This window comes from Argentina anserina, chromosome 1, assembly GCF_933775445.1.
Source record: "Argentina anserina chromosome 1, drPotAnse1.1, whole genome shotgun sequence".
Taxonomy (NCBI): domain Eukaryota; kingdom Viridiplantae; phylum Streptophyta; class Magnoliopsida; order Rosales; family Rosaceae; genus Argentina; species Argentina anserina.
The window spans coordinates 18,858,132-18,929,092 of record NC_065872.1 but is presented as its reverse complement, the minus strand read 5'-3'; the positions used below and the strand labels follow the sequence as shown (position 1 = coordinate 18,929,092).

The 70,961-nt window shown below is 38.6% G+C and overlaps 6 protein-coding genes, 1 long non-coding RNA gene and 1 other non-coding gene across 16 annotated transcripts; 1 reads left to right on the top strand and 7 right to left on the bottom strand.

Moving 5' to 3' along the window:
• Positions 1–8,718: 8,718 nt before the first annotated feature.
• Positions 8,719–13,189, bottom strand: LOC126797192 (phytoene synthase 2, chloroplastic). Its single transcript, XM_050523881.1, has 6 exons — positions 12,434–13,189; positions 12,289–12,339; positions 11,045–11,217; positions 9,803–10,038; positions 9,146–9,338; positions 8,719–9,026 (listed from the first exon to the last, which is right to left on the bottom strand). Exons 1-6 carry the CDS (start codon positions 12,870–12,872, stop codon positions 8,859–8,861), a joined length of 1,260 nt encoding a protein of 419 aa, XP_050379838.1. The 5' UTR covers positions 12,873–13,189; the 3' UTR covers positions 8,719–8,858.
• A 3,264-nt stretch (positions 13,190–16,453) lies between these two features.
• LOC126803431 (uncharacterized) lies at positions 16,454–17,723 on the top strand. Its single transcript, XM_050531243.1, has 2 exons — positions 16,454–17,228; positions 17,540–17,723. The coding sequence occupies exons 1-2, from the start codon at positions 16,454–16,456 to the stop codon at positions 17,662–17,664; spliced, it is 900 nt and encodes a 299-aa protein (XP_050387200.1). The 3' UTR covers positions 17,665–17,723.
• A 6,775-nt stretch (positions 17,724–24,498) lies between these two features.
• Positions 24,499–25,242, bottom strand: LOC126803421 (small ubiquitin-related modifier 1-like). Its single transcript, XM_050531233.1, has 3 exons — positions 25,144–25,242; positions 24,852–24,995; positions 24,499–24,735 (listed from the first exon to the last, which is right to left on the bottom strand). Exons 1-3 carry the CDS (start codon positions 25,240–25,242, stop codon positions 24,499–24,501), a joined length of 480 nt encoding a protein of 159 aa, XP_050387190.1.
• A 60-nt stretch (positions 25,243–25,302) lies between these two features.
• Positions 25,303–28,161, bottom strand: LOC126803416 (uncharacterized). Its single transcript, XM_050531227.1, has 7 exons — positions 28,096–28,161; positions 27,813–28,024; positions 27,569–27,693; positions 26,293–27,442; positions 26,109–26,181; positions 25,432–25,870; positions 25,303–25,328 (listed from the first exon to the last, which is right to left on the bottom strand). Exons 1-7 carry the CDS (start codon positions 28,159–28,161, stop codon positions 25,303–25,305), a joined length of 2,091 nt encoding a protein of 696 aa, XP_050387184.1.
• Positions 28,162–30,035: 1,874 nt separating this feature from the next.
• Positions 30,036–55,680, bottom strand: LOC126799635 (uncharacterized ATP-dependent helicase C29A10.10c-like). Of its 5 annotated transcripts, none has more exons than XM_050526890.1 (13): positions 55,489–55,680; positions 54,331–54,891; positions 53,060–54,217; positions 52,630–52,954; positions 52,276–52,537; positions 51,977–52,193; positions 51,373–51,728; positions 51,117–51,242; positions 33,347–33,550; positions 31,888–32,161; positions 31,341–31,634; positions 30,864–31,157; positions 30,036–30,682 (listed from the first exon to the last, which is right to left on the bottom strand). In XM_050526890.1, exons 1-13 carry the CDS (start codon positions 55,597–55,599, stop codon positions 30,236–30,238), a joined length of 4,629 nt encoding a protein of 1,542 aa, XP_050382847.1. In that variant the 5' UTR covers positions 55,600–55,680; the 3' UTR covers positions 30,036–30,235. The 5 variants fall into 5 exon arrangements, with proteins under 5 accessions (XP_050382847.1, XP_050382841.1, XP_050382833.1 ...); XM_050526884.1 differs by lacking the exon at positions 33,347–33,550 and adding an exon at positions 50,414–50,617 and having other exon boundaries at positions 55,489–55,677; XM_050526876.1 differs by lacking the exons at positions 51,117–51,242; positions 51,373–51,728; positions 51,977–52,193; ... (3 more) ...; positions 54,331–54,891; positions 55,489–55,680 and adding exons at positions 34,050–34,175; positions 34,306–34,661; positions 34,910–35,126; ... (3 more) ...; positions 37,264–37,824; positions 38,349–38,640.
• LOC126799676 (uncharacterized) lies at positions 39,112–43,471 on the bottom strand. 5 transcript variants are annotated; one of them, XR_007672649.1, is made up of 7 exons: positions 43,449–43,471; positions 42,798–42,879; positions 42,631–42,672; positions 42,432–42,535; positions 40,538–41,733; positions 40,230–40,409; positions 39,112–39,336 (listed from the first exon to the last, which is right to left on the bottom strand). It is a non-coding gene; the product is annotated as an uncharacterized LOC126799676 (long non-coding RNA). The 5 variants fall into 5 exon arrangements; XR_007672648.1 differs by having other exon boundaries at positions 42,631–42,684; positions 43,449–43,462; XR_007672646.1 differs by lacking the exon at positions 43,449–43,471 and having other exon boundaries at positions 40,538–40,660; positions 41,042–41,733; positions 42,631–42,684; positions 42,798–43,420.
• LOC126805360 (small nucleolar RNA R71) lies at positions 49,289–49,398 on the bottom strand. The gene has a single exon (XR_007674031.1). It is a non-coding gene; the product is annotated as a small nucleolar RNA R71 (small nucleolar RNA).
• A 1,132-nt stretch (positions 55,681–56,812) lies between the features above and the next one.
• LOC126799665 (uncharacterized) lies at positions 56,813–63,907 on the bottom strand. Its single transcript, XM_050526915.1, has 8 exons — positions 62,768–63,907; positions 62,350–62,434; positions 60,737–60,833; positions 60,284–60,347; positions 60,143–60,199; positions 59,240–59,277; positions 59,035–59,116; positions 56,813–57,132 (listed from the first exon to the last, which is right to left on the bottom strand). The coding sequence occupies exons 1-8, from the start codon at positions 63,827–63,829 to the stop codon at positions 57,043–57,045; spliced, it is 1,575 nt and encodes a 524-aa protein (XP_050382872.1). The 5' UTR covers positions 63,830–63,907; the 3' UTR covers positions 56,813–57,042.
• Positions 63,908–70,961: the final 7,054 nt, after the last annotated feature.

The window sequence follows — 70,961 nt, the reverse complement described above, 5'->3', positions numbered from 1 at the left end:
CATATATGAATCTATAGCTCATTGAATCTCTTCATCATCTTTACTTAGACGGAATATAGAATATGGGTATGAGTTCCTGCCATCGATTTTAGTATGTTCTCTCGAACATCGCAATCTGATTACATAAGCTTTCCGTGGTCTGGAGGCTTTTAAAATCCCTCAGAGACTCTCATATATGCGTCAATGACCACTATCCTATGCTGCAAATCAGTTTTCATGGACACTAGTACTATCAAGTAGCAGAAATCAATTATGTACATAACGTGAAAATATAACTCATCGTAGTCAATACTAGGATAATAAGACTTCATCTTTCTCATTACACTTACGAACAATGACCAACATAACAAGTCTAGTTCAGTCTGTATTGATTCTTTCCACTTCGGCCAAGTTGCTCATTGTTGATGCTTTACAACGGAATAAGAGCATAAGTGAATACATCATCAATCATGGGAGATCAATCCATTAAACCCATGTGCGCGCTGTATACGATCAATTCGTGAGATTTCTATTCTTCTCTAACATCAACAAAAGGAGTCTGTAGCGTCCCACATAAACTTAGTTGATACACATGTTTAGAGAATATCTCTTGATGATGGGCGAAATACTTGTGCCTACTCACCTCGCTTCTTTCTGGTTTTGATTCTAGAGAATAATGGTCTACCCCTCATCTAGATAGGAGCCAAGACTGAAACTATGACTCTTACTAGTCATCTTTGTGTTTCCCGCCCTTGTTTTGTGATGCAATATCACAGGCGCTGACAACACCACAACGTACGATGGTGCCATCTCCGGCTTCCTTCCCACTGTCAGGGATGGTGCCAACGGTGCTAGGACCAGGTCATATGAAATTCTCTCATATTCTGAGAGTTCCAACCTTACCGGCATATCACAACATTTATGTGCGATCTCGTCACTTTCGCAATATCGCTAAAGTCATTGAGCATCGAATCTTTGACTTTCTCGAGGTTGATAATGCGTTGCACTTATTTCTTACTCAAAGTAGTCTGGTATCTTAATGAGACATAGTGCCACACCACGTCAATTCCTGGCGTTAAAACCGAAATGGGAGCATTCCATATCTCCCCATAACGACGGGAAGTATGTCTCATGAAAGTGACCGTCTGCTAATATCGCAGGATAGAGATTCACGGTTGTAGATTGGAAATAGCAGACAAATGTTGGTGATTCATAAATCATAACCAACCAAAATACTTAATCGTTTCAAGTAGACCCATTGAGATTACTACAATAGAGGCACATAAACAACTTTAACCAAATAGGCGTTTAGTGAAAAGAACGTTGGGATTGTATCTAGTAACCATCTAGTACGCACTAAACGCTTGGCAAGTTGTGGGTCTGAAACGAATAAATGTCGCTGCATGCAACATCATTACATATCCTCATGCAAAAATCGGCAGGTTAGTACCCATAACCAAGTCCGAGCTCTTCTAGATCGTGCAGTGAATGAACATGAGAAATAATATGTTCAACGACGATCCCAGTAGATATGCAAAACGAAATCATCAAACGGTATCCAAACGAATAGATTTAAAAGGATGGGAAGGGTGGTGAGCCCGTAGTATGATGATCATAGCTAAAAACTTTAGCAAATGCAGCGTTCAATGTGGAAAGTAAAGCGACGTGTGACCAACGCGTCAAATCTCTTAACCTATACCATAAAAATACCAAAAAATGTCTGCATTCGGTTGTATAGGGTCAACTAATGTCACCTTCAATACTTTGTAAGAATGAAATGTTCTCGGATAGAGCCTTAGCAAATAAGGACTTCCTTGAAACTAGTAAATAAGGACTTCTTTGAAATCTAGCAAGATAAAAAGTTTTGCAAAATGAGCGATGGGCATCAGATATTGCCATGGAGGCATTAGAAAACCGGGAGGCATCAAAAGCTCCTGTGAAGGAGAGGATGCCGCCACCGATGGCCTAAATGCCATGGAGCCACCGAGAGGGGTAAGCTCGGCCTCACCGTGTGGAGCACGGGTGAAGTGGTCCTCCAATCGCCTCGTGAACATGAAAAATAGATGATCATGTGAATTTCAAAGAACTCAAATCATCATATCTCGTTCAAAATGATCATGTCAAAACTGAACCCATGATTCAAAGAATCTTGAATTACATAAAGCTACTACTGTAGGCAAGCAAAGCTATGTCTGCAGGCTAACAAAGCTACTGTCTAAGCTTGAAAAAACTAATGTCAATGAAATCTGACAGATTTATTCATCTCAATTCTTAACACATATATCAAGATGAAAATTCATCATTGGCATGTATGGCCCTTAAAACTTAGCAAGGCACGAAGATATAGAATACAATCTCGGCACGAGATCCGTAAAACAACTACATGTGTCGTAGGACAGTGTGGGTGGTTACGTAATTAGCAAGACACTCGATTCACGGCGGGACATTCTCAAAATAAAATTAAGAGAGTCAACAACGCGGTGAACTTCTCTAGACAATACGCCGTAGGATATTGTAAGAGGGGAGATTGAAACAAATGGCAATCTCATCGAATGTATCACATGGCAATAGAACTACATTCTTCAACTTAAGAGTTGGAAAAACATGGTATTGGAGCAGTTGAATACCAAACAATTAGTATGGAAAACCATCAAATTGAAAAATAGTAAGCAGCAAACATAGCCAAAATAGATTGACTAATCAAAAGTCCGTAGCAACAAAATCTTGCATACCGGATCGGGCGGAGCCTTAGCCTGAGGCTCAAAAAATTTGCTTACTTGACGATGGAAGAATGTTACATTTCCATCTCCAAAATTCCCTCAAGAAATAGAGACAGGTGCCAAAAATGGCATGTGTTTCTCGGATGTAGAGCATGTTTCTAGGTCAACTCTGGTAATACAACGTCATAGACGTTTATTGAATCACTTTAAATGTGTCCTATAGAATTTGTTATTTTTGGGATCTTTTGTCAGGAAATAGTGCTGCTTCAGAGTAATGAATTTCAACTCAAATAAATGAGTACGTAGACCTTGAGATTATCGTTTATCAACATGCGTTTAAGAAAACTCAAACATTCAAAAAACAGTCGCGAGGACGATGCATCCATAAGAAACAAGGGCTGTATAGGTTTCGCATAATCGAAACTATTCACGTATGTAACCGGAATTAGAAGGTTTGTGATGTATATGGTCACAATATAATCGATGCATATCGGCGATTCTCATGATCACACCCAAAACAGCTGTGTACTCAGACAACCACACGTAATCGACTTCATCCCTTTAAATAATAACGTGACTCCCCCAAGACCGTCACACGAAAAGCGTCGACCAAGAGGGGAATCATATCCCTCTTTGGTCTCATTGGCGTTATAAGAAAGGCCAGAAAAATAGACATGAAGAAGGCTAATAGCGCCCGATAATTTATATATATATGTTCAAAAGCAGCAACTTTAAGAAAAACATACTTGTTGGTCTGCCAAATATACCTTATATAATTAAATTGTTCTGCAAATCGATCGTCATGCATGAAGTTGCTTGATGAAATCATTTTCGATCTTCGTCCGATGACATAAAAATCTTGTATAGATACGATCGAAATCGTATGTAGATGACAAAAGTATCGTCCATCTTGGCATGAATGTCATCACCATAGTACGACGAGCAATGATTTTTCCTATATGAGCACGTGAAATATCGTTAGAAATAAAAACATGCCAATGATCATTTAAATATAAAATAGGAAAAAGGAAAAGGAAAAGAAAGTTTAAAACCAAATAGGCTCAGTTGGGCTCGGTGGAGCCATAGGCCCTGAATTATGGGCTGGGTCTGATCTGGAAAACGGATCAGGTCCTGCAGGTTCGGGTCAATGAACCCCCGATACGGGTCGGATCATGGAGATCCGGGGGGAGTCCAAGAAGAGACGCGGGTCTGCAGATGCAATGGAGGAGACCTCCATGTGTCGCCGGTTGGAAAGGCTCGACGTCGTCGGCGACTCGGAAAAACCGGTTCGAGGCTCTTCTGAGAAATTTGGCGACAAAGGCATCTCTTGCATATGAATTATGGCTTGGCATCGAAACTGGGTTCTAGACGTACAAGAGTGGCCGTCGATTTTTGGAAGCTAGGTCTCATCCGGGTGGGGAGAAGGAGGAGGGCGCCGTCGGGTCGAGTAAAGCTCGAGTAAAGCTCGGGTCAAGATGCAGAAGACCTAGATGGGGACGGCGTCGGAGTACAAAGGCACGCTTGAAAGCGGCGCTGGTTATCTGAATAGGTGGTCTCTCGACGACAGCGGAGGGGGTGACCAGAAGACGCAAGGCGACATCATGTAGCCAGAGCGGAGCCGCGGCTGGGCTAGCAGATCGATTAGAGAAGAAGGATGGGTGCCTAAATCAAAAATATGGGTGCCCTTAGCATATCGATTTGGATTTTCTGGTTGCTTCTATGCTTTCCGACGACAATTTTGTCGGTAATTCTCAACTTTACTGGCTATGCTAAAAGAGAAGGCTGCCATACATGTTGGAGGTTAGGGCTAGTGTTAATTTTTCTGGTGGCCTCGTCGCTCATACATTGTAGGACAAAGTGTAGGATGAAAATAATTGTGTATTATTGAATGATATGGGGGCCTATATATATAGGCATTACATTACCTGAATCCCGCAGGATTCAGATTCCTAATTTATTACAGAGATGTGAATATATCTCTAACAAGAAACCTAATAAGGCTAAAACACACACCAGTGTAGAATAGTAATTCTTTTGGAACAAGGTCTTAATTATCATGTTTTTAAAAATTGATTAAAGACATTAATTAAAACTTAATCTCAATATTTATTATTGGGATCTCAATCCAGAATGAACCCTATTGCTTCGAAAGATGCTTGTGCATCTTTTAATGCCAGAAATTGGGTATCCTAACTACTTATTTTAGGAGTTATTTTGTGTACCCGCCACACCATGTGGCACTACCATGTAGTATACTCATCCAATCATATTACACCATGGTATAATTAACATGCACGCGGTGAAAATGAAAAAAAAAATTTTACATATAAGTAATCAATCAGAAAGAAACATAGTAAAAAATTGATCAATAACATTAAGAAGGTACGCCACGTGAGATATATGGCGAGTATATATAATAATTTCTCCTTATTTTAGCAATAATGTAGCACCAATTCCTCTTCATCCCCTTATAACTTAACAAATTAACAAAAATTCTGACAGACCACTAAAAGTGTTTCTTCTTAACGTCGAACCTTACTCCACAATTGACCATTAAATTGTGACTAACTACATGTTGGTGATGACAAGACAAAGAAAAATTATGTGAACAATCGAATGGAGATGCAGGAGATGGGGCTTCGTAATATACATAGAAACCCATATCCGGATCTGGTTATTCTATGGTGGCGGTGCTCTTCCAAGGGGCAATGTCCGTGCTTGTTTTGTGACGACACCGCAGGGGCTTCTTGGCGGCAATCGTGCGAGGGAGGTGACGGGAGAGATTGACGGAAGAATCGCTTGGGGGACTTTGAGTCTCCCGGGGCTTACTAGGCATCAGAAACCTTAGGTTTCGTATGGGGGCGGCAGACTTCTCTTGGGAAGGACGAAGATCATGCTAGGGCGGGGGCGTGGTGGACGTCCTCGTCGCTGTGGCATTGGGGCTGCTGGTTCACCTCGTCAGATCTGGTTTTGATTTTCTACCCTGCCATGGGTGCAATGGTCGGGTGGTGCTACAAGGGCGGCATAAGACTGCCCAGGCTGCGGTGTGGGATGTCGGAGATTGTTTGCCGGAGTCGGATGGATTGTGACGATGATGGATAGTGGGGTTGTGTTGTGCGGCACCAACTGTTTGGTGGCTGGGAGTTTCTCAACGTTGGGCTTGGGCCTGGGCTATTGGCCTAGGCTTGGGCTAAGCTTTGAGGCTTTTAGGGTTCTTTTTCTGAATAATGTCGTTTTATTTTGCTTTTGTCGTAGTTTCATTTCGTTTTTAATTTTACTTTTTCGTTCTTATATCTTATAATAGGATTTCAGCATCTTAGTGATGCAGGCTCATGTCTTGTTTATTAATGGGGAAAATCATCAGTAGATGGTTTCTCTTATGTACCGCAGTTTGCTCTATATGGGCATTCTGAGTGCTTGTCTATCCTAAAATAGGTGATAGCGGACGTGTATGTATCGGCATCTTGGGCTTTTATTAATGAACATCTTTTAAAAAAAAATTAAAAAAAAAAAAGAAAATTTATGTTATTGTGCGCCGATCAAAGATTTCATACATCATGCTATCTAGTCGGTGCATCAGTAAAGAGAGAAAGAGAGGGAGTGAACCTAAAACTTCATAGCTCCTCGTCCTTTCTATTCTTTTTCTACACACACGTATATGTATATATATTTATATAGTCCATATTCAGAGTGAAGCTTCACTCTGAAATTACAGAGTGAAGTTCCAATTTTTACACACTTTTGGGTCAAATTTTTTCACCATAAGCGATTCAATATTTAGGTATGTTATTCAAGATCATCTCCACAAAGTTTCATCCAATTTGATAATGGTTTGAGCTTTCAAAATTGAGATGTACATGAACAGTTCACGTTGAACAATTTCAATACCTTAGCGATGTCCGAATTAGATGAAATTTTGTAGAGATGATCTTGAATAACATACCTAAATATTGAATTGCTTATGGTCAAAAAATTTGACCGAAAAGTGTGCCAAAATTAGAACTTCACTCTGTAATTTCAGAGTGAAGCTTCACTCTCAATAGGGACTGTATATTTATATATTTATATACATACATATATTGATAAATTGATTGATAATTTAGACTAAGCATTACTTAGTAATCTAAAGGTCCAAACTAAACTCTTTTAATTTCTGTTTTCTTCTAATTTTGAATATCATCAACTTTTAGATAATCATCAAACTTAGTTAATTCTATAAAAATACACATCAATATGTGAAGCTACACATTTTGTTATCAAACAAATATATGAAAAAACAATAGTTTCACTTTACAACCAATTCTTAATAATATTTTACGACATTCACTCATCGATCTAACGGATGTTTTGATACGTATATTATATTGAAGTTTGTACATTTGATATATGTATCCAAATCTCGAGGTGTCACAATCAAATGCCAATATATAACTCTATTCAAGCATGCTTCTGAACACTTGTTAGCCGCCAAATGAATATGATGGTTTAGTCCTAATTGTATAATGAGCAAGTTTATTTTATTTTTCCTGAATCTTAACTTGTTCATATTATGCATATTTGCATAAAAAAAAAGTATGAAATTAACAATAGTTCAGTAAACTCTCTCGAACATCCTTTTCACATACGAGCACAAACATTATGGAACTAACTCTAATGCAGCAGAGATCATAAAATGTATGTTGATTTCAATTGTGATGTGAATAAGATTTTATTCAAAAACAAATCTTCTTTTAAATATGAGAATCTATTTGCACCTCTGAAATGGCTGGGTGTATCTCCATATTTTCTCTTGTTCTGTTTCACTTTTCAACTCACATGTAAATAATAATATCTATTAGAGGTACACTTAGCCATTTTGGATATAAAAAGTAATGGAGGTACACTTAGTCATTTTAAGGTACAATAGAACCCCTCTTTAAACATTATTCATTATTATTTTTTCCTTATCTTCAATTGTTAGTTTGTTACTAAAGAAGAAAAACACATATGCTCAAGCTTGTATGTTTGTGTTTATCTGAACTTTGTCTAGTATGCTTGTTTTTGCTAATGTAAATCCATAATTTTAATAGTTCAAATATTAAATTTATCAACATTTGTAGATCACATCCGTAAAAAAAAAGTAAATAGATAAGCTTGGCAACTTATAGAAATTAATAATCGAACGATTGCATCTGATTTTTGATGCTGCTGCATCGCCTCATGTACTTTCGATTTTAGTTTAATATATTTATCGTCATTCTTAAATAAATAAAAAACATAAACTTATACGATAAATATTTGAATTTTGGTCTCATTTGAACTTGAGAATTTGATCTGAAGCGCTTATCCGAAATTGTTGAGGAAAGGACGTTAATCAATTAGCATGTGATATGTAGCCCTGCTAATCAGATCTAAATCTGTGGTACAAGTAAGAAGAGGAGAATTGTGTTGGGGACCCAGGTCGTAAAAATCTGAAGAGGAGAATTACTTGCAAGAAAATTGTGTGGTTTGAAATATAATTTACTTTCATCAACTGTCTCAATCTTGCAGCTCTTGCTGTTTTTTTTTCTCTTTTTCTTTTTTTGGAGAGAGGATGCACTTGCTTGGTCTACATAATTTTGCGTTTGAGGCTTTTGTAACCATTTTTTTTTTATATATCCAACACTGTCTTTGTAAATCGGAAAGTCCCTTCTGCCATATTGTGCCAGGGTACCTTATGAGAACCTTCATTTCTAGTTGGGACAATTACATAATAGAAAAGCATCTTTCATAATAATCGCGTCTCAATGAAATATTATGAGGGAGGGTTTCTAATCAAATTCTTGTTAGATTTTCAAACACTTGTTAACCGCAAAAGAATATTTCATGGGCACTTTAGCAAAAATTTCGACCAAGATATCAAGGATGTAACTCTTTCTTCTTCATAGTTAGAGATTTAATGTCAACCATACCAACAACAGTGTATACAGAATTTAATAAGAAAACAAAAGCACTCAATAATTTATAAAGAAAGAAGTTAGAATGATAAGATGAATCACAAGAACTAGAAGCATCATTATCCATATTTTTATAGATAGTCGGTGTACTTATACAGATCATACTTTACAACTAACTTTTCGTTTCCATCTATGTATATAATTACAAACAATACAATCTGATGTTAAAGGCAGTGGTCTAAGCTCAAGATAATTGTGGTGCTCTTGATGGCCGTATTAGAGTTTCAGTATATGCCATAGGCAAAGCAAGTAATTTCTTAACTTTGCTTACATAAGCCCTCTTTGTGAAGTTATAGTCGTTGGCTTCTATCTCATCCAAGATTTGGCGATACAAAAGTAGGGATGCCATTATCTACATTAGTTGAAGAGTTGATCAGACTTTCTTTTATCTGATTATTGAACATCATACCAAATGGAAACTCAAATCATTCTTTGCATTTATTTTATGTAGCAAAAACTTTTGTTGCTTACCGGCCATCTGCTGGCTTCACTGAGCTCAGTAACTTCTTTCTCTGCCTCATCAAAGAACATCCTTGCTCTCTTAATTTGACTCTTCATGAAACTCCTCCATTTATTGGTGACCTTTCCGGCATATATATCGGCATCACAAAGTCCTGCTTGTGCGAGCTCATCCTGTGGTAAATAAATACGTCCCCTTTTTGCACTGGCCGACAAAAGGCTTGTAAGTATAAAATTGATAGCAGGTGAGGTAATGTACTTACAAGTGAACAATGATTAAGTTCCAAGACATGCCATTTGATATAGAAATTGAAACAAAGGCAATGACCATATTCATATAAACTACGCAAAAAAAAAAAAAAAAAAAGAGAGAGCCTATAAGCTATTACTCTTCTTCCTAGTTTTTATTTCAATTTTTTTTAAATCCATTTGGCTTGAATACTTTTCAGTGTGCACATTCTGTTGGAAGGAACAGAAATCAACTCACTATTGAACCTTAAGTAAATCTGAAGTTTTCAGCATTTGTGTACATTGAGATAATTTAATTCAACACAGCGTATATGGTTTTATAAACCGAATTGTTTATGGTTTCATGCACTATCCTTCTAAAACATATTGCTAACTTTGCTAAACTTTTCAGCAGATCAATCATTCAAGCTCTATACTTACTCTTCTCCAACATCCCTTAGAATGTTAGTTAGCTGATTTGCAATGCCTAATGCTAACGCAGCATTATATACAGATTCTGTTGTTACTTGCGAATCAGGTGCTATGCCCATAACCGGAACACTCATTAATCCAACAGTTCCAGCTACATAATAACAGTAGAGGTATAGTTCATCAAAGTTCTTGTATGTTGATTTCCTAAGGTCCATTCTCATCCCCTCTATCATATCCTTGAATGGCTGCAAGATGCTCATACATAAGGCCAATAAGTTCCCAAAAGATACAACATAAATGATTAAATATATGGCTAATATTCATTTGTTTTAATGTCATATATATAATCCTCAAACTTATAATTTTTAATCTATAAAGTCTACTCTGTCAATTTATTCATTAACATGATGAGATGGAAATTAAAGATCCTAAAAAAAGTGTAAAATGACAAAAATACTCCTAGATCAATATTTTCTAATATTTTCTTCAATTATCTAATAAATTTATGATTTTCACGGTAAGTTAAATTTATACGAAGACACAAAGAAATAATGGAAATGACTTTGTCAAGTAAAGACATTCATATCTCTTAAAAATATATCGAAAACAATAAAAAAGAAATACTAAAGAAAATAAAAAGAAACATTGATATTTTGGTAATTACACAGTTTTTTGGAGAATATTTAACGGCCACCAACTCATCATGTTAACAGATGAATTGACGGAGTGGACTTTTTAGATGACATTGAAACTTCAGAGAGTAAATGAATGACCAACCAAAACTACATGGACTAAACAAACATTTGCGCTGTATACAAGCACAATCATGGTATTATTTCAATTATCAATCAGTTTGACAAGGCTTCAGTTGGAACTATCCAACTGGTTGATGACAATGGGTAGGTCTTAAAAACTCATATATTACCTTACCATAAAAAAATAGCGCATTCTTTGCACGTGTATTATGTAGAAGACACTGCAAGCTAGTAAAATCAAGTTTGTCTAGACATCTATCACTTGCACCTAGACACTTCATGGATGGAAACATGTAGGTTACATACTCCAATAAGCTCACGTAAACCCTCAGAATTGCTTCTCTTATTGCTAAGTATAGTTGTAAAATGTCAGAATTAATTTCATGAATATCACGGCTGTTGAAGTTTAATCCATGCATTATGCACAGATGAGTGATGACAGCTCAAAGATTAGCCTTTTAACCTTATAAATATTTGACAGTATATATATTCTAACCTGAATATCAACAGGAAATTGGGTGACCGTATCTGATAAAGCAGCATCGAGCATATCGAATGGACGACCTTGGAAAAGATCATCAAGCCTTGACTCCCACCTGTCCAAAGCTTGTGGGGTTATGTGTGAAGCATTAGGGCCATCAACAAGCTCATCAGTTCTTCTACACCACACTGTAAAAATGTAGAAAACATCATGAGAACAAAAAGGAAGATACATTTCGTCACATAGGTTGATGTCAAGAACAAACATTTCTAGAGTCACAGTATTTTTTTTTATTACATAACGAGAATAAACAGGTCTGCCTTCCTGTCTCCGTCGTATGGTACTCAAGAAAATAATCGATACAAATAAATCAAGAACAAGGGATAGCATATACTAAGATACTAAATATTGCAGTCACTTTCCACCCCTTCCCATTTCTCCTTTTTTATCCCTCTCTATCCACAACAAAACGTCCATTCGTCTCTATCATGTAATTTGATATTGTTGAGGGCTTGATATTTGTATAAGAAATATTCATATTGCAGAAGTGAAAGACTTGTAGGCAATCATTTTAAGAGGAGTAAAGACAAACAATTTGTGCTTCACTTTCAGATAGTACAGATGAGGGGCGGTCATAATCTAAAGACGGTATGTTCTAAATTATATTTGAATTGGGAAAGCTAATAAAGTAAGCAACTGATTCTATCTAGTCAAAAGTATGCATAAAGGTGTGAGTTCATGGTCTCACAATGGTCTCTTAGAAAGGTAAGGACGTATTACAGCAGTAAAATTGGAAGTAAGCAATACATTAGATGACCTAGTCGATCAGCAGGAAATATGAGATGACATAACTGGCCTTGGCAGATAGTTCTCTTTCTAACGATTGTAAATTAAGATCATGTATTGGGGGCTAATTTTCCGTGGCTGCAATATTATCATTTTTTGGGAATATACCGATCAAGTATGCACATGAATTTCCAATAGAGGTAAAATCAAATGGTATAATAATGTCAAGTTTCCTAACATATGTGCTTATTCCACAGTTTGATCAGTTTCATGAGTCTCAAAAAATAGTATCACCAAATGTACTCCTAGCTAGAACCATTCTTAGATTCTTTTAGCAGACAAATCTTACTAAAATATACTAATCGAATATGGATATGCTAAACCAACTACTAATTGGAGATAAATATACTAAAACAAAGTCATAATGAGACAATCAAAGTCTTGAAAGTAGTCATAAACTCATAATCACTCACCATATATTGCCCAGATAGCTCTTCTTCTCTCGGGGGTCATCAGCAGTGTACCTGAAAAGTGAATAATGATACACTTAGCTTACTAGATTAACTGCAAAACAGCTAAAAGTCAAACATTCTTATGGATCAAAAGGAGAAGACTTACCCAGGTAAAATGTCTTGGCATACTCTGCACAAACTTCTCTGCATCTATCATAAGCTTCACTCAACAAGCTCATATTTCCTGGTAGAGCAATATCAGGCTTCACATCAACATCATCTCCACTAGTCCTCAACTGCTTCTCCACCAAGGCTGCCTGCTTCAGCACCACATCATAAACCTTCCGTTCCGATGACACCACTATTTCTCCGGCAGGGTTGGCCACCATGCTTGACAAAATGGGAATTCCGGTTTGACTTTGTACGCCAAAAGTGCTTGAATACTCGACTTCTGTACTACTCCTCAGACAACATGAATTCCATTTCTGCTTCCTACCCATCTTTGCTCTTCCATCCCCCAAAACAAAACTCAAAGAATCCAAAACCCCAGAGCAATTCAACACCTTTGTGTTAGGGGAAACCAACCATACCAATGCTATAGACATCTTTAATCTCTCCTGGGCTTGCCCTTCTCCACCTTAATCTAATCACGCCAAACTCATTTCAATTTTAATATCAACCATGCAAACATTTGAATGAAAACAAAAGCTTAACCCAAATGACTCAAGGAAGACTCAAAACCAAAAAGGGCATTGCTATTAATAAGTGAATCAAACAAACATGCAAGTTCAACAACTGGGGCACCAAACCAAACTCAAACTCTAATTGGGTATTGACCACAACACTAAAATATCATCAAATATATGAATTGAGGAAGTGGAAAGTGGAAAATGACATAGAGGTGAAGCACCAAAAGACTAGAAGCTGGTGCTTACAGCATTTGTTAGAGAGAGAGAGAGAGAGAGAGAGAGAGAGAGAGAGAGAGATCAACCCACTAAGAGCAGAACAGCACCAAATTAAATAAGTCAAAGAAACACCGTTAATTAGTTCAATGCCGACATCAAACTAACAACGGAAGGTGACCCACATAAGACTGATCTCCAATCTTCCAGACTCTCTTCTGTGTTTCCAATAGTAATATGATTCAGTTGTTTTCCGTTTTGATTATGTTTTGTTTAACCCTAGTCTCTTTCTAGCTTAGTTGGACTTTGGGCACTTTCACTGATTTAGTTGTCGACACACTATTTTAGGTCTTCATTTTGGTTCACACCTATTTTAGGTCTTCATTTTGGTTCACACTTATTTTAGGCCTTCATTTTGGTTCACACTTCACTATTGGTCATACCTAATTTATTTACATATATTTTCCCCAACTCTGGGGTAATATATATTTTTGTTATTTGATCCCATTACAATTATATAACCCACATTATAATCAAAAATTCTTATATTCACGGCATGTAAATACCTATACACCATGCGAGTTTAGTCTTTTGTAATGCTTTTAACCATAATGCGTTATATAAAAGTCACTCGTAATAATTTACAACGATTCATTTTACGACATCCGTGTACGAATTAGTTTTATCTTTTTCGTGCTTTTAATTTTGATTTTTCAAATGAGTATAGGGATTTTTAGGGTTAGTGAGGAAATTGAGAAGTGGGAGTGGAGAAGATCCGATGAGGATGGCAAGTGAGGAAAGGCCGCCGATCAGTGGAAGATAACGTTATCAAATAGCAAATGCCAAACAAGAAAATGGGGTGGGGGTGTACACGTGGCAAGCTATGGGGTTAGTTGACCTTGTGGTGGGTGACCGTGTTCAATTCCACAACAGAAATTAAGGAAAACAAAGAAGGATGGGACGGTGTCGTTTTGCGTGTTTTAAAGTGCGCGGGGAAATCTCACTTACCCGGGTCCCACACTTCTCGGGGCGTTTTGGGTGCGACACGTGTCTCTGGGCTTGTAATGGGAAACAAACCCCGACTCGCATTTTGCTCCACTGCACCGGCTACCCTCCCCACCATGTCGGGTTTTGGTTTTTCTGGTTGAGTGATCGAAAATAAGAGAGCTTTTATTTATATCACTAAATTGTCGTTTCAACTTACTTACAATATTATGTTGACACAATGACATGTACCAAGTGAAATCGCACAAGCACCTAATAGACCTGATCAGCATTGACATGACTCATAAAATATGTTTTGATATTGGTCTGCGAATTTTTTTTAACATAGTGTTAAAGTGATTTGGGGTTCACATTTAAAATCAGTTGAAAATAGATGGAATGGCCTAATCCTTATAAACTCACAAGCTATGTCCAAATTCCCAATGTGAGATTTATACTCTCAACATGCTCTCGCACGTGTGGCGAATTTTCAAACCATATACGTGGACAACATTTTGGGTAATGTGGAGTCTGTGTGGCAATTTGAGTTTCACACGTGGACGTGTGTAACTTGACTCTGATACCATGATAAAGTGATATGGGGTTCACATCCGAAAACAATTGGTAATGGATGAAGTGGCTCAAACCCTTATAAACCCACATGCTAGGTCTTAATCCATAATGTAAGATGTATACTCTCAACACAGAGATTGATACAGTACACTTACCTCATGTCAATTAGAAATCAAAGTTTTTCGTCATACAATTTTGACCAACTTATTTTCCAAATCAGTATACATGTGTACGTGGATCGTAATATGCCACCTTGAATACCCACAAACGGATAAGCAATATATGTTGAAATGGCGTATGAAATTCTTGCTCATATAATTCTCTAACATAAATTTTAAAGTAATTTTATCAAGACACTCGATGAATATAACTTTTCTTTATATTGATTCGACTGAGGAGAAATCTCCTCGATCATGAAAGAATTACAGTATGAAGTGATCTTCGAGGGTGATCGAAAAGTGATTTGAGATTGAGAGATATCTGTTAGCATGAGTCAAATATACACACCGGATCTCACCAACCAAATCTCTAAGCCGTAGTAATTGACAAATTATCTTTGGTTTCATACTTGTTAATTGGTAGCCTAGAATCCTATAAATACCCTGTAATTATTCATATCAAATATAAGAGATTGTAGCTTATTCTACTTGGTATCAGAGCAAACAAAAAAGGCTCTGTTTTTCTGGGTTTTTTCTTTTTCCGGCAGACTTTTTTCTTTGGAGCTCCTGCTGCTCCTTTATTCCCTGCCGGCCGCCCTCACTTCCGTCGAGCTCACACGTGCCATCCCACCAGACATCTGCTGGTCACTTCGCACGTATCCCGACGTTTTTCCCTTGTACACCGAGCCTGCGACGACGCCGCTCTCTACCCCGGCGCTGCTCTCTACCCCCCCCCCCCCGGGGCCGCTCTCTACCACTGCGTCAAACGGAGCATCACTTCTGTCCACACGCCATGTCGGAGCCGACGCCATGTCGGAGCCGACGAACCTCGCTGTCACCGCCAGCTCGGAGGAGCCGCATCCAGTCCGACGATCCTCGTCCGGCTCACCCGTTCCAGCCCACTCCTCCATCTCCGACGACGACCGGTGGACCGCTCCACGTTCTTCCCTCCGCCGCATCAAGTCACCGCCAGCCGGTATCACGCTCCGGCGTCGAGTTTTTTTTTTCCCGATCGAGCATCTCCAAAATCTGCAGTCGATCCGACCCGGCCTGCAGTCAATCCGGCCCGACCCGCATACGATCCGACCCGGGCTTCAGTCAATCTGACCCGACCGCCGATGACCCGACCCGCAGACGACCCGACCCGACCCGTAGACGATCCGACTCGGCCCAGATTCAATCCAACCCGCTCCAGCCCAGAATTGATACCTCTTTATTGGCAGTGTAGGTGCACCGCCAGTGCACGTGCACCCAAGACAGATTCTTATCAGTTTTTTGGTGTTTCCGCTGTATAATTCCTGATTCTTTTTTTTTCTCTCCATTTCCTTTTCAATGGGTTCTGGAGACGAATGTGATGTTCCGAAATTTGAGGTATCGGTCAAGAGTTCTGACAGTGGGTCCTTTGGTGGAACTAAACTCAATGGGACCAATTACCGCAAATGGAAGCGACTTATGACGGCTCATCTTCGAGGCATGCACAAGATGGGGCATGTAACCGGAATAACTAAAGCTCCCAGTGCAGATGATATTATTGCCTACACTAAGTGGGACGACGATGATGGTCTTGTGATGTCCGTCTTGTGGAAGGCTATGAACGAAGAGATAATTGATTTGGTGGAGGCATGTGACACTGCGCAGGCAATATGGCTGACACTTGAAGGTTTATATACTAATGACTCTGATTTCATACAGGTTCATGAGTTAATGTGCACCGCTTTGGCGATGCAACAAGATGGGCAACCGGTGGCGCAATATTTCACCAAACTAAGAAATATTTGGGCTGAGATTGATGTGAAACGTCCTTGCATGATCAAACATCAGGAGGATATTATTTGGTACCAACGTGAGAAGGAGCTTGAGCGAGTGCACCATTTCCTGAAAGGTCTTGATACTAAACATAACAATGCGAAAGGGGAATTGCTCCGCCAGACCGAGCCACCTAGCTTAATTACAGCTTTCACATATATCCGTAAGGATGAATCTCAGCAGAACAGCCTTCATCAGACACAAGTTGAAGTTTCCAGCCTTACTATTCGTGCTAGATCTTCAGCACCGCCCCTTCAGCAGGCCACTTCATCTTCACTTCATCACCGAGGACCACCACCAGGCTTCGGGAATCAGCCCCGCCCTCCTTGCTCTTATTGTCAAGATACAAACCATGCTCGTGCAACCTGTTGGAAGTTGTATCCACACCTTAGGCCCCAAAGGCCTAATTATCGTCCTAAAGCAAAAGCAGCTATTCAACTGGTCCAGGAACCAGATATTTATGGTGTGGTTGGACACGATCATCATACAGCAGGAGGAGTAACACCCACAGCATCAATAGCTGGTCGTGGTAAGATTGGTATGGCTTTACATATTTCTCACTTTGGTGGTTTTGATACATGGATTATTGATTCTGGTGCGTCCGATCATATGACTTATGACAAATCTTATTTTAGCATATTATCTCCTCCACCAGTACCATATGTTACTAATGCTAATGGTGAAGCCTTCCCCGTATTAGGAAAATGGTCCGTTCGTATTACTCCCACAATAGAGCTTCACAGTGTGTTATATGTACCTGCTTTATCTCATCATTTGATATCTGTCCCATAATTAAACACTGAAGCTAAGTGCTCTGTGACATTTTTTCCCATGTATGTGATATTTCAGGATCTTCTCACCGGGGAGTTAATTGGTCGGGGGTATCTACGGGGCAGGTTGTTTCATCTGGATCAGACATATGCGGGGGAGAAACCAGGGGCACAGTCCCGGATCGCTTTACTCTCCACTTCTGATAAGCTAAGTGAAGTTTGGTTATGGCATCGTCGCTTGGGGCATCCTCCATTTAGTGTTATAAAAAAATCCATGCCTACTTTGTTTATTGGTGTGGATGAGTCAGTTTTTCGTTGTAAAACATGTGTTTTGGGCAAGAGTCATCGGTCTACTTATTCCCCTAGTACTTCTAATAAAAGTTTTCTTCCTTTTGAATTAATTCATTCCGATGTTTGGGGACCCTCCCAAGAGTCTACTTTGTCGGGAATGCGGTATTATGTGTCATTTATTGATGATTGCACACGTCTTTCATGGATTGTTCTTCTAAAAACCAAAAATGAGGTTTTTTTAGCTTTCCAAGCCTTCTATACCACTGTCCAACACACAATATAATACCACAATTAAAATTCTTCGCTCAGATAATGGGGGGGAATATGTGAATCGTGTCTTTCAGGAGTTTTTTAACGCACGCGGAATTGTTCATCAAACAACGTGTCCTTACACACCTGAGCAGAATGTAGTTTCTGAAAGAAAGAATCGTCATTTACTTGATATGGCTCGGTGTATTCTCTTTAGTGCCCATATGCCTAAATACCTTTGGGGTGATGCTGTCGTCACTTCTGCCCACCTCATTAATCGTCTTCCATCTCGTGTACTTGATGGCAAAGTTCCATATGAGGTGCTTGCATCCCATGTTTCCTTACCCTCTTTTCATAATCTTCCCGCCCGTGTTTTCGGTTGTGTTGCTTTTGTCCATCTCCCTAAACATCAGAGGTCTAAGTTGGATGCCCGAGCAGTTAAATGTGTGTTTGTTGGATATGGAGGACATCAGAAAGGGTACAAATGCTATCATCCACCTACCAGAAAGTATTATGTCACTATGGATGTTACTTTCTTTGAGGACATGAGCTATTTCACGTCTTCTGATACTGCTCTTTAGGGGGAGATTTATTTTGAAGAGCTGTATCATGGACAGGGGGAGACAAGTCAGCTAGAAAATATGGTGACAGGTTCAGATGAGATTACTGATGTGTCAGCTACACATGCACCTCCCAATGAGTCTGGTATAGTCACTCCAGAGACTCAGGTACCAGAAGCTGACAGCACAACTGCCCCTCCTGCCTCCCCTACTGTTGTTTATACCCCTGACCAACGTTCCCCTGGTACAGAAAATCACTCATCTGAGGTTAGTCATTCTATTGGGGCTAATACTAGTGAAGCTAATAGTAGACAATATGTCTTACCAACTAGGTCTACTCGGGGTCAGCCAACAAAAAAATATGAACCTACCCTTCAGGCTAAAGCTAAGTATCATGTGGCAAATTTTATGTCTACTAAAAGATTGTCTAAGTCATATGAATCATTTGTGAATCAAATTTCTGCTGTATCAATACCTAACAAAGTGCAGGATGCATTGGGAGATCCAAAATGGAAGAAAGCAATGGAGGAAGAGATGGAAGCATTACAAAAGAACAATACTTGGGAGCTTGTATCTCCACCACATGGAAAGAAGGTCGTAGGATGTTTACAGTAAAGCATAATCCAGATGGGTCAGTGAGCCGGTATAAAGCACGCCTAGTAGCAAAAGGGTTCACCCAAACATATGACATAGACTATGATGAGACATTTGCACCTGTTGCAAAGATGAACACTATTCGGGTATTGCTCTCTTTTGCTGCTACTTTAAACTGGCCGCTTAGACAGTTTGATGTTAAGAATGCATTCCTTCATGGAGAACTTACAGAGGAAGTATATATGGATATTCCTCCTGGATATGTGGCAGCTTCTCCAGATAACTTCGTATGCAGATTGAGAAAGTCTTTGTATGGTCTTAAACAATCTCCTCGTGCTTAGTTTGGAAGATTCTCACAATTCATGAGGAAAATTGGCTACAGACAGAGTAATTCAGAGCACACATTATTTCTCAAACACCAACAAGGAAAAGTAACAGCCCTAATTATATATGTTGACGATATGGTAGTTACTGGTAATGATACTATTGAGGTGGATAAATTGCAGAAGCAGCTAGCCACAGAATTTGAGATGAAGGACCTAGGTACACTCAAGTATTTCTTAGGCATTGAGGTAGCCCGGGGAAGTGATGGTATCTATCTGTGTCAGAGGAAGTACATCCTTGATCTACTAACAGAGACATGTATGTTGGATTGCACTACAATTGATACTCCTATTGAGCAAAACCATCGGTTAGCAGAGTACCCAGATCAGGTGCCTACTGACAAAACTCGTTACCAGAGGCTAGTTGGACGCCTGATTTATTTGTCACACATCAGACCAGATCTTGCGTATGCAGTAAGTGTAGTAAGTCAGTTAATGCATAATCCCAGTATGGATCACATGGATGCTGTTGTGAGGATTTTGAGGTATTTGAAGTCAGCTCCAGGGAGAGGAGTAATGTTTTCTAATCACAACAATATCATTGAGGTTTGCGGTTTCACAGATGCAGACTGGGCTGGAAATATTACAGATCGGAGGTCCACATCAGGATACTTTACATTTGTTGGAGGTAATCTTGTTACATGGAAGAGTAAGAAACAAAAGGTGGTAGCTCGATCTAGTGCTGAAGCAGAATACAGAGGTATGACCCATGGAGTATGCGAGTTGTTATGGCTTAGAAATTTGCTGCAAGATTTGGGTGTTAAGCCTAAGTATGCTATGCAGCTGTACTGTGACAACAAGGCAGCTGTTGATATTTCACATAATCCTGTACAACATGATCGTACAAAGCATGTGGAGGTTGATCGTCACTTTATAAAAGAGAAGCTAGATGGTGAGATCATTAGCTTTCCTTTTGTGCCTTCGGAAGAGCAACTTGCAGATATACTCACAAAAGGAGTGTCTAAGAAGGCATTTTATGACTCACTTAGCAAATTGGGCATGGTCGATGTGTATGCACCAACTTGAGGGGGAGTGTTAGCATGAGTCAAATATACACACCGGATCTCACCAACCAAATCTCTAAGCCGTAGTAATTGACAAATTATCTTTGGTTTCATACTTGTTAATTGGTAGCCTAGAATCCTATAAATACCATGTAATTATTCATATCAAATATAAGAGATTGTAGCTTATTCTACTATATCCTCGCGCGAGAGTTGATCAAGTGAGAAGAAATCTCCTCAAAGAAGGATCCTCGTGCAGATTTGAACCTACTAGATGGTGATCGATTCAATTAATGAAGAGAAGTCCTTATGAATGTGCTGTCATGGGAGAAAGGTTTACATGCCATTGTCCAAAACATTGAGACGGTGTGTGCGTTGCTCACGAAAATGTGTTTATGGAATATCAGAGAATTCGAAGTCTAACAAGTCTAACAAGTTATAATCATGGTCGTATGAAAGAAATATATTCAGTTGCTCTCTTGATCTTTGTTTCATGAGTTGAAAAAGAATCAGAGGTCCAATGAGAGAGATCTAAGTGATTAATAATCATCAAACAAGTATAGACTATTTGCCTCTTCTCCTCTCGTTGCTGAAGCAATGGCTATAGATTTGGGACTATCCTTGGCTTCAACTATTACGCTCCCATCTATCTGTTAGGTTAATATTAACCTAGTAATGTTTGCCTTATTCTTATTCTTTTTCTTTATATTTTTGTATATTTATTTATTTCTTTTTACGTTTCCTACTCATGCTAGGAAAATGTGCAAATGATCGGAAACACGTCAAGAAGAGTGGATTTAGCGCACATTATGGATTCGGGTGAAAGTTTCAAGCTAAAAAGAGCAAATGTGGAGATTTCATAAGAAAAGAAAAGTCAACGCCGGAAAATGCCGGTTAAACTCCGGCGATGAGAAGGTGGTTGCCGGAAATGGTGGTGGTTAAAGTCAATAAGTCAATGAAGCATATTGGTGAATTATGAATTGTAAATTTTAATTTACAATTTAAATTCAAAATAGAAGAAGACAAATGAAGGAGACAATTTCAAGAACAAGATCCTCAATTTGTGCTCCATGAATTGGGGATTTAAATTTAAAATAGAAGAAGACAAATGAAGGGGACCATTTCAAGAACAAGATCCACAATTTGTGCTTCTACATTTGTCCACCATATCTAACCATTCATCCCCTTACATCTCCACCATTCATTTGTGACCTTAAGGCCTTTAAATACCCTCATTCTTCACAAATTCGTGCATTCTCCTTCACCACACTAAAACTCCATCAAAACTTCATATTTTCCATAGTTTTAACATAGTTTTCTTAGGCCTAAGTCATAGATATCAAGTTGTGCAAAGAAAAGTGTAAAGTGTCTTGAGTTTTCACCAAAAACTAAAGATCCTTTACACCCTTGATCAATCACAAACTTGTTTCATAGATTTGGGTCACTTCACTCTCTTTATCCTCTACTCATACTCTTTCTCAACCCTTGTTCTTTGTTCCTAGATTGTGTGGATAAAGTATGGTGTTCATGAAGTTCTTCTTTTGTTAGAACCCATTAATACCATACTTAGAAGCATTTTCTTTCTTATTACATCTTTGTGGGTAGTAAGCCTTTAGAGGTACGGTTTGGTATCATTTGTACCAAACCCTTGGTAATCTCTTCTCTCTTTACTCTACTTCTCTTTTGATGTATTTCATTTTCAAGGGTGTTGTATTTAATGGGTTGTGAGTAGTTGGATTTGAGGCTAGGCTAGCCCTAGCCAAACTCATGTGCTAATGAATTCATTTTACTTTTAATTGATGTTGATGCATGTTGAATCTATGGGCTTCTACACTTAAAATGCTTACTAAATGTGTTACTAGTTTTGTCACCTAGAAACATGTTTAGGTAATTAATGAATCGGAATTTGAACTTGACAACTTCTTGAATCCGTGAGCATGAGTAGCCTTTAGGTGGTGGCTTAGTGTTTCTTACGGGAAATACTAAGTTGCTTGAATTTCTTACCATGAACTTAATGCTTGTTCCATGAGTGTAATTACTCTAAGGGGGTGTTATGCTTGTGGTACATAGCCCACTTGTATTATAAGGTAATATAATTGGGACTAAGGTTTTGTGATTTAATTTGGCTCCAAAAGACTTTGTTAAATTACATGATTAGTTGGTTTCTTGGTAGCTTCACCAAAGCACTAGGGGGAAGTTTGTCAAACATGTTATGCATTAATCTTGAGTTACATTTGTGCATGAGTAAGGCTAGGTGCAATGCCTAAGTCTCTACTCCTCTTTTGATTCTATCTCTACATTTACCTTTCTTTGTTGTTTTAGTGCAAGAATTAGTTTACTTAGCTTAATTCTAAAATCAACCAAGTCGATTCACTACCACTTGTTAATACCATCTCCATGATTCTTAGCTTCTAAAGGGCTAAGGTTGTGAACTTGTAAAAAGTTAGAATGCATGTTTTTCTAGTTTTTCTTGCGAAAATCTAGTTAGAGTTGAGTTTCCCCCAATCCCTTGGGTACGATACTCTACACTTTCCCTTACTAAAACTTGACCTCCTATACTTGGGAGTAGGTAGTTTCACCCATAAATACACATAATCATACTTAAGTGATTCAACCAACACTATCATTGTTGAATCAGACTCTCAATCCCTCATATATGCCCTCAAAAACCCCTTTCATCGGTGGATTGGACGGCATCTTCTATGGTTTCTAGAATTCGCAAGCGTCTCTCTCTTTTTCATCAAATTAACTTGAACTGGTCCAGTAGAAAGGTTAATGAAGCAGCTAACTGGGTTGTCTCTGAAGCCTTACGCATGGTGTGCCCGGATGATTGGATTTCCAATCCTCCTTCTTTTCTAATGCGTATTCTTCTTTTTGATGCAGCTTCTCCTCCTCCCTAATGTACTCTTTCTTTGGCCAAGTTGTTCTTGGCTTTTCTTGTTTGAGGTTTTTCCTGTTTTATTGAAGTTTCATTTTACCAAAAAAAAAAAAAGAATAGACTATGTCACTGTATATGATCAACTTTTCATTTTGAGCTTCTTCTTAAATTTAATATGCATGCCATAACCAATTATAGAATAAGTCAAGTTAATAAATAGACAAGCATTCAAAGATCACTAATCAAATCACAACCAACATCTCTACTATCAGCTGGGAAACTAGACATAGTGTATATAGACACTCATAGTTATATATATCTCTCTCTTAAGGAAATAATAGACGACACACATAGTACGCACTTCTAGTTGATGAGAGATCGGTTAAGCTTCTGAAATTTAGTTAGTGGAAGCAATCTTTTCAGATGCGAAAGCGAAGGCGACATGGTCAAGCCTCACAAGGCGAGAGCATCGGCTTGTAAAGGCGATTTAAGGCGATTGCCTTTCCAACAAACATTAATTTAATTAAAAATATATATATTAGTTTTAAACAACATTAGATACACATAAATGATTTTTTTCACTATAATAGAGGATGTAAAGCAGCCCAACTAAAGGTTTATATGCACCTAGCTTATAGCCAAACAGATGATCGAAGACATTGGTTAATTATGCACATGTTCATGATTACTATTTATATAAGAAGAAGTGGTTTCCTTTGTATCTAGAAAAGGAATGATTTGGTGATTAGATTTTTTTGTACCAATCAGAAGAAGTGGTTTCCTTTGTTGTATCTAGAAAAAGAATGATTTGGTGATTAGATTTTTTTGTACCAATAAGAAGAAGTAGTTTCATATTCCTAGTTCTGCAGCATTTCTGTAAGATGGTTCAGTTGCCATCAGTAAACTTGAAATGCTATTTTTTTAAATCATCAAGTACTTGTTTTAACAGAAAGTTCATTCAATTTCTCTAATCACCAATATCCATGGGATCCAAAATGGACCTTAATTGCTGCCCAAAAAAACATAAATCAGAGGATGCCAAAACGACGTCGTCTTGGCCCACAGAAAAAAACATTGCATCATCTTCTTTGCGTCGCCCCGCTTCTCCTCCGCTCCGCCGCTCGCTCCAACGCTCCAGTGGTCGCCTTTCCATCGCCTCGCCTGGATTTGAACATGCGGGGCTTTTCTCCGTCGCTCCACCCGAAAGCGCGCACTAGCGACACCTCGACGTCGTATCTGAAAACATTGAGTGGAAGTCGACCGCCTCCGTCAGCGTGCAGCATTGCATCAATTTCATCCCCATCTTTCATTCCAAACTGCAGTGAGAATAAGAAATTGTCATAATTTGAAGTACCAATGTATAAATAATTGTAAATGTATAATTAACATGCACAAACGCATAGCATCTAGAAGAACATGAGTTGGTTATAACCTGGAGAGCAGTGAGCTTGGGATTGATACGTTGGCCGTTATAGAGAAACTGGAAGCTGAAAACATCGTATTTTCCAGTGTAAACATCAACAAGTTGTTGAAGAGGAGTATGGCGCAGCATCCTGAAGTGCATGGTTTTAAATTTCTACACAAACAATCAAGCACAAGCAACAAGATCTAGCATCACCACCATACTAAAACAAAATCAAACATAGTTCTTTGCTAATTGATATATTAATCTCTCTAGCTAGCTGGCTGCATACCTGGCTAGGTCTGATCATCAGACTACGTACCTGGCTCGTAACTTTGAGGCATACGTCTGTGGAATTCTTGTCGGAGGCGGCGGCTGGCTTCCTGCCATTGGCTTTGTCTGTATTAAAGAAGCCGGACATTTCTTTTGAATGAGAGAGAAGTAGATATGGGTTCAGGGCCGGCCCTGTTATAAAAAGACCTCAAGGCGAACAAAAATTGGAGGCTTCTACAAATGACAAACAAGAAAAAAAATAATAAAAGAAATCATATTAAAATATAAAAATATCTTTGAAATATAACGCATCTTGCATTTTTAGATGTAAATGTACTAATCAAATCTGCATAATTAAGTTTTTCAACTATGTCTTTTTCTATAGATATCATAGCCAAACCACTCAATCTCTCTTGTGACATAGTAAATCGAAGGTAAGTTTTGATCAATTTCAACTTTGAGAAACTTCTTTCTGCAAAGGCAACTGTGACTGGTATTGTTAGCAGAATCCTATAAGTAATCGAAGCATGTGGATAGTAGCCATCTGATTTTGTTATATAATTCAACACATCTATAGCTCTTTTTGGGTCATTAGATAAATCTTGACACAACATTCGCAAGTCATGGTATAAATCATCTTCATTAAGATCAGAATTCTCACCATGTTTTAATATATCTGTGAGGTTAGCACAAAAATCCTTCAATGTATCTCTATCAGCTGACCTTAACTTATCTGAATCGAATAAAAGTCCAAAGTTTTCTTCATATGTCTTAAACTGTTCAAATCTGGTTAAAGAAACAAATATCAAACACATATATAATATTATGCTCCTTAACTAATGATTAAATATAAGAAAATTTTTCTAACCTGGTTTTGAATGAAGAAATAGTTTGATCAACTATATAGTAAAAATAATTGACTTTAAAGGATTGCCCAGCTCATAGTGTCACCGGTTCACTAAAGCTTTCATCAAATTGTCTTTTCTTTTGAATTGACCATTTTTCCATGAATACCGGTTCAATCTCCATCTCACTTGCAATCTCTTTAGCTTCAACCAAAGACTCCTCAAATCCTGTTTCTCTGAACCTTTGAAGAAAAGAAAGAAGTCGTTCCACTTCTTTGATGACTATATCAATGTGCATATCTTCACTTTACAGAATTTTGCTGACATTATTAACAGCATATAACAAATCATACCATATGGTTATACCCAACAAGAACTCAAAATTTTGAAGATTGAATCTTGCTAAAGCATCTGCATCACTTTTTGTCTTGTAATCTTCTTTACTATTAACAATATGAGTCAAAGCTTGTCTTATTTGTGGTGTTTCATACCTTATTGCCTTGACACTCTCCACACGACTTTCCCAACGAGTTTCTGATAATAGTTTCACTGTAAAACCTGACACATGCTCTTTAAAAACCTGCCATCTCTTTGTAGAAGCTGAAAACAAGCAATATACTTGTTGCACTACACCAAAGAAAGACTCAGCTGTGAAACAACAATGAGCCATATCAGATAACACCAAATTTAAGAAATGACAAGCACAAGGCGTGTAGAATCCTCTTGGATTCATCGCAAGTAGTCTACTTTGCACACCTTTATTTTTACCTTTCATGTTGGATCCATTGTCATATCCTTGTCCTCTTATATCACTTACATTAAGTCCAAGAGTCTTCAATTCAAATAGAAGTTCATTAAGCAGTCCAAGACCTGATGTATCAGCTACCTTCAAGAACCCTAGAAAATATTCTTCAACCATAACTGGTGTAGTCGAAACATTGACAATTCGTAGTACAAGAGACATTTGTTCCTCATTACTTAAATCTGGAGTACAATCAAGAAGAACTGAAAAATATTTAGCTTCTTTAACTCTGCTGATGATTGAGCTTTTCACTTCACCTACTAACAGTTGAATAATTTCATTCTGAATTTTGTGACTCAAATAATGGTATTGAACCTCATCTTTATCAATACGTCCAACATGCTTTTTAATATTCAGATCAAATTCAACAAGCAATTCTATCATCTGTAAGAAGAGATCATTGTTGTCCTCATATAGCTTCTCACTATCTCCACAAAAAGCTAAATTATTTTTCCCAAGTCTTTTCACAATTGCAAGAATCCTTTGTAATACTTGTTTCCAATGTTCTCTTTCTTGATTGATTTGTTCATGTAGACTTGCATCAATTGTTAACTTCAATTTCAATCGTTTTGCCAACTCAATCCAACTTTTCATGGCTGCAATGTGATACCTACTTTTTTCATGACTTTTAATCCGATCAGAACAGTTGTGCCAATCATTCATGCCTTCTTCAGCTAGTTGCCCCACAAGATGTTTCTTTGCTAACAATTTGCAACAAAAGCAAAAGATTTTATCTAAAGAAAATGAATACACCAGCCACTTTCAGTCTTGTTTCTCTCCATTTGATAATTGTTTAAAGTAATGCCAAGAAAAAAAAGACCTATTACTTTTATCTTTTGGAAAGACCACATTATTATCTCTTTTGGGGCCTCTTTCAACCAAAAAATTAGTAATATTTTTGTCTATCTTATTCCAATTCCCTGGATCATCCATGTCAAAAGGAGCTTCGTCTCTTGAATTTGCAATGTAACAATCTTCATTAATGGTATCATTATTTTCCTCCTCTAACTTATTTGGCTCTATATTGTGAACAATTTCAATGTTTTTCTCAATCCCTGCCTCTTCAACAACATGATATTATCTTCCTCAATCCCTACCTCTTCAACAACATGATCATTATTATCTTCTTCAAAATCTGACTTTTCAACATCATGATCAATATTATCTTCCTCAATGTTTGCCCCTTCAACATCATGATCACTATCTTCATCGATCTCTGCCTCTTCAACATCATGATCACTATTTTCATCAATCTCTTCCTCTTCAACATCAGGACCATTCACCTACTCTGCTCCTTTTTTTTGTTGCTATAATACTTATAAATTGAGCCAACTAGAGGTTTATGTAGAGCTACAATCCTCTTATTTTCTTTTCTTTTTTTAGCCCCAGACTTGAACTTTCTAATTCTCTTAGGAGCCATGATAATACTGTATTTACACAAAAAAATTGGACATCAATACAATATCACATAGGTTATTATCACAATCTGATTATCATTCTTTCTATTTCCTAACATAACATATTACACAATTATAGTCAAAGAGTCAGCCACTTAGGCACTTAGCCATGTATATGAAGCTTCAAATTATGAATTATGATCAAACTAGAAAAGAAATAGGCAAATAGATTGAGAGATGAAATTGACATGGACGAATGAAGATCATACCTTTATGAAGATTATTCTTTTTGTTTCTCTCTAACTGACTAACTTTCTTCTTCTCCAGTTCTTCTTCTAATGGATCTTATCATCCTATGTTGCTCGGCTGCCTCGGCAGAACCTTAGAGAGTTTATTGGGCCGAGAGAGAGAGAGAGCAGTCAGAGCACGCATGTGATAATGTCTTTGCATTTGTTAACACGTTAGAAATCATGGCTTGATGGATATATACAAATATAAAATCCCAAAAGACAAAAGCTTAATTGCTTAAACCACCGACAGTTTTCCCACACTTTTTGAAAGAAAAAAAAAGAACAACTTTTCCAAATTCATTCCACTCACCAGCTCACTTCGATCAAAAACACCTCCATTCGGTCAAAAAGCACCTCCTGTTATTCAAAAAAAATTTAGAGCACACTTATATTAAAAAAAATTTAGAGTCCCTTTAATTTGGAGGCCCCAGGCGCAGGTCTGCTTCGCCTTGCCCCACGGCCGGCCCTGCCTAGGTTATATCTCAGTAGTTTTTAATCTTCTCTAATAAGTAGCTCTCGACTTTCACCTACCTCTTCCTCTTTCAAGTTATAAATATTAATGCACGTTGTTGGTTGATGCGTTGAAAGTTGCAATGTATATACTTGAAGAAAAGGGAAGACAAAGACGAAGTGATGTATATGATGTGAACACCTTACACAAAAACAAGGCAAGGCAAGCGAATCAAGGACGTGCTATAATAATAGTAATAGCTATGTTCATCTCTTGTCTTCAATTATCACTCAAAACATCTTTTGCGTCTAGGAAGTCACTAAACTTTGAGGCCCCGTTTACTTAACATGAAATCATGTTATGGAAAAAGAATTCATTTCAGTTTTACATCTTTAAGTGTTTGGTTGTCATTTGATATTGGAATAGAAATAAAAATAGTAATTTGACTGAGAATTGACTCATTTTTAAAGCCTGAAATACTACCCACCTAGGGGTGATATTCTATTTCAATTCTCATTGATAAAGATTAATTTCCTTTTCTATTGTATTTTATTTCTTTATAAATGAGTTTTAATGAAAATTTTGATTAAATATTTCATTCTAATGACTTACTATAATAATTCTAAATTTTAGATTCCGATATCTATCAAACACTCATATGGAATTAACATAATATTTTTCATTTCCATTTCCATTTCCATATCAGCCTGGAAAGGAAATAAAATCATTTTCATTTTCTCACATTTCATTTTAACCAACGGGGCCTGAATGGTCTTATCGCGATATATGGTATATACCGAACCTTCAATAATGTGTTAGATGGAATGGTGGGGATGAGTTTAATTTATATCAAACTTGCAGATATATGAACAACAGTCTTTATCAAACTAGCAGTCTATATTATATCTTGTACATAACTGATGCTTTTAGCCAAACTTTCCCCCAAATAGATTCACCATCTTTGGTATTGGCCATTGGCCATAAAACGAATTCACTTTACTCTTTGGTCTTTACATTTCAATGTAAGATTGTAGTAGCTTTGTCAAGGTGCTTACTTAACAAAATTATAAATAGTAAATAAAATTTTAGCAAAAAAAGAAAAAAAGAATTGATAACACAACATTAAGTGTTCGCAATTTAATACCACATTTATCACATGCACAACAAATATATTAGATACATATTTTAATGCTCAAACATCATTAAAGGCTCAACAGAAAACGAAGAGCACAGTTTCCTAGTCATAATAGGAGAGCTCTATTTTATCGGTTGGAGCCTCAATTCCATGATTACAATATAGAGATACGGACAATGTAATTCACGAACAGTCAAACACCATATAGTTAGCCGGAAGTGCTACTCCATAAGAATGATCCCCAATCCAAGTGATTTAGGACGTTGTACCACTACAACAGGCCCTGCTCTACCTTGTCCGTCTTTCCCCAATCCACCACCTTTAATAAAACTCATCTTAGCCAACATCTTTGATCCGAAACTCTTGGTGTGTGACTCGAATGCAGAACCAACAACACCTTCATTTTTAGCACTAGTGTCTATTCTTGAAAGAGTTTTGATCTCAGTCTCTGATTGCATCACGCCACCTGATACAAATGACACTGGCTTATTAGCAAATTCTGTAATACAGCCACATTTAGCTGAGATCTTCATCTTGTTTCTTTGGGTGGATTGTTTAGAGCTTGGTGCCTTTAAACCAGGTCCTTTTCTGTTTTTTCTTGTCTTCTTTTTGTCTCTAGTTGGCTCAACAACAGAAGAAGCATCATCCTCCATACCAGCTCCAATCAACTGAAATACAGAAAATAATCATATAGTTAGCTGCACAAAAATACAGATGCAAGTATCCCGGCCAATAATACTATGTTGGTACAATTGGAGGTAAGTAATAGTCTTTTTCATATGAATATTATTGACTGTCCATGGCATCCTTATGTGTTGTGTCCGCATTAACTAAACCCTTGGTGTGTACCTCGAACGCAGAACCATCAGCACCTTCATTCTTAGCATTGATGTCTATTGTTGCAAGAGTTTTGATCTCAGTCTCTGATTGCATCGCTTCACTTGATACAAATGATACTGGCTGACTAGAAAATTCTGTAATACGGCCACATTTGGCTGAGATCTTCATCTTGTTTCTTTGGGTGGATTGTTTAGAGCCTGGTGTCGTTAAACCAGACCCTTTTCGGTTTCTTCTCGACTTCTTTTTGTCTCCAGTTGGCTCAACAACACAAAAGACATCATCCTCCATGCCAGCTCCAATCAACTGAAATACAGAAAATAATCATATAGTTAGCTGCACAGAAATACAGATGCAAGTATCCTGACCAGTAACACTATGTACTGGTACAATTGGAGGTAAGTAATGATCTTTTTAAGATGAATTTTATTGACTGCCGATGGCATCCTTATGTGTTGTGTCCTCATTAACTAAATCCTTGGTGTGTACCTCGAACACAGAACCATCAGCACCTTCATTCTTAGCACTGATGTCTATTGTTGCAAGAGTTTTGATCTCAGTCTCTGATTGCATCGCTTCACTTGATACAAATGATACTGGCTGACTAGACAATTCTGTAATACAGCCACATTTGGCTGAGATCTTCATCTTGTTTCTTTGGGTGGATTGTTTAGAGCCTGGTGCCTTTAAACCGGACCCTTTTCGGTTTCTTCTCGACTTCTTTTTGTCTCCAGTTGGCTCAACAACAGAAAAGGCATCATCCTCCATGCCAGCTCCAATCAACTGAAATACAAACAATAATCATATAGTTAGCTGCACAGAAATACAGATGCAAGTAACCCTGCCAGTAACACTACTGGTACAATTGGAAGTAAGTAATAGTCTTTTTAAGTTGAATTTTATCAATTGCCGCTGGCATCCTTATGTGTTGTGTCCGCATTAACGTTACAAATTTAAGGGGTAAGAGGATAACAGTATAATGTGTTTATTATATCTCGTGTTTGCTATGTACAACCCAGAAAAGGAACTCATGTACCTCTTTTCGCTGGTCTACCCTCCTCCATGCATATCCACCCGAATGGTGATGAGCCTCATTTGCCCTTAAATAAAATTGATTCACCTCGCCTGATTTTTGGTCTTTCACTCCGTCGGCTTGATGCTGGCTTGATGATGTTTCCTGGTGTTCAAAAAGCTCGGTGTTTTGTGGACTAGGCTCTCCAACATTTAAAAATCTTGGTTTTGATGATGAACTCTTTTGTTTCACAATGCTTTTTGATATGCTTTTGTTACGGTATCTTTCTGCATCTTCCCTAATGAAACCATCACCAAAATAATTCAAATGAATAAAGAACATTTTCTAAAAGTGGTATATAGATTTATAGATTTAAAGTTAGATCAACCAAATTTATGTCTGCAAATGCTGACTAGTAAAAATAACAGTGAAACATATATATCTAAGGGAAATTTTTTTTAATGAGGATCATCTTGTTGAGGACTTTCTAATTAATTGTTAATTAGATCTATTTTTCGGTCACATTTTTTCATCTCAACCGTTTAGATTTTAGGTTTATATAAGTAGATTACTTCTACAAATTTTCAGCTACAAATTAGTGAATGGATCAAAAGTGTCAAACATGAACTGTTCAAGTTCATAATAAGTTAATCATATTTATGAATGTCTTAACGATTTTCAATTTAGACAAAAATTTACAAGGATAATCTACTCATATATATCTACAAACTAAACGGTCGAGATATAAATCTAAGATCGAAAAATGGGTGAATCAAAGTGGTTTTCAACAAGTCCTCAAAAAAATGGTCCTGAAAAAGCCTTATATATATCTTATTAAATCAAAGCTCCAACCATTTGTGATAAACTAATTCCTCCAGCTTCTATTTTTTCCCTAAAAGCTTAATTAACCGGTGTTACGAGACATGTACACACACATATATAGCCCCATATAGGCTAGCATGCAATAGTCTTACACTTTGTTTTTCTGGAGCTCAAAGGACCTCATGATCACCAATTATTATGTGTCAAAAAGCAGAGAATCATTTGCCACTTGATACTTCTAAACATATAGGTCTACAATATCAATGAAAGAAAATAGCATGTGATATCTTGAAATTCTCCTGCTTCCACATTTGAAATGACTTAATTACGATCACTTTAGAAGAGTCAAAGTTGATAGGGAGGTAACTATAGGTGAACATGCCTGCTAGGTAATTAAAGCATAGAAGTTGGAATATATGCAATACATACAAGTGGTTTGGATTCATAAGGCACCTTAAGAGTTAAACAATCAGTTCCATTTGTTGCTAAGATTCCTTACTTAAATACAAAATAATCAACTCCTATTTCACAAGAGCTAGTAATTGTGCTCCAGTTATTTCAAATATGTTTACTTTTAATTTCGTAGAAGTTATTGAATATTTATAGAAAATTAGACTTCCTAGTTCCTATATGGATGTCAGAATATATAGTTATGACTCACATGTGACTGGAGATCGATGCTTCTGGCTTATCTGCTAGACTCAGTGATGACAATGGTTTTGACAAGAACTCCATACGATCTGCTTCAATGCAAGTGCTGAAATCCTTCACTCCGTCTTCAGCCTTTATTTTCCATAACTTTCTTTCTTTCTGACTAACTTTGCTCTTTACACGGATAATTGGTCTTGCTGCTTTCTCTGTCTCCCTATAGAAGCAAGTGGTACATTAGCTCAAATATATGTTGCAAATATATCATGTAATGAGTAAGAAATGGCCATTTCTATTGAAATCTAATTCCCTTTGTCCAGGACATGCATGAACTTCAACATCACCTATTGATATGAACAATTAAAAGTGGATATTGTGTGAGACCAAAATCAGTACATACAGGATGAGATAACATCAAGCACCTTAGACATTTGGAGTTTTTAGTGTATGAATAATAGAAATTAACATAAAGCCTATAAACTTCAGCATCACTAAACGACATGAACAACTGATGTAAAGACAATAAATTACTTTATGCTCAGAATTATTCATCCATCCTTCTACATGTTAGTTGATTCCGTTTTCCAATAATATTAATAGCAAATAGAGTAAACTGTATTATTCTGTTCAATTGTTCAAATAGTTTTTATTTAATTATTTTTAAACAGTGACTTCCTAAATAAAGTTGGTACATATATATATATATATATGCTCACCCATATGTCGAAATTGATGCTTTTTGATGATTTGTTATACTGAGAGAAGATAATGGCTTTGAAAGGAGCTCCTCATGATCAGGGAGATTTCTAACCACCGACCATCTCATTGGAAAACAAAGATCCCTACAGAAATTGGAAGAAAATGATGCATGATTTAAAGAACGGGTAGAAAATGGTTTATTATAAACTTATTGAATAAAAGTACATTGGACTAATATACCTATGAAAAGAAGAATTTTATAACATCCCATACCTGTCAATGCATTTCTTCTTGCAGCGGTTCATCTTATCTGCCGAAAATTTTCCAAAAACAATGTCCAGATGCTTTTCCAGTTTTGGTAAATGAGAAAATGGTAAAATATCCCAGAACTTTATAACTTGGACATAATGCACGTTCTCCTGGAGAATATCTACAGTCCAAATGAGATTCAAGTGTCCTTTGATTTTATACTTTTCTAACAGTTGAGCAGAAGTTCCATCATTTCTTTTATCTTTGTGAGGTTGGCGCCATCCATTTGCTAGTTTGGTTAACAATGCAAGCACTTCCCGAAGAACCACAGTATCTTTAATTTTTTTGATGGAGTTCAAAAACTCACAAGTGAAGCAAACCTATGAGAAAAAGAAAGAAAGAAAGAAAGAATTAATCCTTATAACAGCAGAACATCTTATTAGACATTACACGGCTGAATTCCCTTTAGTGAGATAACTCGACATTAATCACTTGCTTTTTACTTGACAATTATGTCCCTCTTTTTAGCAATGTAAATAAACCTGTACTCTCAAGACGTCTGATTATTGTATGCTCCGACAATGGTCCGGTTTAAATTAGAGAAAGACTTGAGAAAATGGCAGCATACCTTCCATATAGCGTTTTTGAACAGCATAGAGTCGATATTAAGCAGAGAATGAACCTGCTCAAGCTTAAGCAGGGCAGTTGTAATAGCCTGAGCCAAGTTGCTGTCTTCATCAGCATTATAAAAACAGTTACGTTTCTTGGCATCAAGGACCAGCTTCTTCCAAACAGAGTCACTAGCATTCAAAGTTGACGCATTCCCCAATATCCAAAGGCAGTACCTACATAAAAAATATTGCACAAATTAGACATGTCTAAGATGCATCATATAGCATAACTACAATGAAATTTTATAAATAATACCTGGCGCGTGTTAGTGCAACATTTGCTCTTTGCCGGTTTGACAAGAAACCAACTGACCCGTTCCCATTGCATCGGACAGTAGATATAATTATCACATCTTCTTCACCACCTTGGAACCCATCAACAGATCGCACACTTACGGAGAAACCAGTATTGGAACAAGTTTTAGTATATTTTGCGAGTATCTTTTGAATAACATAAACTTGAGCTTTGTATGGTGATATGACCCCAATACTAACTTTCTTCTTTGTTCCAATGAATTCTGTGGGAGGAAAGAAAAGTCAAACCCAGATTGTAGGTCTTTGCAATAAATTACATGAATAAGAGCATTGACCAAATTGGTACAATACCTACCTTTATACAGGCTTGCTACTATCTCAGAGACTACAGCAACCTCCACCATATTTTTCCGGCTATATCTGTGATCAAACTCTTCTTTTCCATGGGCTACATTTATGAAGGAATAGGATTGGTACATATTCCCCTTGAGGAAGCACCTCTTGTAACTACTTTCTAGGACATTTGGACCATCTACTACATGGTTGTCATAGAACTCTGTTTTCGGAAATATACTGATGGATGGATGCATCCTGTACTGAACATTGAGTAGGTGCTTCTTGTGTCCCAACTTTGCCAGCCTTTCAAACAAACTTCTTCCGAAACCAGCGGTTGCCGCAATCTAGTAATTCATTGAGACATACATATTAAGATGCAGCTAATTGAAACACTTACCATACATTGAAAAAAAAAATGAAATTTGCAAATGCTATTATAAAAACAAAACCTCGCTTTTAACCATGGCAGGGAGTTGCCTCTCATCTCCTACAAGGATAGCATGGCGGACACCAGATATTTGTAAGGGAATTGCTGACTCACATTCTTTTAGCTGAGCAGCCTCATCAATGACCAACAAATCTAATGGTGCCTGTTGTGCTACAATATGCAACTTGGAAGAAGTTGAGGCAGTACAGAATATCAAGCAAGCATTTTCTAGGCAGAAATTCCTTAATGAATATTCCATATTAGGAGCAGAGAATGCCATTGGAAGCGCCTTCAGTGTCGTTGTACACTTTGCTCTCAGCTGCGCAAGGCAACCAACAGTGCTTCCTCGAACTTTGATATCATTGAGACGTAACTTCAATCCTTCATTACCAGAACTAATAGTTTGCAATGAAGATTTAATAGAATTGAGCAAACCCGAAGCTCTTACCATGTCCCTCACCACTGTGAGTGATATACAAGAAGTTGGTAAGTGGGTGTACAAACCTACCATACAAGTCTTCAGCTCCTGACTGATAGAACCAAATTTAGTCTTCACAAACTCCTCAAATGTCAAAGGATAATCCATATTTTGATCATTTTCCTCATTTTTTTCTGCATTCTGTTTTTGCTCTTCAGCTTTCTTTGCCAAATACAAAGAATATTGTTCCTCTGGATCATCAAGCAGATTTATCATTGATGATAACACATGTTTCCATCCAGATAAAGGGGCCATACACTTGATGAGGATTTTCACACGATGGTCAAGAAATATGTCACGAATCTCATTATTATCGTTAATCTTCATCCGCTTCTTATTACCAAAGAGAACTATATCTCCTAGTCCATACCTGCTATGCTCGAGTGACTGATTAACCAATCTCCGGAGCCTTGCTGCGACTTCTAGGACGGCAATATTTGTGGGAGCACATGTGAGAGTTCTGCACTTTAACTGAAAGAGAGCAAAGAGTGTCAGACTCATTGTCTTCGTCTTGCCAGTACCAGGAGGACCCCATATTAATTTAACGGAATTCTGGTGATGGCATTGACTCAAGCTGATACAGTTCAAAACTGCAGCTTCCTGGGATTCATTTAGATTTTGTGAGCGAATTGTAGACCATATAGAAGAAATGTCGGTGTAAGATCTTCCCTCGGAGAGGCAAACTAAACAAGAGTCGCCATCCTGTAAGAAATTAATTAATTAAACAAGAAACATATTGAGAGTAAAAACTGAAATGTATAGGCACATGAATTATTGAGGAAAATATCAGACGAGTCACTATTATAAATACATACATCTGACTTGGGTTGCAGAACTTTGTTAATGATTCTTGTATTCCCCTCTTCAGAGTTCAAAGCTTTCCATACACGGACATTTGTCATCAAGTTCATAAGATAGACTGCAAAAAGTGTTTCTCTCTTCCTTTTACTCAGGTCTAGTTCTTCACAGTCGATAGGCTTCGATGATAAAATTTGGAACTGGAGGAGATCAGGAAATTCATCAATATCATTTGCTTTAGCAACATAAGCGATATGATAGAACCTTGGAGGACTATTCAAATCATGAATGCCTTTTGGTCTAACATTTGTCAAGGCGATGATATCTCCAACCTGTGGCACATACATCAATTCTATGTGATCTTCATCGGTTTCTGTATCTCTATGATACGTTACATCGTAAAACAAGTCATCAGGAGGTTTATCGGAATCTTCCATTGTCAGAATTTCACAAGTAGGGGCATGTGACAGACTCAACATACTCGATCGTAAATCAGCATGAGTTTCCTCAACAAGGGAAGGCATGAATGATTGCTTGTAGCTCGACACTGTGTCAAATGTGTTGGGGATCCTCTGCACCTATTAAGTGCACAAAGGTAAAAATAAATTGACCAAAAGATAAGCACTTTAGAATTGAAAGATCGAACTGATTCAGTCAATCCTGATTTCTGGGTTGATTGTAACCAGTGGATTGGAAGTTGAAAGTGTTGTTATCAATGCAGACTATAATGCATTCTATTCTGAGAAACTTTTCTGATAGGGAGATCTGCAAATTACTTTTTAACATCAATATGACCTTTTTCTGCAACCATTTTGATTGTAGAATCCAACTAAATCTAACTAATAAAAAGGAAAAAGCAAAAAGAAAAATATTGAAGCATATGACACATTTTCTTATACAATAAGCACAAAATTGCATTACATAACTCAAAGTTTTACCCAAGCTGGAATACCATGAAAGGAGGGAAAATAATTATATCTGCCAATGATGCTAATAACAAGTAAATGTAACTACTTTTCTTACAGAGAATTGGGCATGAAGGCTGAAGCAAGTAGATGTAATTGTAATATAGATATGAAAGAAAATTAAACGCAGAACAAACCTGATTTATGTAAAAGTTTTCGTTGAGAACATCTCCAATAGACCAAGAGAACACCAAATCGATTAGGGTATTAGCGTCTGAAACAAGTTTCATATTCTTCTTCTTCTTTCCCATTAGTGCTCTTCAGGCTCTTTCTCAACGACGCACTACTTGATCCTACTTGATCATGAAACTCATTATTGTATAGCCACTGATGAACCCTCAAAGCCTTAATGAAGTTGGAGAAGACTAAGAAGACTAAGAAAACATGGGAAGATGAAAAGAGCACAGTGTAACTCTTTTGCTTTTTCCATCTCGTACATAGAGAAAAGAAAACGACCGAAGGGAATCGTACCACTTCCCTCCCCAAGACTTAAATGAGAAGTAAAGTCGTTGTTTCCAAAAAAAACAAAAATTTAGAATACCAAACTCGCAAAGGAAAGTATCAATCATGACATGGGTTTAGTGATCTTTGATTCTCCTCCTGTTCATGCCTCTCAATGCTTTTTGGATGATCTAGCTGCTGTGTCTAGAGCTAGAAGGGTTTCCAATTCTTCTAGTTAGTCTCTTTTATTTCTTTGTTTAGGCTCTTTTGAGCCTCGTTTGTAACAAAAAAAAAAGATGGTTTTTTTTCTCCTTTTTTTGAAACAGTAAAAGGAGCTAGGGATTTATACTTTGATATCAAACTAGTTTAGGGGCCCCGTGTTGAGCGGCTTTTTCCAGTTAGGCTGTTTTGTCACTTTGTGGCATTGATGATTTGTGTTCTGCATGCTATTCATATCGTAATTTTGTAGTTTATACGTCATGAGATTACATAAGCATAAGTACTTATTCCGGTAACAAAATACTACATCTAATAGAGAATTTTGTTTGCAATAATACAGGAATAAGAATACTATCTTGATTGAGGTTTTGGCATTTATTCTTGCGAATTTTATTCTGGATTCAAACCAGATTTGACCCCCACTTGCTTCTGATATGCTCTCATAATCACCTGTTTGATGATACACTGAAAAAAAAAGAGTGGAATTGAAGGTATCAGATTAAGTTGTTAGATAGAACAACTCCTGATGCATGTGCCACAATGACTGCAGGATAAAACATGGTCATTCATGCTTGGGGCAAATATCTCTGAGATGATCACTCTCAAATAAAACCCAGAAGCCATTAAGTTAAAAAGACACAAACTTTGTATGGCGTACTCCCTTTGATTTACTCCAGTCATTAATGACAGGAAACAGGCAAACACACAGGAAAAAAATGTTGGTAAAGAGATGACAAAGAGCACAGCAATTGTATCCTTTCATAGCTAAGATAATTTTCGAACACGAACGAAATTATCTAACATTTGACAAACATTGATTAGCTTAGAAGGGTAGCTTAGAAATATCAAACATATAATGCACAGAAAATCCAAGTCCATCGACAAAAATCTAATGCCAAACCACTTCCCAATTATGAAAACTGATCCGTATAGCACACAAACAGAGCAACAAATTAGTCAATAAAAGACTAACATCTGATTTACAATCACAATGTTCCATCTGATTTATTCTGTACCAAAAACATTCCAAAATTTAATACACACATACCATTGTTTAAAAAAAATTTGTAAAATGATTAACCTGCAAAATACAATACACACATACCACAGTACTCTTGTGATTTATTCTTGAAAGTGTTGTTTCCTGAGATTATGATGAACTCTTTGGCTATTGTAATTGGATTTTTCAAAAATTCGGATATAGATATATCGATAGAGATAAAGTTGAATTATTTCCAACAGTTCTCTTCAGATATGAAGAATGAGCCCAAGGCAAAGATATTGTTATTAATTGATATCTCAATAAGAAAACTTTGCTTCTTTGAAACAAACTTAAGTGTAGAACAAACAGACGTAACCTGCTGTAATTATCTGTATTCCCTTGTTCACATGCTTCTTCGAATACCCTTCCCTTTGTTTCTCTTTATACTGTATGCTTCTTACCAACATGATAAGTTGGCTGTATCACACCACCACTATAAATACAGCGTTATCGAGCCCCATTCCTCATGTTGATAGGAATTACAAAATGAACATACCTACACATTAAGCACCGGCATACCAATTAAAATACTATCAGAATGACAAATAATACTAACTTCAACAGTAAAAAATATATATGCAAGGCCAAAAACTAAATTCTTTTATGCAAAGATTGAAGCCTCACCTGAGCTGGCAATCCATGGATGGTACAGTCATGGCCAAACTCAAGATTATCAGCTCTTTACTCTGGAACCCCAAAATTACATTCACCCCTACAACTTGAAAAGAAGGGGGAAGCCATAAAAACCTGAAATACAAAGAGATAAAGAGCAGCAACAACCTCTGAATCTAAACATTTGAACCATCCAAATCTGTATGTACTAAAATTGACAAAAATAAAGAAACAGAAGCCTACATAGAGCTCAGTCCACCTCAGATCCTTGAAAAATAAGTGAATGAAAACAGTATAGAAGTTTAATTTCAGATTTACCCAAAAAAATACCAAATTTTTAGTAAAAATGTTTAATATCCAATGTAAGTTCTTTTTCCTTCCACTTATGGTATACTAAGTGTAAGTGAGCTCTAAGATCACATCTACGAAACAAAAAGACACAATTACCAGTATAATACTTTCACTTAAAAAAGAACACTGTAAAGCAACAATGGAGTTGAAAGACTGAAACTTCACCTCAAAAACCAAGATCAGAGTCTAAAATTTTGGAGAAGAATTCTCTATTTGACAAACAGTAGTATCCTTGACTTATGGTTTCCCTGAGAGAAAAAACTCATAGGTACAATCACTCAAAAATTGTAGTAACAAAAATATGGTTTTAATTGCACAAACTAATAGCAATAAAAAATACAAAAAAACACATTAATCTTTGCGCACTGAAACAATAGAAAGCAAAGATAGGCAGGAAAATGAAGTGTGTTTGGCTTAGAAAGAGTAAGATTGACATTGAGAATTAAGTTAATTGGTTTAGGGTGCTTAGAAGAAGAGACGACATAATGCAAGGATTAGAACTGATCTCAGCTAGTAGCACTGTAATAGTGATTATTTTGCAAAGAACATTTGGAATTCTGCAAAATACATTACAAAGATTAGAGAAGAAAAGAACAAATTGCTATTTCCAAAAGAAAAATATCGAGACTACATGCAGAACTGTAAATTACACAAATAATGAAAGAATCTGTAAGTGTTTATTATATTACCAAGATTTGTTAGGGTCTGGTAAAGTTGATCATCAATTATCAAAGTATCACATTCAGAATACCTTCCCTCAAAATGATCTCACATTTTCTTCAGTCCTCTGAAAAACAGAAACTTCATTTTTTTTGTTTTAAGGACTTGAACTCAGAATCTCTGCAGTGAAACTGACCCTATAAAACAGAAGAAAAAAAATTCAGTAAAGCTGCTTTCTAATGAGACATTTTCATTTTTTGAAAGGGATGAGATTATTTTATATATCAACTAAAGCCTAAGGTCGCTGTTGAAATTCAGCCACATATATAATAAGACGAAAATCCTATCTTGCCAGGACATTTTAAATACCAGACAGCATGTAATTTTCTTACTAAGATGTAGTTTCAACTAATATGCCAGATTAAACTGTGTAGTGTTCTCAAACAGTCAAACTTGTTCATTTGGTTAAAGGACTGTAATATCAAAATGAAAACCAAAGCAAATGTGACGTTATAGAAGCCATCTCCTTGTAGATCAAGTTATTCAAGTCACATAAAGGTTTCTCAATCCAAGTGTCTTTTATTTTTTTACCTCATCTACTTTCTTCACTTCTAACCATGACAGTTTATTAAGATTTTTAGCTTCTGGAATTCTAATCCTAATGGATTGATAAACCATAAAAGCCTACGAAAAGTCGATAATGAGTTCAGCCGTTCAGGTATATATAATCTTTAACATAGTTAAACCTTCTCACTTTCTAGCGCAAGACATAAATCTTGAAAAACAATTTTGTACAACTATAAATGTTCGATCTTTTACTATTCTTCTTATTTTGTGATTAAAATTGACATTTGTTCTCATATATTGGTAAATCAAAGACGTTCATTTGTACCACCTCAACTATATGCAGCTAACCCTTCTGCCCCATGACATGTTCCAGCATAATTTGTGAATGTATTCAAAAATCTATTTGAAAGATTGAACACGTACTAAATTGGCCTGTGAATAACAAAACATTATAGGCATTTGGGTCAAGAAAATATATAATCCAGATAACACCAGGATAAAGCAGTTAAAAAGACACTTTGACATACCTCAACTTCCTCTGAATTGTTACCATGGAGACCCTCACCATTCTGCATTTAATCCTAGTATCAATATAGATATCTCAGCAATGTAATAACATGCAATCCAAGTCTATAAATGCAAGTGCAGATGATGTGGAGCTTCAAATGCAACAAAGAAAAAAAGAGCTTCATACCTTAATCAATTTGTTTAAATACTACATTCTTCTCCATCAATTCCCAGATTCTTCAAGAGTTATGCCCAGATTCTCCACAAAGCTGCATCAACATTCCGACTAACTAACGATTCAGATCAAATAAAACAGAAAGTTTAATAAATAACTGACGAACTTACCACTCAAATCCCCAACACAGATAAATTAAACAACCACATAATAAAAAAAATATTAAGGAAAAATCTATTCCGGAAACAATCGGAGTCAATTAGTCAAACAAACCTCCATGAATACAAAGAGATTAAAAAGAAGAAGAAGAAGAGATGCGCAAACTCAGAACTAAAACCACATAACCCAACACAAACCCAACAGAACCCAATTGACAGAATCAAACGTATTACGTTATATGTAAACGATGTAAGATGAAAACCAATTAAATATGATCTGCGACTCTGCGAGCTATTGCACAAACAGACTTGGAGATTTCTGGATGATGAAGGTAACTGAGAAACACCAAGCGAACTGATACGTTGTTAGGAAGAATAAAAAAAACTCTAAACTCATAAAAACCAATCACCCATCACCAAAACCCAAAATGGAGATTACTACACAAGACAACTAACGAAGAAGAAGAAGAAGAAGAAGAAGAAGAAGAAGAAACGACAGCTCCACCTTTCTCTCTTCACAAAACCAACAGAAATGCAACCACATGGGTTGACCCAATGGCCTTCTTGTAAATAAAACTAGAAATAAAACACACGCCGTGCGTAATTAATTTTTTTTTAATTATTATAGAAAGAACGTGGGTATGAGAGGAAAATGCTGCAGTGAGAAGTTTCTAAATTATTTTGTCTATTACTATATTATCATTAGAAAATTACTTAATAGTATTAAATTACATTTGAATTAAATAAAAATTTATTTTTTATATTTCTTATATAAATTATGACATAAGTTAAAGTCTAAAAAATATGTAAAACAAAATTGATTAATTAATTAATGTGAAAATATCCAAAATACTCTTATTTTCGTGAAAATTACTAAATGTCCATTATTGATCTAACAAATTTCTCTCTCCTCATTTTTTAGTTTTTTTTTCCGGCAAATATAAGTTTTCCGGCCAAACCACCGGCAATTTGGAGGTGAGCAATATATAAAGTTGTTCATTATGTCATGGGCTTTCATTTAAGTACCATATTACATATGTTTTGAGAAATTTTGAATTTTGTTCACCAAAAATCACAGTAGCAGTTAGTTTTTCAATCGACAGTAGCAGCTAGATTTATAGTCGACAATAGCAGGTACATTCCAAGTCGATAGTAGCAGTTAGATTCATCGTCGACAGTAGCATTACCTTCCAAGTCAACAGTAGCATGTGTCTTCCAAGTCAACAATATCAGCTAGTTTTTAACTTAACAGTAGCATATAACATCTTCATTGATAGAAGCAAACAATATGGGTCAAAGATGGATAAAAAAGTAAAATATTTTATGACATGTGACAACTTGTCATCATTTAATCTTTATTTGTAAATTGTAGTCCTTATTTGCTTTATCAAATTCAGTAGTGAGTTATTTGTAAACGAAATTGTTTTCTGATACTTTTGAGTAGTTTCACTAGTTTGTTATATTATATTTTGTTTATTAAAATTTATTTTAATAGTCTATGGCGTAAGAGTTAGATCACACCTATTTTGATTGACAAAATAAGTTTAAATTGTATTAAGTGTTCAAGAAATGTGTCTGCTGTACTAAATCACTAGGGCGAAGTTGGACTAGAAGATATAAGGTAAGCGAAATGAGACTAGATGTCTAGATCACACATCTGATGAGTTTTGCTGCTCCAAGTAACAAAATTTAGTAAAGCATCGAAACCTAAAATTAATGGCCTGAAACCGCGAGGGAATACGCTTCCCTCGGATATACTCTACCCCGTTAATGAGCCCATACTCCCACCCCTCCTCCACCACGAAGCTGTTTTTTTCTCCAGTTCGCCTCCGAGGTGGGCCAGTTCTCCAAAACCTGGTACTCACTGCGCTCATCCCGCCTCACAAACCGTGCGGTCCCTCCATTACTATTGCGCTGGTTATAGTCCACCTTGAAGAAATGGAGTACCTCCGCCGCAGTAGGAGCCGAACACCCCGAGAGGTGGAATAGTGAGCAGAGACCGAGAAGGACCCGCCACATATTATAGCTCACTTGGCCAAAAGCCAAGCCAAACTCCGCCACAAGACACTGCAGGCGGGGGTCTAACGACAACTCCACCCCACGTCGTAGTACGGAGGGACTCACTAGCGCATGCCCATTCGGTAACATTGAACCAAATTCATCACGCCGAATCGCACGGGCGACGATGGTAGCAGGTAACTTAAATTCCTCCACATAGCCATGCACTGCGGCAGAGTCGGCTCCATGTGGTTCTTCCACCTCCGACCTCTGCACACCGCCATCTAACCAACGCCTTACAGGCGCTGGGCTCAGCGTTGGGCCTGAAGTGCTAGTCCTCGAAGCACTTATAATACGCTCAGATACCCCTTCACTTTCTCCAATCTCTTCACGTTGCGACTCCATGGCGCTTGACGACTCACTCGTGTCCCAGTCCGCTAGCACTCTCGCAAAGACAGTAGAACGATCTTCGCGATGCAAGTCGTTTCCACCACTACGCTGCACCAAGTCCAAGTAGTTGGCCTCCAATTCACTTGTCCACGACCAAGAGGATGACGACGCGGACCAACTTCCTTCTGCAGACGCGGAATCGCTATCAGTTAGTATAATTATCCTAGACATTACGCCGCAGCAAACAACACCGAAGTCAAAGGCGAACAACCTAAAACTAGAAGTCAGAAAGTCAGTCAGATCTATCTTACGAACCTCGCAAGAACGAGTTTGAAGAACATGAAGAACATGAAGAACACCAAACCCAGTATACGGCGAAAACCCATCCGTACCGCCCATACAAACACCCCACTTTGCCGGAAAACACCCATCCAAATATCAAATAGACCCAAAACCCACAAATCTGCCGGAAAAACCCAAAACCCAATACCACTGGTTTACCCTACAAACACAAATCTACCAACAAACAACAAGCCACAAACCGTATAAAGAAAGATCCGATCAGAAAACATACCTCAAAAAGCCGATTCACACAAAAATCCCGATGAGTTCACGCTCGGAAGAAAAGGGAGCAGACGAGAGCAAAAGAGAGGGAATGAGAGAATTTGGATTTCGAAAACTTGGATATGTCGATAATGACAGCCATTCTGTCCCTTTCACTCTTTTATAGTGAACCCCATCTCACATCCAGCCCGTTGATTCCTCAAAAACAATCCTTAACCGTCGGATTCAGAAAACCGTTACTCACATCCTAGCCGCTGACCCAAGAGACATCGCTCCAGATCTCGCCACGTGGCCTGAGCTACCGAGGCAACGTTTCGGTTACACACGCCTTAATTACATGCAATAACTGTCTTTTCGGATAACGTCACCCCACGAATTCGAAACGTTCACGAAACATCCGCCCAATGCATGTATGACACGTGCTTCCCACAGCACGAATGGTGCTGCTCTCAACCTACAAACACTACGCTCAAAGATAGCGATAAGACGTCCTACGCGTAAGCACTTACTACGCCATGACGGACGCACTACGCTCAAAGATAGCGATAAGACGTCCTACGCGTAAGCAGTTACTACGCCATGACGGACGCACTACGCTCAAAGATAGCGATAAGACGTCCTACGCGTAAGCACTTACTACGCCATGACGGACGCACTACGCTCAAAGATAGCGATAAGACGTCCTACGCGTAAGCACCTACTACGCCATGACGGACGCACTACGCTCAAAGATAGCGATAAGACGTCCTACGCGTAAGCACCTACTACGCCATGACGGACGCACTACGCTCAAAGATAGCGATAAGACGTCCTACGCGTAAACACTTGCTACGCCATGACTGACGCACTACGCTCAAGGATAGCGATAAGACGTCCTACGCGTAAGCACTTGCTACGCCATGACGGACGCACTACGCTCAAGGATAGCGATAAGACGTCCTACGCGTAAGCACTTGCTACGCCATGACGGACGCTCTACGCTCCAAGGTAGCGATAAAAGACGTCCTACGCGTAAGAACTTACTACGCTATGACGGACGCACTACAAAGAGAGCGATCAAACGTACTCTACAACACAACTCGGCATTCCTTAACCGGGGACTGGGGGGACTACGAGAGGGTCAGTGAGACCCATTGCTGATTATGGCAAAACGCTCAAATATTAACTCCCCAGTCAAGAAATCACCTCCCTAGACTGGGAAGTTGGGGGGAGTTGTTGGCATAGGCTTATGCCCGTCATAATCAGCACAACTATCAGCGCATTAAGGCTAGTGTATAGCACAGTCTTACAATACTAATAGCAAGTCAGCCATAGTAGCTTCGCAATGGGCCTCTCCGCGGCCCAAACCGACTACGGACGCGCTCTCACGCGCATCTCAAAGAAGGCTCCAGAGAACACCTTAATTGGACGTCGTCCCACATCGAATGATAGGTAAAACGACCTACCTCAACTCAACAATAAAGGGTCAAACTCTCGACCTTATAAGGTAAGTACACTGAACTTCCTACTGTAATTCTGCATAAATTACCATCGCCCTAACTTAAGCGTCGGAGAGTTGAAGACCACGCCGCCGTGGTCTCTACTTTGACGACGTGCACTACTTGTGACAGGAAGGAGACCAGAAATACGGCGTATCACATCCACAAGGAGTACGGCGTATTAAAATGAGTGTAATCACAACATCAACAGACCTTAATTGCTTGAATAAATACCTCCAGACCACGAAGAGCTTATGTAATCAGATTGCGATGTTCAAAAGAACGTAGTACAATCGGTTGCAAGAACATATACCCATATGTGTTCATATGAAAGCTAATTCTAGATTCTCTATTCCGTCTAAGTATAGATGATGAAGATATTCAATGAGCTATAGATTCATATATGTTAGTGTTGTTGGGACACTATTGCTTTCATTATAATGTGATTAACTATGCGCCTATGTATCGTCATTGGACTTGAATTGTTCCATTCACATGGGTCTAGTTCTACATTTAGCGAATCAATACATTGTTGCCCACACCAACGCCGCCAGTAGCTCATACACACTAGTGTACGCGTTAGTGTTGTTGACACTAATAGCGTATAGGATACGTATGATTTTGTCTCGGACCAAAATCAGTCATTCATTGGTCAATTCCCTCATTCCATAGTAAAAGACAAATTGAATGTGACAAATCAGAATCTGTCCAGTTTCATAGATCAACTTTAACGAGACCTACAAGATAGTTCACTCAATGAAATATGGTGAAATTGGTACCGTTGGATAGGCTATGTGTCTACTTTCCAGGGACACTAACCATTTGTTTCATATCTATCGTATTGAGTGAGTTATAGCCATTTTAGTAAAGTATAATAATTATATCCGAGAATTTGCAAGTCAGTCAACTTCGATAGAGCACTTTGAAATTCTCCGGTTGAATTAGGTTGTGAACTTTATGTCACCAGAAAGCCACGAGTGTTTACTTTCCAAAACATTTTACGGTTCACTCATACTTGTTATAACGAAGAAGTTATGGCCATTTAAGTGAGAGAATGTCATTCTATCCAAGAATCTGATTTTCATTGTAAACTCTTATTTTGAGTTGTTATGCAATCGTGTTTCCTAAGTTATAAGTTTGGCTACGTATAACATGTATGATTTAAGGATGTGTGACTAGATTAATGATTAATCATTAGCCCAAGACTACTTTTGAGAAGCATGTAATTAACGTTGTATACGTTGTTCTTTGTACTCCATGATTATGACACTAATCAGGGGGAGTTGTTTCGTAGTGGAATTTTTATTTTGTGGACTTGGGTGCTTATCTTGATTAAATATTTGGTTTTGTGGTACTTAATTTCTTGTTGGATCTTGTAGGTGTATGAGCGACACTTTACTACCTATCAACTTGAGAAGTGGTCTAGTTTTGCAAAGACTAACTTGAGTAAGATTAAGAACAAGAGTTAGGAGACCAAGACATCGGTCACAAGCACCTTCTAGATCTCCTATTCAAGTAGAAGAGACGGCGGAGCATGAAAGGGAAATACCTATAGATGAGGAACTTCCATTGAGCCATTATTCTTGTCCTAGCATTGTAAATGCTCCATCTTGCATTGTGCTTCCTCCTACAAATGCCAATTTTGAGATCAAGCCTAACATGTTGTCGATTCTTCCTACTTTCCGTGGCATGACTAGTGAGAGGCCTTATGACCACATCATAGAGTTTGATGCTATTTGTTCGACGATGCACTTGGGAGGATTGACTATAGAGGGTTTGAAGCTATGATTATTCCCATTTTGCTTTGAAGGATCAAGCACGCACATGGTTCCTCAAGCTCAAACCAAGGTCTATTACTTATTGGGTGGATATGCAAAGAGTCTTCCTCAATGCCTATTACCCTCATCATCGGACCGCCTACATGCGGGATAGCTTGACCAAGTTCTTTCAAGAAGATAATGAGAATTTTTATGATGCATGGGAGCGATTCAAGGACATGGAGTTGGGTTGTCCTCATCATGGGCTCACAAAGTGGCTTCTTTGTGAATCTTTCTATAATGGGTTGATGGTTATTAATAGAGGAAGATTAGATAATGCTTTGGGTGGAAATTTTCTCAAGAAATGTCCTAATGACGCTTGGGATATTTGTGAAGAAATGGCTACACAATCTGGGCAATGAGATAGTCACCAAAGAAGAAGAGGAGGTAGAGAAGATCACACCCCTAGAAGAGGAAGACATTTGCACACATGTGGAGCTAAAGGCTGTGATGTTGATATTGAGCCTCGTGGGAGACTATAAGCATGAGAGACATTATGGGTTTGGGTTGTGGCATTCACTGGTATAATTAATACACCGTAAGGATAATTGATCTAATAGCCTTAAACGGAATTAGATACAGGACTTGACACATTAGGAAATACATGCATTTGTGACTTTAATATCAATATTTTGTAAGAAAGAGTTAGTGTGAATCACCCAAAACTCTCATGCTCCCCACTGGTTTGAATCTCATTTTAATTAGTAATTAGTTTGTTTTTATTTATATTTAGTTTGTCTAAACCATTTCTCTCACAAAAATTGTAACGTCCCTAAATTTAAGATAAAAAATTAGAATTTAAGGATGCTAACATTCTAAAATAACTTCAATAAATGAAATTAAAGTACAATAGTTGAATATCTCAACCAAGTTTAACAACCACTCTGTTTACAAACTGTAATACAAAAACATAATTACACGATGTAAAGATGTACAATTTGACATCTCTCACAAATTAAAGCATAGAAGTTGGAATATATGCAATACATACAAGTGGTATGGATTCATAAGGCACCTTAAGAGTTAAACAATCAGTTCCATTTGTTGCTAAGATTCCTTACTTAAATACAAAATAATCAACTCCTATTTCACAAGAGCTAGTAATTGTGCTCCAGTTATTTCAAATATGTTTACTTTTAATTTCGTAGAAGTTATTGAATATTTATAGAAAATTAGACTTCCTAGTTCCTATATGGATGTCAGAATATATAGTTATGACTCACATGTGACTGGAGATCGATGCTTCTGGCTTATCTGCTAGACTCAGTGATGACAATGGTTTTGACAAGAACTCCATACGATCTGCTTCAATGCAAGTGCTGAAATCCTTCACTCCGTCTTCAGCCTTTATTTTCCATAACTTTCTTTCTTTCTGACTAACTTTGCTCTTTACACGGATAATTGGTCTTGCTGCTTTCTCTGTCTCCCTATAGAAGCAAGTGGTACATTAGCTCAAATATATGTTGCAAATATATCATGTAATGAGTAAGAAATGGCCATTTCTATTGAAATCTAATTCCCTTTGTCCAGGACATGCATGAACTTCAACATCACCTATTGATATGAACAATTAAAAGTGGATATTGTGTGAGACCAAAATCAGTACATACAGGATGAGATAACATCAAGCACCTTAGACATTTGGAGTTTTTAGTGTATGAATAATAGAAATTAACATAAAGCCTATAAACTTCAGCATCACTAAACGACATGAACAACTGATGTAAAGACAATAAATTACTTTATGCTCAGAATTATTCATCCATCCTTCTACATGTTAGTTGATTCCGTTTTCCAATAATATTAATAGCAAATAGAGTAAACTGTATTATTCTGTTCAATTGTTCAAATAGTTTTTATTTAATTATTTTTAAACAGTGACTTCCTAAATAAAGTTGGTACATATATATATATATATATGCTCACCCATATGTCGAAATTGATGCTTTTTGATGATTTGTTATACTGAGAGAAGATAATGGCTTTGAAAGGAGCTCCTCATGATCAGGGAGATTTCTAACCACCGACCATCTCATTGGAAAACAAAGATCCCTACAGAAATTGGAAGAAAATGATGCATGATTTAAAGAACGGGTAGAAAATGGTTTATTATAAACTTATTGAATAAAAGTACATTGGACTAATATACCTATGAAAAGAAGAATTTTATAACATCCCATACCTGTCAATGCATTTCTTCTTGCAGCGGTTCATCTTATCTGCCGAAAATTTTCCAAAAACAATGTCCAGATGCTTTTCCAGTTTTGGTAAATGAGAAAATGGTAAAATATCCCAGAACTTTATAACTTGGACATAATGCACGTTCTCCTGGAGAATATCTACAGTCCAAATGAGATTCAAGTGTCCTTTGATTTTATACTTTTCTAACAGTTGAGCAGAAGTTCCATCATTTCTTTTATCTTTGTGAGGTTGGCGCCATCCATTTGCTAGTTTGGTTAACAATGCAAGCACTTCCCGAAGAACCACAGTATCTTTAATTTTTTTGATGGAGTTCAAAAACTCACAAGTGAAGCAAACCTATGAGAAAAAGAAAGAAAGAAAGAAAGAATTAATCCTTATAACAGCAGAACATCTTATTAGACATTACACGGCTGAATTCCCTTTAGTGAGATAACTCGACATTAATCACTTGCTTTTTACTTGACAATTATGTCCCTCTTTTTAGCAATGTAAATAAACCTGTACTCTCAAGACGTCTGATTATTGTATGCTCCGACAATGGTCCGGTTTAAATTAGAGAAAGACTTGAGAAAATGGCAGCATACCTTCCATATAGCGTTTTTGAACAGCATAGAGTCGATATTAAGCAGAGAATGAACCTGCTCAAGCTTAAGCAGGGCAGTTGTAATAGCCTGAGCCAAGTTGCTGTCTTCATCAGCATTATAAAAACAGTTACGTTTCTTGGCATCAAGGACCAGCTTCTTCCAAACAGAGTCACTAGCATTCAAAGTTGACGCATTCCCCAATATCCAAAGGCAGTACCTACATAAAAAATATTGCACAAATTAGACATGTCTAAGATGCATCATATAGCATAACTACAATGAAATTTTATAAATAATACCTGGCGCGTGTTAGTGCAACATTTGCTCTTTGCCGGTTTGACAAGAAACCAACTGACCCGTTCCCATTGCATCGGACAGTAGATATAATTATCACATCTTCTTCACCACCTTGGAACCCATCAACAGATCGCACACTTACGGAGAAACCAGTATTGGAACAAGTTTTAGTATATTTTGCGAGTATCTTTTGAATAACATAAACTTGAGCTTTGTATGGTGATATGACCCCAATACTAACTTTCTTCTTTGTTCCAATGAATTCTGTGGGAGGAAAGAAAAGTCAAACCCAGATTGTAGGTCTTTGCAATAAATTACATGAATAAGAGCATTGACCAAATTGGTACAATACCTACCTTTATACAGGCTTGCTACTATCTCAGAGACTACAGCAACCTCCACCATATTTTTCCGGCTATATCTGTGATCAAACTCTTCTTTTCCATGGGCTACATTTATGAAGGAATAGGATTGGTACATATTCCCCTTGAGGAAGCACCTCTTGTAACTACTTTCTAGGACATTTGGACCATCTACTACATGGTTGTCATAGAACTCTGTTTTCGGAAATATACTGATGGATGGATGCATCCTGTACTGAACATTGAGTAGGTGCTTCTTGTGTCCCAACTTTGCCAGCCTTTCAAACAAACTTCTTCCGAAACCAGCGGTTGCCGCAATCTAGTAATTCATTGAGACATACATATTAAGATGCAGCTAATTGAAACACTTACCATACATTGAAAAAAAAAATGAAATTTGCAAATGCTATTATAAAAACAAAACCTCGCTTTTAACCATGGCAGGGAGTTGCCTCTCATCTCCTACAAGGATAGCATGGCGGACACCAGATATTTGTAAGGGAATTGCTGACTCACATTCTTTTAGCTGAGCAGCCTCATCAATGACCAACAAATCTAATGGTGCCTGTTGTGCTACAATATGCAACTTGGAAGAAGTTGAGGCAGTACAGAATATCAAGCAAGCATTTTCTAGGCAGAAATTCCTTAATGAATATTCCATATTAGGAGCAGAGAATGCCATTGGAAGCGCCTTCAGTGTCGTTGTACACTTTGCTCTCAGCTGCGCAAGGCAACCAACAGTGCTTCCTCGAACTTTGATATCATTGAGACGTAACTTCAATCCTTCATTACCAGAACTAATAGTTTGCAATGAAGATTTAATAGAATTGAGCAAACCCGAAGCTCTTACCATGTCCCTCACCACTGTGAGTGATATACAAGAAGTTGGTAAGTGGGTGTACAAACCTACCATACAAGTCTTCAGCTCCTGACTGATAGAACCAAATTTAGTCTTCACAAACTCCTCAAATGTCAAAGGATAATCCATATTTTGATCATTTTCCTCATTTTTTTCTGCATTCTGTTTTTGCTCTTCAGCTTTCTTTGCCAAATACAAAGAATATTGTTCCTCTGGATCATCAAGCAGATTTATCATTGATGATAACACATGTTTCCATCCAGATAAAGGGGCCATACACTTGATGAGGATTTTCACACGATGGTCAAGAAATATGTCACGAATCTCATTATTATCGTTAATCTTCATCCGCTTCTTATTACCAAAGAGAACTATATCTCCTAGTCCATACCTGCTATGCTCGAGTGACTGATTAACCAATCTCCGGAGCCTTGCTGCGACTTCTAGGACGGCAATATTTGTGGGAGCACATGTGAGAGTTCTGCACTTTAACTGAAAGAGAGCAAAGAGTGTCAGACTCATTGTCTTCGTCTTGCCAGTACCAGGAGGACCCCATATTAATTTAACGGAATTCTGGTGATGGCATTGACTCAAGCTGATACAGTTCAAAACTGCAGCTTCCTGGGATTCATTTAGATTTTGTGAGCGAATTGTAGACCATATAGAAGAAATGTCGGTGTAAGATCTTCCCTCGGAGAGGCAAACTAAACAAGAGTCGCCATCCTGTAAGAAATTAATTAATTAAACAAGAAACATATTGAGAGTAAAAACTGAAATGTATAGGCACATGAATTATTGAGGAAAATATCAGACGAGTCACTATTATAAATACATACATCTGACTTGGGTTGCAGAACTTTGTTAATGATTCTTGTATTCCCCTCTTCAGAGTTCAAAGCTTTCCATACACGGACATTTGTCATCAAGTTCATAAGATAGACTGCAAAAAGTGTTTCTCTCTTCCTTTTACTCAGGTCTAGTTCTTCACAGTCGATAGGCTTCGATGATAAAATTTGGAACTGGAGGAGATCAGGAAATTCATCAATATCATTTGCTTTAGCAACATAAGCGATATGATAGAACCTTGGAGGACTATTCAAATCATGAATGCCTTTTGGTCTAACATTTGTCAAGGCGATGATATCTCCAACCTGTGGCACATACATCAATTCTATGTGATCTTCATCGGCGTCTGTATCTCTATGATACGTTACATCGTAAAACAAGTCATCAGGAGGTTCATCCGAATCTTCCAGTGTCAGAATTTCACAAGTAGGGGCATGTGACAGACTCAACATACTCGATAGTAAATCAGCATGAGTTTCCTCAACAAGTGAAGGAATGTATGATTGCTTGTAGCTCGACACCGTCTTAAATGTGTTGGGGATCCTCTGTACCTATTAAGTGCACAAAGGTAAAAATAAATTGACCAAAAGATAAGCACTTTAGAATTGAAAGATCGAACTGATTCAGTCAATCATTTCTGGGTTGATTCTAAGTTAGGATGCACCAGTACCGGTACGGGTACGGCATGACACGGGGATATGTTCTTTCTTAAAATAGTGTTTTAGATACGTTTTGTATAATCATATTTAATATATATTTCTGGGTTGAAAGTGTTGTTACCAATGCAAACTATAATGCACAGAAAAAATAATGCATTATATTCTAATAAATTTTTCTGATAGGGAGATCTGCACATTACTTTGCAACATCAATATGACCTTTTTCTGCAACCATTTTAATTGTCGAATTCAATTAAATCAAACAAATAAAAAGAAAAAAGAAAAAATATTGAAGCATATGACTCATTCTCTTATACAATAAGCACACAATTGCAATACATAACTCAAAGTTTTATCCAAGCTGGGATACCATGAAAGGAGGGAAGAGAATTATCTCTGCTATTGATGCAAATAACAAGTAAATGTAACTACTTTTCTTACAGAGAACCGGGCATCAAAGACATGAAAAATATTAAACGCAGAACAAACCTGATTTTTGTAAAAGCTTTCATCGAGAACATCTCTAATAGACCAAGAGAACACCAAATCAATAAGGGTTTTAGCGTCTGAAACTTGGTGTTTACTCTTCTTCTTTCCCATTAGTGGCTCTTTCTCAACGATGCACTACTTGATCATGCAACTCGTTATCGTACAGCCACTGATGAACCCTCAAAGCCTTTATTCAAGTTGGAGAAGACTAAGAAGAAGACTAAGAAGACATGGGATTACTAAGAAGAAGACTAAGAAGACATGGGAACATGAAGAGAGCACAGTGAGACTCTTTTTGCCTTTTCCATTAGTATATATAGAGAAAAGGAAACGACCGAAGGGAATCGTATCATTTTCCTTCCAGACTTAAATGAGAAGTAAAGTCATTGTTTCCCAAGAAAAGTTTTGTTTATTTTTTAGAATACCAAACTCAAAAAAGATGGTTATTTTTGAAAGAGTAAAAGGAGTAAACTTTAGGGGCTACGTGTTGCGCGGCTTTTTCCAGTTAGCCTGTTTTGTCACTTTGTGGAATTTTGGCATTGATGATTTGTGTTCGGTATTGCTATTCATATCGTAATTTTGTAATTTATTATATAGACACAAGTACTTAGGGAGATTGGAAAAATGAGGACTATCTTGTTAAAGACTATCTAATTGATTGTTAATTAGACCTATTTTCGGTCAAATTTTTTTATTATTGTCAAACATGAACAGTTCATTATGAGTAATAACAAATGTTTTTTGTATAAACTACATCTGATAGAGATATTTTTGTTAGCAATAATACAGGAATAAAAGAATACTATCTTGACTGAACTTTTGGCATTTATTGATTTATTTCTGCGAATTGTATTCTGGATTCAAAGAAGATTTGACCCCCACTTGCTTCTGATATGCTCTCATAATCTCCTGTTTGATGATGCACTGAAAAAAAAGGTGGATTTAAAGGTATAAGATTAAGTTGTTAAATAGAACTCCTGATACATGTACGGATGTACCACAATGACTGCAGGATAAAACATGATCATTCATGCTTGGGGCAAATATCTCTGAAATGATCTCTCAAATAAAACCCGGAAGCCATTAAGTTTAAAAGACACAAACTTTGTTTGGCGTACTCCCTTTCGCAAACACACGGGGACAAAATGTTGGTAAAGAGATATCAACGAGCACAGCAACTAGCTAAGTTAAATTTGACAAACATTGATTATCTTAGAAGGGTAGTTTAGAAATATCAAACAAATAATGCACAGAAAGTCCAAGTCCATTGACAAAAATCTAATACCAAAACAAAGCACAATGATAAAGTAGCCAAAAACTCAACTAAATGTTATCAAGTGAATGACTTATAGATCAGATGTGTTTCGCCAGTTTGCCAATATGCTGTTCTGCTCCGCTTAATCACAGTTCTCTGGTAATGGTTCTACTTTTGCAGCATGAAACCCAAAAATTGTTGTACATCGCAAAATATACATCAACAGTTCTCTACTCACCATCTACTTCTACTCAGCACTATCAACTTCCCCACAGCCGAAAAGGGAAGCATTCGATCAGTCAAAAGCTTGAGATGAACTTTTGTATCTTAGCCTGTGATCGCTCTTTCTCTTCCGCTCCTTCCGTATCACCGATGTTGTCATGATACTCCTGTGGTTCAAAAAGCAAGAGCATTGGATTAGGGTAGGGTACTAAAACATCCAAGCACTTGGCAAAATCCTGCACTGAAAAAAATCCTAAATATAAGCAAGATGGACATATCTCTAGCAGATCTAAGGTTCAGAAATAGGATCTTCAACATGCAAACAATTATCGAGTGTAAGCTTATTGAACTGGGGATAATGCGGTATTTTGTCTTGACATTTGGAACTAGTGAAACAATGGTCATTAGATAGATAGTGCGTCTAATAGTAGCAACCAAAAACTGCTGCAGACAATTGTCAGTTTTAAAAAAGGCCATTGTTGAAAATTCAGGAATTGCCTGCACACCCTTCAAAGTACCTATTGGCAGGCACACTACCTTGTAGAATGGCTAAAGAATGACAACAGATTAACACAAGCTACGAAATGGCAAAATGATGACACCAGTTTACAACTGCAAATGGCAAAATGTGGCTTATGCAGTTTCAAAGGAAAACATAGTCATTTCTCTCAGCAAATGATATGAAAGCTACCTTTCTTTTAAGACTTCCATATTTTCAAATATTCAATCGACAACTAAAGAAAACTTCTGTCTTAGCAATCCACTCATTTTTATGAAGAAATGCCTACTCTGCAAAGGTTGGAGCCCAGACAGGTGCACAGGCACACGTGAAGGATAGCGACTGTGTGCTTGGTTTGATTCAGATTGCACATGCAACAAAAATGCAGAGCATACATGTCCTAAAGCCATATTAGAATTGTTGAAATGTTTAGGAAGATAGGAAAATTTGTGGAGGTCTTACTGTGCTTAAGGGGATGTAAAACAATCTAGGGGTACTGTGTTATATGTCCTAGGAACTGAAGTTTTTTTTTTTGGGTCTGGGGAAGTGAAGCTTGAAATTACAAAACCAGAATTGAAGATGGTGGGAATCTGGAAAACACCAGTTAAGCTCTTGGAATCAGACCAAGATTCCTCAAAAATCAACTAGTCCACCATTTCATTTAATATCCTCATTTGCAAACCACAAACTGAATGCTTCAGCGTAGTCTATACTCAAGGAGCCTTATGTTAATTTCCTTTCTTAGTATGCCACAACTGCAAGTTTCAGCTTGCTAAATAATTCTAAAGCCAACAATACTTCTTTTCAGGCATGCACAAACCAATTTAATAAAAAGAAATCACAAACTGCCAATTCTTGTACCCAATAAATAAATTGGATTAATATCTACATGAACACCAATGCCTGCTGCTTATTTTCTTTCCAATGACAAGTTACTTAAGATCATTCCAAGATTCCTTGGTCTGCTAAAATACAAAAACATGGGTCCAAGCATATTTAAATGCTGCTATTTGCTATCACCTCCAAGAACTTGAACATCATATATCAACTATCACCATGATGCAGGCCCTAGGTAGGATCTAGACTGGAGAATAACTGAGACTGGAGAGTAAACGAGTAAGTAGCAAATAGCTAAAAGGGACTTAAAAGTTAAAACTGGAACCCTTAAGCCAGAGTTGCATAAACTGCTTTTTAGCAAACTTCAAAACTGAAAACTACAACAACTACTACTCCTTTAAAGTAGTCCAGACCCAACTACCTACAATAAATACACCCAACTCCAGAGTCCTCTAGCTAAACACTACACGTAACACAGAAAAATAAAACTAAAGGTTAACATTAGACAAAATAACAGCATTTAATGAGACTCTGGGTTCTAAGAATGCTTTTAAGTTTCGCTAAAGATATACCAACTGGTCTAAAGATACACTGACTGCTTTACATTGCGCTTGATGTTAAAAATCAAAGATAACAGAATTTACAACAAAATTTTAGAAAAAGATATTAAGGGGGCAAAAAACAAAACAAAATTGCAATTAACTAGAATATTAACGACAGGCAACATATGTACCTGAAGTATAGCTTGAACATCCTTCTTAGTAAGCCTTTGCTGATTGAGAAGTAGCTCAATTCTTCGTCTCAATTGCAGATGCCTGAAAAAATAATTACAAGATCATACACGTGTAACAAAATTCATGTAATGCGCACACACACACACATCTAAGAGAACTACAAGCCAGAGCATTAAATACACCCAATATGAAATTGCAACTTACTCGGAGCACCAAAGATGACCCAGAATTATAGCAATCAACTGCAGCATATAAATACGGGATTTAGCTCAAAAAAGAAAACTCAAAATACCGGGCAAATATAGATTACTGAAAGTTATGCATGAGAGCACAAGTGTTATAAATCTGATACTCAATGTATATTATTTGAAGATTTGACCGTAGTGTCTCTATCCTTCCATCAACGGAATTGAGCTATGGTTCATGGACATAATTTGAATACTGGAATAACTAGTATTTGATAATAAAACTTGCAAGAGCCTCAACTTTCCAGCTTGTTTATCATCAATTTTTTGGGTACAGCTTATTTATCCTCGATTTGATCTTTATGCATTCCATTTCAATTGAACACTACAATAACTTCATGTGAATTTGGTTTTGTTTAATGAACATAAGAGTTAATGGGTGTGTTGACTCTTAGGTATATTAGCTCATTATTAAGAATTTTTACACAAAAGAGCTCATAAAGATGACAATTTTCTGACAACACGATACAACACAGAACAAGACTAATAGTCAAGGCTAACATTTGTCAGACCATATGGCTTTGAAAAATTTACTTCATATCAAATTCCTTATATCTCTCACGACAAGAATCCATGCTAATTGACACCTCCTGCTATAATTTCAGATGATAGTATTAAATTTCTTCATAATTTGCATATATAAATCTCAAAATTTAGGATGTCTCACTCCCTCAGCAGACGTCCCACATCACTTGAGCCAAGGCTCATAGCCTTATAAGTTTCAAAATTGTAGGCTGAAGTTGAAATCACTGACTCTATCAAGTCAATAGCTTTAAAAAAAAACTAATTTAAAAATTGCTTATATGTTCTACTAGTGTCCATAGAAAAATTCCAGAGCTCAATGATCACAGCAAAAACAAACCTGAAGGCTATAAAGGCCAGCTTCAAGCTTCCGAATGTATATTTCCTCTTCATCCATCTGAAAGTTGTAAGAGAATACTTGCAAGTGAAAATATTATAATGTGAATGATATAGAGTATTGAAAATTAAAGAAGAAATTAACCTCTAAATCATCAAGATCAAGCTGGGCAATTCGGTCAGTTTCTGCTGTAACTCTATTTGAATATCTGACATGAAAAGCACAGAAAAAAAGAACATGAGCAGAACAAGCATAAAAACAAGTTTAGAATATATATTGAGATGAAACCATAAAGTGGCGTTCGGTAACGTTTTCATACCCATATTTTCATTTATTTAAAAATGAAAATAGGGTGAAAATGTGTTAAAATATTTCTCAAAATGCAGAAAATGAGAAATGGAAATATTTTAAACTTTTGCAAAGGAAAAGTGAAAGCATCAATTTGACGTTTTCACTTTTTCATTTTCATTTTTAAAACTTACTTTTGAAAATTGTTTTCAAAAACGTTACCGAACAGGGCCTAAGCATGCTATGTCAAACCTTCATTTTAAGCACAGCAATAAATGACTAAAATGAGTAAAGATAAGAAAGGCTAACCTCATATAAAGTTCCATAAGCCGGTCTATCTTTTCACACTCATTTTCCACAAACTTGCTCAACAGTCTCTCCCTTCTGGAACCCCTCGTAATTCCACCTGAGTTGGGATTTTGGGGCAACATCAGTTAAAGTGTATGGTTAAATAATCAAATAAAATTGTGCTTATTGGTGATTTTAGCACGGATACACATATTTTATGTAACCTAATGCAATGGAATGGTATCTGAACTCAACTATATTCAACTGGGGCAACTCACCATTCTAAGCCTCAAATGCCCAAGCCAAATTATCTCAAAAGAAGAATGAATAACTAGAATGAAATCATTAACCAATGATGCTAAGGGTTTAGTGCATATACATTTAACTAATTTGTTTTTCTTCGTCTTCTAATAAAACCGGTGTCACCGTACTCGCATGTAACCTGCTTGGCAGTACCTTGGGTACCATGATATCGATATGACAAACACACTTCTAGACATTTACAGTGTCCCGGAACTCACAACGTATAAACTTCTCAAAGTATTCTCCTTAGGTTAGTTTGCTAGAGTGAGGGAACTAAAGAGAGGGAATGAGGAAAAAAATGATGAAATTTGCAAGGGAAGAGCATTTATGTAGAACCATGAGCTACAAACAAATCTAAAACGATTTTCTCTCATCTACAATTCAGTACTATACATTTTAAGCAGTTTTAACATCTATCGTCTAGTTGTCTGCTTTAATTTATGAAAGATAAAAATCTGAAAACAAAACATCAACAAAAGGGTCCTTAGCTATCGAGCTGTCAGTGCACTTGATCAATAGAGTGGATATGTGAAAGATGCTTGGAGTTCAACTACCTTTCTCATCAGCAACGACCTTGTATCCAGGTAACTCCAAAAACTACACATTATTTTAAAATTTCACCCTTTGGGATTTGTACATAAAGAATACAAATTATGAGTACGCTATTACCTCTCCCTTTCACTCAATCTATTATCTATTCATCTATCTATCTATCTATCTTATCTATCTACTTTCTTTAAGTTTACATTCCGCACATGCAACAATTTGGCCAAATGCAATCCTGTTCTGTGTTACCCTGTATCATCAGTCCTTCACAAAGAACATGCATGAAAACAAATGTGTTTCCCCCTCTTGTTGTTCCCAAACATGATGCACACCTGGACCCTAAGTAAAGCTGTGTAATAGTGCCAACTAATATACTTAGATCTAAAAAATATCCTCATTAATTCCAGAACCAGTTCTCGTTTCCCTACCTACCAACTAGATGTTTCATTTAGACCGAAACCCATGATGTGCATTCAAGCATCAAGTCCTTTTAAATATTCTAATTGAGAGCCTATTATGCTGGTGTTCAACCAGTATGCCTCACCAAGTTCTTATGCATCTGCTCAGTTATGAATAGTAAGAAAACTTACTCATGTTCTTTCAATAATGAGACCAAGAGGCCCAAAGACAACAAAGGTAGGGAATGAGGTAGAAGGAGCAACTCATGCTACAATGATTATATAATAGCAACTGAGATACAAAATTAAAGAGGTGAAAACAAAGGGCAAAGGGCATCAACGTGCAGAGCATTCACATAATCATTATAAGTGCACTTGCCTGCTTACCAAATAATGATGCAATTAGTGACACAATGCGCTCCTCCAATTCCTCATGATACCTTTCTTTCTTTTCATTCTTATTGATGGGTACCTACATAAAACAACAGAAATGCAAAGTCAACCACCCATTCACCTTCTTCTATAAAATACACAGTATAAAGTGCAACGGCCAACGAGTTACATTATCAATACTGCAGCTCTTTGCATCTTAGCACCAATGCAACAGGCATTTAGTTGTGTTATCAATACTAACTGTCTAACTGTGTAAGGTGGGAAAGAAAAGCATACAATATCACCATGAAAATGCCGATATTAAGTCTTAATGCTCGCAAAGTAAATCATGTCAAATGTCTTCATAATGCCTAGACCAGAGGATAACTACATTACTTTGTAACTTAAGCAAAGGGAATGCAGCAGCACTTGCCTTACCCATAAAAGCTGCAAAGGCCGTCTTCAACCCCAAGACATCAACAAAACGCTCACAAGCCGGCGGGTACTTGGTCATTGCAAAATCCAGAGCCCTTATGGCGGAACCATAAGCAGACTTCTTCTGCTTCATTATAATAATCATCAACTCCACCCCTTCGGCCTTGAGAAACTTCTCCCTGTTCTCCAAAGGCATCAACAATCCACACAAACAATTGAACAGATTCTCCAGCATCTCCGCCTCGTCGGGGCTCTTGGGGTCCTTGTTCTTGTACATAGCCACCGCCTGGAGCAGCACATCCACGCCGTTCATCTGCCCCAGCCTCTTCTGATTGGCCTCACTACTCTGCAACAGAATCGCCAGAATCTCCGAGGCGTACTGCTTGTTCCCATCAAACTCCTTCACCTTGATCTTGCTCATCAGCCACTTGAGCAGCTTCGTCTTCTCGCAGACCAGCTCCGCCGCCGCCGGCTTCACCTCGATCAGATTCTCGATCGTCGCGAGCGTGGCGTACACGGCGGCCGTCTCGTCGGGGTCGGAGTCGTTCAGCCGGAGCAGATTCTGCACCAGAAGCTCGACGACGTTGTTGTCGACGAGCGCGTCGACCAGGACGCGCGCCGGCTCGTCGTTCTCGTCGACGGCGTCCTCGTCGGTCAAGTCCTGGAGGAGCTGGACGACGTCGATGGCGATGTCGGTGTTGTCGTGGCTGAGGAGGTTGAGGATGGACGGAACGGTGTTGAGGGAAACGAGGTCCGGGTAGAGCTCCGGAGCGCTGGCGAGGCCTTTGAGCTTCTGGAGCTCGTCGTGGAGTTCGATTTCGGAATCGGCGAAGCGCTCCGGTTGGTCAGGGTACTTAAGGCGGGCGGCGATGTTGTCCTTGAGGCGGCGCTCGAAGGCGAGGACCAGCTTCTTTAGGGTTCGAGCGTCCCAGGCTTCCAGTGAGCTTTCCTGCTTCTCTAACTCCGCCCAGACGGCGAGGTCGACGCCGTTAGTGGCGGCGACGTTGGGGAAAGAAGCGACGTCGCCGCGTTTGCGTTTGGCATCGCGATTATCTGCCATTTGTGGCCTTTTCAGATGCAAAACCCTTTGGGAGCTCAGCTATTTTAGCTTCTGAAAGCACAATGGACATTTCTAACTAGCCCCTCAAACTCATAGGAACCCTTTTTTTTAGTAGACGATTTTTTTTTTAATAATCGTAACCGCCCAACTTTTGAAATTTCAATCTGCTCAAAAAAATAACTTTGAAATTTCAATTTTACCTTTTAATATCAAATTTCTAAAACTATAAAATACAATTTATTCCGCAAGAATTATTATTCTATTATTATTGCGTGTCTTAGTCTATTTAGGTTTCTTTATTATAATAGATTATGTTTTAATGTAATACATATGAATCTCTGATTCTTCGAGATACTCCGTATGTAATGTATATATATAGACCTCATTATCAATCAATAAAGAGTTACGTTATGTTCTTTTATGTTGTTATTATTCTCGTTTCTATCATACTCGAACAAATTATCAGCATTTGTTCTAAAGTGTCTGAGCGACGAGACCACCAGAAAATCTAAACCCTAGCCCTTAAATCTTATGCTCCAGCAACCTTTTCTTTTTGGCATGACCAGAAATTTTGAGTGAAGCCGACAATTTGTTGTAGGGAAAAAAACAACAAACAACGAATCTACTATGGGCATCCAGATATCTGATCTGGGCACCCCTCCCCTTCTCCGACCACAGTGATCGACCTCCTGCGTACCCCGCCGTCGTCCACCAACCAAGCCCCGCTGACATCTAGCAGCCCTCCCTCATCTCGTTAGTGACCAAGCTTGCATCTCAGAACTCTGATCACCGCGTTATCCCAAGAATCCGACTGGACCAAGATTGACCCAACCTAGCTCAATTAGCGGCGATGTAGCCTAGAGACGTTCGGCCTTGATGTCGTCGACTTCCCCAGACCCAGTAGTCTCGAAGATCGCCGCTGCCCTCTTTGTTATCTTTGACGCGAACGAACGACCCAGATCTGCAGGATCCGACCTGCGTTGGCTCGATTTTCTTCCTTTCGAAAGCTGCAGACTCGCCGACCAGATGCCTGCTCGATTGTTTTCGACGACCCTGACTCGGATTCACAGTATAGAGCGCCCATCATTTCCTTGGGCCTTCTGCTCGCCCAATAGCTTATCTGAACCTCAGGTTGCCGAGCCCAATAGCCCCTTGGGCTTTAAACTCTTTTTCTTCTCCTTTTCTTTTCCTATTCCATTATTTCCTCATTTATTTCACGTTTTTAGTTTCTAACTATGTTTCACGTGCTCATATAAAGGTCATAGCTTCAGTTTTGGCTCCTACCTAAATGAGGGGGAGACCATCAAATTCTCTGGAATTAAAACCAGAAAGAAGCGAGGTGCGTGGGCACAAGTATTTCGCCCATCATCAGGAGATTCTCTAAACATGTGTATCAACTAAGTTTCTATGGGACGCTACATACTCCTTTTGTTGATGTTAGAGAAAAATAGAAATCTCTCAAATTGATCGTATAAGCGTGCGCGTGTGTTTAAAGGATTGATCTCCCATGATTGATGATATATTCGCTTATGCTCTTATTCTGTTGTAAAGTACCAACGTTGAGCAACTTGACTGAAGTGGAAAGAATCAATACATGCTGAACTAGACTTGTTATGTTAGTCTCTGTTTGTAAATGTAATGAGAAAGATGAAGTCATGCGATATTTGCAGGACTTATGGTGCAAAGATTGTCTCATTATTCTAGTATTGACTATGATGAGTTATATTATCTCTTTATGGACATAATTGCTTTCCCCTACTTGATCAGTAGTAGTGTCTATGAAAACTGATTTGTAGCATATGATAGTGGTCATATCATATCTATAAAGAGATCTTGATACATATATGAAAGTGCCCGAAGGACCTTGTTGGCTAGGCTTATGCCCGCCATAATCAGCACAACTATCAGCGTATTAAGACTAGTGTATAGCACAGTCTTACAATACTAATAGCAAGTCAGTCGTACTAGCTTCGCAATGGGCCTCTCCGCGGCCCAAACTGACTACGGACGCGCTCTCACGCGCATCTCAAAGAAGGCTCCAGAGAACACCTTAATCGGACGTCGTCCCACATCGAATGATAGGTAAACGACCTACCTCAACTCAACAATAAAGGGTCAAACTCTCGACCTTATAAGGTAAGTACACTGAACTCCCTACTGTAACTCTGCATAAATTACCATCGCCCTAACTTAAGCGTCGAAGAGTTGAAGACCACGCCGCCGTGGTCTCTACTTTGACGACGTGCGCTACTTGTGACAGGAAGGAGGCCAGGAATACGACGTATCACATCCACAAGGAGTACGGCGTATTAAACTGAGTGTAATCACAACATCAACATTGGCGCCGTGTGTGGGAAACCGACAAAAAGTCAACAAAAAAAGGGGTCACATGCAACACTTAGCCAAACAACTACACTTCGACATGGGCACTATCAATCCCTCCCCCTCAACTCCGGCAGACGGTCACATCGAAGACATCACACCTCAGCCTCAACCACCCCTACCCTCCGCCAATGACCCTATCATCCTCACACCCACACCCGGAACAGTCGTCAGCACTAACGCGACTCCGGATCCGGCAACCGCAGCAAGAATGGAAAACATGGCTCGAGATCTAGCCGAATGCAGCAGCGCGAGGCACTTGAACGCGAAAAGGCAGCAGCTCTGCAGAGCGAGCTCGATAGGATGCGGGCACAGCTCGAGCGGGCCGAGCGCAGTCATCACTTGAGCATCAGCTTGACTCCCTCCGAACTCGCCAAGAAACGACCACCATCGCCACGACGTATTCACTCCCAGCGTCACCTCCCGCTCCAGACCCCACACAACTGCTCATAACAGCGAGTCCGCCATGCTGGCTCTGATCCTGCAGCGACTAACCGCAATAGAACAACGGGATGCCAATCCACGGTGCCAACCAGTGTTCGCAGCTAGGCCGGGCCCGTTCACTACGAGAATAATGAACACCGTGCGCCCTTCTCAATCCAAGAGCCCAAAAATCACGCCGTACACAGGCGAAGGCGATCCATTCTGACACATTGATAACTTCAAGAAGGTCACTGCCAGTAAAGAATTCGACGACGCCACCCTGTGCCACCTGTTCAGCGAAACACTAGATGGGGATGCCATGAATTGGTTCTTCGAACAACCGGCGAACTCTATGGATTCTTTCGCGCAGTTGACAACAACATTTCTTAATCGGTTTATCCTCATGGCCGGAGCCGCTCACACAACTGATGGCCTATTCCAAGTAAAACAAAAGAGCATGGAAACATTGGGCGCCTTCGTCATGCGATGGCAGACAGCATCATCCAAAATGTCGGAACCTAAACAAAACGCTCGCCTTGGCCGCTTTTAAGGAAGGACTAAGGTCCGAAAATTTCCTATTTCATATCAACGTGGACCCTCGAATACGCGGCGCCACATATGATGACATCATGACTGAAGCAGTATGGTACGCTCAGGCAGAATACGTCACATACGGGGAAAAGTGAACCCCAGTACCATCAGACAAAACCACTGCGCCACAGACATCTGTACACACAATCCCCCTCCAACGTGAGCTCTTCCCTAACATAGAAGACCATAGCAAAGGCCGGAAAAGAGAGTGGCATCAAGCAAATCACCGTGATGCGCGCAACAACGATCGGCACAGGGGCCGGGACAAGAACATGAGACTTGGCCATAAACGTCGCGACAACAGAGACCCTCGCCAAGTTAACGCGATGGGACGCCATAGGGACCACACACCGCCTAAGGAAGAGACCCTGGAAGACTTTTTCCACAAGCATCAGAGTACGCTGAGGAAACCAGCAAGACCACAACGCCCCCAAACCGAAGCAGAAACTGGTAAGTGGTGTAGATTTCATGAGAATGGAAGTCATAACACAAATGATTGCCACACCCTCCGCATATTAAGAGCCAATGGCGACACGGGGGTTCGCCCGGCGCAGCAAAGGGTACAACAGAACGTAGTCGCCGTAGTTGAGAACCTGCGCCGCATCAACGTCATAGAGGGAGGAGCCCCGAAGACAAACATGTCCAACCGAGCAAAAAAGCGCTTTGACTGCAGCACTCACCCAAGGCAGGTGTACGCCATCACAGGAGGAAATGCTAAGCGACAGAAAGAGGGGTGGAAGCCGATCACCTTCACTGAGGACGAGGAAATTGACATCTCCTTACCCAATGACGACGCTTTCCTCATAGACGCAGTCTTGGGCGGACAATGGGATGTAGGGAAAATGATGATTGACACGGGATCCGCAGTCAACGTTTTATTCAAGGGATGCTACGAAAAAATGGAGCGTAGTGGCAAGAAGTGGGTACAAGACCACGAACCGCTAATCAGCTTCTCTGGCGACATAACCCAACCTCTAGGCTCGGATTATATGACAGTACGCATTGGGACCACACCATGCACAGTTTGCGTCGAAGCCGAGTTCATCATAGTTGATGCCTACAGCTCCTACAACGGGATCATCGGCCGACCTACACTTAACCGGATGCGAACTTTTATCGCCGGACACATGATGCTCATAAAATTCCCAACTCCGCATGGAACAGGACAGGTCCGGGGTTCACAATCCGTAGCAAAAGATTGTCAAACACGTGCGATTCGATAGACGCACAGCCGACATGAAATCTTGGCAGTACATGCCATAGTAAACTTGACCGACAAGGTCGTTGACGCACGAGATGGCGAAGGGAAAGAGCAAGCAGAAGGCTACGCCATACGAGGCCAAAACTCCGGCAAACCCCGAATCTTCCTTGAAGAGCATTACGCCATTCCCAAACCATCCGGAGCGCAAGATCAAAGTCGGCGCAACTCTCAGTCCAACTGTTGAGAGAGATTTAACAAGTTTTTTGGGCGACAACATGGAAGTCTTTGCATGGTCCTATGAGGACATGCCCGGCATCTCGCCCGACATCATCATGCATGAATTCACATCAAACCCTCTGCTCACCCAATAAAGCAAAAGCGCCGAAGCTTCGACGACGAAAAAAGCACGACAATACGCCAAGAAGTCGACAAATTGAAAAGCATGAAGTTCATCCGGGAAGTGCAGTACCCTGAATGGATCTCAAACTACGTTATGGTCCGTAAAGCTAATGGTAAATGGCGAATGTGTGTGGATTACAAGAACGTAAACAAATCATGCCCAAAAGACAGTTTCCCCCTACCGAGAATTGACCAGCTAATCGACGCAACGGCAGGTCATGAGTTGCTAAGCATGATGGACGCCTACTCCGGATTCAATCAGATACGCATGAACCCGGCGGATCAGGAAGCTACGACCTTCGTCACTGATAGAGGCCTGTACTATTATAATGTCATGCCCTTCTGATTATAAAATGCGGGCGCTACGTATGTACGTTGCGTCACACAAATGTTTGATCAACACATCGGTCGGGAAATTGAGGTGTACGTCGATTACATGCTGGCCAAAAGCATAAAGGCCGAAGACCACGTAACTAACCTCCGAACCATCTTCAATGTGCTCAAAAAATACAAGATGCGATTGAACCCGGAAAAATATTTTTTCGGCGTAACAACAAGTAAGTTCCTGGGCTACATCGTCAGTCAACGCGGCATAGAGGCAAATCCCGAAAAGATACAAGCCATCCTGGATATGGCACAGCCAGTACTCAAGAAAGACGTAGAAGCCCTCCAAGGCAGACTCGTGGCACTATCTCGATTCATATCAAGACTGACTGACAAGTGTGAGCCGTTCTTCAAACTGTTAAGGCGCTCCAAGAGCAAACTGATCGAATGGACACCGGACTGCCAAGAGGCCTTTTAGGGATTAAAAGACTACCTCGCCGCAATACCATTATTGTCAACCCCACAACCGGGCGAACCCCTGTACCTTTACCTCGCAGTATCCGCAACCGCGGTCAGCAGTGCCTTAGTTCGCCGTGATGGAACAAAAGAATTGCCAGTTTTCTACGCTGGACGGGCCATGAACGGCCCAGAGACAAGATAACCAACACTGGAGCAATTAGCCCTCGCACTCATAGTAGCAGCCAGACGACTACGCCACTACTTCCAAGCTCATAACATCCACGTACTCACAAACCAGCCTCTCAAACAAGTACTACAGAGTCCAGAACACTCCGGGCGACTCAGCAAGTGGGCTATCGAGCTGACTGAATTCGACATCGAATACAAGCCACGGCCCGCCATTAAAGGACAAGCCATAGCTGATTTCATTGCAGAAATGATTCCCCGAGATACGACGGAAGTGGTACCAAATGATGTCATCAACCCCATCAAGATTTCACCATGGAACTTACATGTAGAAGGCTCCAGCTGTGCCAAATCTAGCGGAGCGGGGATCATCTTGAGTGGACCGGGGGGACTCGAACTCGAGTACGCTCTAAAATTCAACTTCGCTGCCTCCAACAATGTAGCGGAGTACGAAGCACTGATTGCAAGACTACAATTGGCCCTCAGCACGGGTGCCACCAGCATCAATGTGTTTAGCGACTCTCAGCTCGTAGTCAACCAGATCATCGGGTCCTTCACTGCCAAGGATGAGCAATTAGCAGCCTACTTGGCCTATGCCACAACGCTGTTAAAGCGATTTGAATTCTACCACATCAATCAAATACCAAGGGCTAATAACGCAAGAGCGGACTCCTTAGCAAGACTCGCCACGGCGCAACCACACCAATGCCACAAGGACACCAGGGTCGAAATTCTCCACCATCCCTCCATTTACCAGACCTTGCAGCAGATATGCCAGGTAGAACGCGACCAAGCCTCATGGATGGATGAGATAATAGCATTCAAGCGTAACGGCAAGCTACCCGAAGACGAGACCATGGCAAAGCAACTAAGGAGGCGGGCGGTAAGATATTACCTGTGGAACAACATGCTCTATCGCCAAGGTCTGCTGAACGCTGACCTCAAATGCGTCACAACCAAAGAAGACAAGCAGATCTTGAACGAAATCCACAGCGGTGATTGTGGCAACCATTACGGCAGCCGCGCATTGGCTGCAAAGAGACTCCGCACAGGATATTATTGGCCCACACTAGCCTCCGATGCGCAGGAACTCGCCAGATCTTGCCACAAATGCCAAATCCATGGACCCATACCACGCCAACCCTCCGAACCGCTATCTTACATAGT

Coding starts and splice junctions, on each gene's coding strand:
- LOC126797192 (XM_050523881.1), bottom strand. CDS start 12,872: ATGTCTATAGCATTGGTATGGTTGGTTTCCCCTAACACAAAGGTGTTG. Junction 11,218..12,288: donor AGCTATCTGGGCAATATATG/GTGAGTGATTAT, acceptor ACATTTTTACAG/TGTGGTGTAGAAGAACTGAT. Junction 10,039..11,044: donor AATTTCCTGTTGATATTCAG/GTTAGAATATAT, acceptor AGCATCTTGCAG/CCATTCAAGGATATGATAGA.
- LOC126803431 (XM_050531243.1), top strand. CDS start 16,454: ATGTCCGTCTTGTGGAAGGCTATGAACGAAGAGATAATTGATTTGGTG. Junction 17,229..17,539: donor AGCTGGTCGTGGTAAGATTG/GTATGGCTTTAC, acceptor GTGATATTTCAG/GATCTTCTCACCGGGGAGTT.
- LOC126803421 (XM_050531233.1), bottom strand. CDS start 25,242: ATGTCCGGCTTCTTTAATACAGACAAAGCCAATGGCAGGAAGCCAGCC. Junction 24,996..25,143: donor GCCTCAAAGTTACGAGCCAG/GTACGTAGTCTG, acceptor TTGTTTGTGTAG/AAATTTAAAACCATGCACTT. Junction 24,736..24,851: donor CCAAGCTCACTGCTCTCCAG/GTTATAACCAAC, acceptor TTCTCACTGCAG/TTTGGAATGAAAGATGGGGA.
- LOC126803416 (XM_050531227.1), bottom strand. CDS start 28,161: ATGGCTCCTAAGAGAATTAGAAAGTTCAAGTCTGGGGCTAAAAAAAGA. Junction 28,025..28,095: donor GAAAAGAAAATAAGAGGATT/GTAGCTCTACAT, acceptor GGAGCAGAGTAG/GTGAATGGTCCTGATGTTGA. Junction 25,329..25,431: donor TAATTATGCAGATTTGATTA/GTACATTTACAT, acceptor TGTCATTTGTAG/AAGCCTCCAATTTTTGTTCG.
- LOC126799635 (XM_050526876.1), bottom strand. CDS start 38,462: ATGGGAAAGAAGAAGAAGAATATGAAACTTGTTTCAGACGCTAATACC. Junction 33,551..34,049: donor GCATCAATTTCGACATATGG/GTGAGCATATAT, acceptor TTGCTTCTATAG/GGAGACAGAGAAAGCAGCAA. Junction 32,162..33,346: donor GCATCGATCTCCAGTCACAT/GTGAGTCATAAC, acceptor TGGTTTCATTAG/GGAAGATGCAGAAAGATACC.
- LOC126799665 (XM_050526915.1), bottom strand. CDS start 63,829: ATGGCAGATAATCGCGATGCCAAACGCAAACGCGGCGACGTCGCTTCT. Junction 59,117..59,239: donor GGTCATCTTTGGTGCTCCGA/GTAAGTTGCAAT, acceptor TTATTTTTTCAG/GCATCTGCAATTGAGACGAA. Junction 57,133..59,034: donor ATGTTCAAGCTATACTTCAG/GTACATATGTTG, acceptor TTTGAACCACAG/GAGTATCATGACAACATCGG.